General features: G+C 36.9%; 1 protein-coding gene and 1 non-coding gene across 2 annotated transcripts; one reads left to right on the plus strand and one right to left on the minus strand.

Annotated features, from left to right (window-relative positions):
- Nucleotides 1-15,512: 15,512 nt before the first annotated feature.
- LOC112730161 (protein FAR1-RELATED SEQUENCE 6-like) lies at nucleotides 15,513-19,260 on the minus strand. The gene is made up of 6 exons (XM_025780263.1): nucleotides 19,147-19,260; nucleotides 18,753-18,812; nucleotides 17,438-18,183; nucleotides 16,951-17,351; nucleotides 15,740-16,701; nucleotides 15,513-15,644 (listed from the first exon to the last, which is right to left on the minus strand). The coding sequence occupies exons 1-6, from the start codon at nucleotides 19,258-19,260 to the stop codon at nucleotides 15,513-15,515; spliced, it is 2,415 nt and encodes an 804-aa protein (XP_025636048.1).
- A 48,847-nt stretch (nucleotides 19,261-68,107) lies between these two features.
- Nucleotides 68,108-68,215, plus strand: LOC112732083 (small nucleolar RNA R71). The gene has a single exon (XR_003167822.1). It is a non-coding gene; the product is annotated as a small nucleolar RNA R71 (small nucleolar RNA).
- The last annotated feature ends 3,874 nt before the right edge of the window (nucleotides 68,216-72,089 follow it).

The following is a 72,089-nucleotide window of genomic DNA, read 5'->3' on the forward strand; positions in this document are numbered from 1 at the left end:
GTTGTACAATTTGAATACCTGATTTTTTGGAGGAAGATGACATGCTGTTGTGTTGGATAGGCATTTCTAAATATTCTAAATACGTTTGGCGTTGCTATGGTATTCTCATCCTCTTCATCTTCTCATTAATAATCATCTTTCTTTCCTTCCTGGCCTCTCAATAAGGTATTTGCTCCATTGTTACCTTGTTTGTTTAACATAACATGGCTTGAATATATTTTAAATTATCAAAATTTTAGTGTATTGTACTTTGAATAACCATTTTTAATTTCACCAAGGGATTTTTTTTTGACAAACCTAAGTTATGCCACGTCAAACCAAAAGCTTATCTTTGTAGGCAGACCAGGTTGGACTTAGTTAACTTAGAAATAATTTTTTAATAATAATATTGACTAAATTTTTATTTACTATGAACATACCGTTAACTAAACATTAAATACTCTTAGAGGGATTATTCAATCATGTCTCAAAATATCTATTTTTATTCACAATTATATTTAACCGATGACTTGAAGATTTAAGCCTCCACATCTTAAATGTATAAACATAGATCTTTGAGTCACAACACAGTTAGCATTGTATCTTTATTTAAGGGATTATAACTATTCTCATGACTAAACTGACATTAGTCTATTATATATAAGTACCACCTATTGGTAACTTACTATTATTATATTTCTTCAAAAGTATCAACCGTATACCTCCAAATTCTGATAGATCGTAAAAAGCATTGAAAAATATGTCATGTAATCATGATTATAATCACAACGGGAAACATTTAGATTTTTTAAGGCAATTTTTAGAAAAAAATATGTTATTTATTTGATCCTCCAAATGTAGTTTTGTGAAAAAAAATCTATTTAAAGAATACTATGTGATTTTTTATCCTTCATATTGTGTTGATATTTGTTACAACAACAATTTGAGAATTATCTCAGAGGTAAGTCCTTCCAAAATGTTTAAATCCAACAACTTGGCATGTTTGTTACTCTAGACTTGTATATTTTATCATCAATTTCTTTTATAACCACTTATAATTTATGTAAAATTAAAGAGTAAAAATTATGAAATTATTGTCTATTTATTAATTTTGATTTACTGGCTCATTTGTTAGTTGTCACAAGAATAAAAAGAAAATAATTCATATTTTACTTATGTAATGATAATAATGCTGTAATTTCATTAGATTAAACACACATACACACCATTCTGACTTCAATAAAACACCAGCCCCTAGATAATCGATGACAATATAGCTAGGAAGATAAATCATACAGACGACTGCCGAATTACTACATTCATAAAACTAAACCTTATAAATAGTAATTGGCTTTAATGAATTAAAAACAACAATTAGAAACAACATAAGAGAAAACACATTTAGTAAATGTTAAAGACTCATAATTCAGATTGGACACTAAATGACTACTTAACAAATACTTAAAAAGCACATACACAACTCTTCATCTAGCACATCAGTGATACTTCTAGACCATGTAAGTTCCTACGAGTGGAGAGTAACTATTTTCACAAAAAGAGACTCATTCCAAATGCGATGCACAAAGGTTTTGTCTTAAAAGTATTGAATTTATTCCTTGATAAAAAATCAGTTTTTTCTCCATCACTAGCTCCAGCATGTAGGGGTGTTCAAAACCGATCTGGACCAATCTAAACCGATCAATCGAACCGAAAGAACCGAAAACCGAACAAACCAAAAATCGAAAAAACTGAAAAAATACATTTTGCTATTTTTATTACAATTCGGTTCGATTTTCGGTTCTGACAATGAAAATCCCAACTAAACGAACCAAACCGGTATATTAAAAACCCTAAAAAACCAAACACTCCCCACCCAATCTGACTCTCCTCTCCTGACCCACTCGCGACCTAACCCCCCTCCCTCCCCAGTCCACACCCCCAAACGTAAACCTAGATCTAGGCCTATAGCTGCTCTCTTCTCTCAGTCTCGCACTCTTGCTCTCTCCACTGAAGTCTCGAGCTCAAAGCCCTTCCTTCCAGCACCTGGTAGCGCCGCCGAAGCCTTCTTCCCAGCGACCACAGACCCAGCAGCGGTCTTCCCAGCGACAGCGAGCACGAACCCAGCAGTGTTCTTCCCAGCAGCGCCGAAGCCTTCTCCCAGTTACCTCCGAGCCACCCAGCACAACACAACACAACACAGCACGCCGAAGCCTTCTTCCCAGTAGCGTTTCTGGCCACCCACAACATAGCACATCACCAATCCACTCAGCCACCGATTCAAGGTAGATATGGAGCCCGAGCCTCCGAGTCAGGTTTATAATTTGACTAAGTTTTGTTTAATAATTATTGATTCATTATTTTATTATGTTCAACAGCTTTTGATTGTTGTTCATTGTGTTATTTATTGTTCATTATTTATTGAAATTGCTTATGATTGCTGGTTCACTGTTCATTGGTTTATTTGTTATTCATTGTTTAGGGAAATTGCTTCTGATTGTTGGTTATGTTGTTCACTGTTCAATGTATTTGATTAGGAAAATTACTTCTGATTGTTCAATGTATTTGTTTAGGGAAATTGGTTCTGTGGTTCACTGTTCAATGTATTTATTTAGGAAAATTGCTTCTGATTGTTCAATGTATTTGTTCATTTTTAGTGAGCATGTTGAGAACTATCACTGCCACTAATGTTGGCATAATGCTGTGATCAAGTATCTTTCATTAGTGGAATGAAGTGAGGTAATTGTTTTGAGATGGTACAAGCAACTGCGGGATGCATAAACAGTGGTCAGAATCTTGCAATTGACTGCTTTCTGTGTTGTAAATATGTGGATTTATTAATCAAGTAGAACTTGAAAAGCTTAAGAGATGCTCTGTCCAATAATTATGTGACTGCCAGAAGATGTGTAATCTTGAAAACCTACCTTGGTCAAATAGGTTTTATCATACTCTGAAGTAGCTTAGTATTGTTTGATGTCGAAGGGTATGTGTTCCATTTCTTCGATCAGCTAGACATACTTGTTCAATGATACAGTTAGCTGAAAATATCTAAAAACTTTATCTGAAACTGCTTCTGGTTTATTATTATTATTAGTTTTTTTTTGGAAAAATAATATGAAATAAAAAATTACTTTTGAAGTGATTTAGTATGATTTATCAAGTGTTGGTGGTTCTGGATCTTGATAGGAAGAAATTGAAATCAGTATAGTAAGATAAATTTGAATAATGAGAAAATAGAAGCAGTTTTGAAGTATTAGATTACCTTTGTCATTGTATCTAATGATTTAGTATATGTCATGAGAAACTAGATATTGTTGAATTACTTTTGTTGAATTACTTTATTGTTGGTATTGTTCTATTTTTAATTTATTTGGTTGATGGCTTATTGTAATCCATTTGGGATTGATTTCTTTGTGATTTCATGTCATATTAGATCTTTGTAACTATTTATGTACATCAGTTGCCATTTTAAAGTCCCTTACAATGTTAACAGCAGCAACCATCTGCTGTAAAGCTCCTCCATTGTTTGTTGTACGATGTCATTACAATATTCTTACTTGATGACTAGAGAATGTAATCTCATCATACCACTGTGGTTTATAATACCGAAATTTTATTCACTGCCACATAAAATGCAGTGGCTATTCTTTTGTTCTTCTCTTTTATCTCTCGTAGGTCTACTTAATTAACACAATCAACAAAAGTAAAATGATTATTTTCTTTGACCACTGCACTTTGTTTTATTAAGCGATTTATGTTGCTTGTAAACTTCTGACACATACTATGTAGGAGACAAATGCAGATGCACTGGATATGATAGTTGCTACTGCTTTTTTTTTTCCTATTTCAAATTTTCTCATTTAAGATGAATTAGAGAAGAATATGCTATGTATTTCAAATTTTAAATCATGGAGTGTTTTAGAAGAGATATTTATATCAATGAGCATTCTTTTGAGTGAAAAACCATAACTCAATAATGTATTTGTTCTTTTAATTTAATTTATTGTTTCTGCTATTTATTTATAGTAAGTTTAATGTATTTTGTTGGATTAAGACTTTGTTAGCTATTGTGTATTTGTGCTTGTCGATTTCAATGTTATGACTTTGTGAAATAGTATGATAATATATTTTTTGAATTGATTGAAAAAACCAAACAAACCGAACCAAACCAAATCGACTTTAATTGGTTTGGTTTGGTTTGGATGGCCTCAATAAAAAAACCGAACCAAATCACACCGCGAACACCCGTACCAGCATGATTGTTCCTAAACTCTAAAAGTGAAATAATATCCTTACTAACAAAATAGGATTGTAAGAAATTTGCAATTGAGAAATCTTTACATCTTTTCCCAAATTAGCTGATCTTGACCATCACGAATAATTTCTCACAAATTAATTTGGATTATCCATCCTACATATAATGTGGATATGAACCCAACTCCATCATTGAAGTGTGTTAAGAACTGGTAAGTTGATTTAATAGCATTTAAGGCCTTACCCTCGTAACATACCCTTTTATTTAACATACCCTTTAGGAGGTTCCTGCCTGCCCTATCCAATAAACAATCACATTTTTCATAATGTACTTTGGGCCAACCTTTTGGACTTTACTATGAATTGTTTCAAAGTGCTTCCAATTCCTCTCGTATGAATTGTAGAGAGTCTAAGACATTTTGGTTTCAGAATAGTGCCTTTTGTACACATGCACTATCTTATACTCAATAGTATCCTCCAAATAACCAAAAGCATATATAGAAACAGCATACCATGAATGCTTTCTTGCCTTATCAAACGCAAATGTCAACATATGGGTTAGAAGATTCCAAATAAGTCTAGAGATAAGGCCATCCTAAGAGTACCTTAGACAGAGATTTCCATAATCATAACCTATAAGAGCATAGTAGCCAAAGTTATTTATGGCCACTAGTATATTCAAATTAAGATGCTGGCTAGTTTGAGCATCAACCCTCTCAAACCACTAGGAGTTTTCATTAGCTGGAGAGTATCCAATACCAATGATGACACTCTGCTCTCTGCTTTTGTTTTGCTTGTAATGTTCCTTCTCAAAAGATGGTGTCGATAATGTATATCTCCATGACTTGTTTGTACTCCTGCATCTCCTAACTGTCTTGGAATTTTTCTTAATATTTTTTAAACTAATTCATCACCTAGATGAGGCATGCAAACTCTCTTTGGTGGGGTGTGACTCATTTTTGAGATACAACCAAGTAATATTTATGTAAAGCTGGTTAACTGAGAAGATGTTAGTTTGTATTGTAAGTTTTCCATCATATAAAAAGATGGGTCATATAGTGGTGTTCTCTTAAAATATATAGTTGGTTGAATAAAGAAAGTAAGATAATTCAAGTTTTAGTATTCAACTTGGTAGTACTTATATGCCTTTTACTACTTATGTGATTTTTAAAAGGTTCCATCACATTCCAGAAAAATTAGTTTAGACTCTAACAATAACTTAATGAATAATTTTCTTATCTCTGAACGTAGGAGTCCATAACCCATTAAAAGAGTGATGTTGAGACAGAGTGATGTTGAGACACGTACAAATACACAATAAACCTTTTTTTTTGCATGTTGGTTATGTATATTGAACATTATTTAAACTGGTTTATTAATTAGTTATCCTTTCATAATTTTCTCTTTTCTTTGTTATTAAATGCAATAGTGTGTATCAATTTGTTTTGAATGTGGGTGAAATATAACAATAATTTAGTCATAAATAGAATTAAGGGGCTTAACTCCATAAATAACTAATTCAAGGTATTTGAAAAGAGACTGAAGTTCCCTTAATGTATTGATTTAATATTAACAAATTTAATGCAAAAAGAGGTTACCATAAGTCGTTGTCTAGTTTACTTTAACTAGTTGCTCCAAATTATCATAATTCGATTGAATTATTTTATCCGAATGCTCAGAATTAAGATGCATTTGAGACTAAGGTATTTTAGTTGGATGTCACTTTGTTTATATTGAAGTAGTTTAACATATATGTTATAACATTATTTGCATTCATACATTATATAATTTAAGTGCATTGATACTTAAACTGGGGTGACACATGTCATTCATACATTATACATAATACTCCAGTTGTCATCAATTTTTAAATATGTATAAAGTATATAATAATCGTCATAGAAATTGAATTTCATTTAAAATTCTATTCATTCATCATTACATCTATTATATAGCCATTACTGGTAATTGTGCATATGATTCCTATGACCATAAAGATTATTTGATCATTTTAAAGTATCTATATTATTTGAAAGATAATAAGTTACATACCTTGGTCGTGACTAATTATTTATTAACTATATGTATGGCTTATAATTTTATTTGGTTGCATTCATCTTGATATAAATTGAAGTAATTGTCTATCTTTCATAGTAATTTATATAATAACATTTTTTGACCCTTCAATACATGAATTCTTTTTATAAATAAAAAAAACTGCACTTGCCATACAGCCTCTCATATAATGCTCTACTTGTCATGATTTTTTTTTCATATATATAGCGCATATGATAATTCTTGTGCAATTGGAGTTTCATTTAAAATTAAATTCACTCCCACTAAAGGTTTGCCTGAGGTATTTAAAATTTAATAGAAAATCAAATCTCATATTAGTTAATAGTTATTGAGATTATGGAAAATAGTTATTATTTATGGATAAAATAATTTAAATAAATCACTAAATTTATTTCTTTTTTATTCTTATTGGTAAGTTGTAGAATGGTTATTTAAAACTACATTGATTTTATAAATTAGTAAATTTATTTTTATTATTCTTATTGGTAAGTTATAGAATGGTTATTTAAAAGGTACGTTAGTTTTATTCATTTCGTTTCTCCATTTGGGTGATCTTTTCTTTTTTGTAGTTGTTTTAGTTATGGGTTTTATTAACGAACTCAATGTTCTGTGTTATGTTTCAAATTTTTTTTTTAGTAACGCAAAATTTCTATCTTGTTTTCTCTATGAATGCACACAATTTCTATTCTAAAGTAAATGAGAGTAAGGGATTTAGAACTCATTGGAATTGAACATATCAGTGTCTTAAAAAATCTTTGATTTTGTATCACACGACGTGACAGCTAAAATAATCTACTTGTTATCCTTCTCATTGATTAGGCAATATAGGAGACATGGGTTCTAAAGGTAACGTTTTTAGCTCAACTAATATATTTAGAGATGGTTTTATTTAACTTTTTAATCTCTAGTATTGGGTAATGAGATAATAAAATTGACAATAACCTTGTATTATTATATAATGTCACATCTTCAACTTCGGGAAAAAAACACATTGTTGCAGTGCATGGCCCTTAATCATATACTTTACATGATTAAAATACTTATTGTGTTTAGGGATAGATATATAATATTATTGACCAGTAGTCCATATCCTACATAACTTCAAAATGAAACTGGCATCACCAGCAGACTTGATGTCTGTTAAATTGATATGTTCTGCCTAAAACCTTTCAATTTTTGTCAGTAACTTAAGATTTAGATTATTTATTAATGGTATTACAAATTCTTGTTACTCATAAAGATATGCTATGTTCATTAATATGGTATGTTAAAAATGGCTTTTCTAGTTATAAGGTAATATTATTAGTAAGGAGTTTGAAAACTACTTGTAAATGAACAAATAACCCTCTTAAAAAATCTTGGATTTGTATAAGGTTATCTTATTATCCCTCTCATTGATTTTCCAATATAGGAGACGTGGCTCCTATTAGTTAATATTTTAGGTCAACTACTATATTTAGAGATGGTGTTATTTAACTATGAGTAAAGCTAGGGAACCAAAACCACATCAGCCAAAAACCAGCCAAATGTGCATGAGCTGGGTCACAAAAGCCCAAACCACATTCAGCAACATCCAAAAAATGTGAGGGTAAACCATATTCACCCCAAGCAAAAACCCTACCTCCTTTTCACCGTTTTACCACAGAGAATTCAAAAAGCTTCCATAACCCCGCCACGCTACCGAAACTCTCGCGCGACCCTCCTCCATCTCTTCTGCGGACACCGCGACGTCGCACACAGCGGCTCTACCCATCGAGACTCCACCGAAGATACTTGCGCGCAACCTTCCTCCTGTCACCGGCAGCTTTGACGCCGTGCCGAGCGTCTCTGACCATCGCGGCTCCATTATCGCAAGAAGAGCGACGCCGCACATGCCGTTGCATGTGGGTTTTTCCGGCGCCGCTTAAACTTTCTGGTGCACCTGGGGCGTCTGTTGATATTAACCTAGACTTCTCCAGCCTTGAAATTCCCGGTTCGGCTCACTGATTGGTAAGTATGGTATATGTTTCTTTTGGCTTCATATGCATGTCTTGAAAAGGGAATTAGACAGTGTTTTGTTGTAGTAGTCTCTATGAGGTCTTAATCCATGGGTGTTCTTTTCCATATTTGAACAGATCACTTAACAGATTTTGGAGCATCACTGGTCCTGAGCAAAATATTGCAGCTGCATGTGTTGCATGTTTTTGGAGTTTTGCAAAATCAATAAACAAGTAAGTATGTGTATTGATTGCTAATTGAATTTGGGTGGATTCTAATTAGATATGTGATGTTGTTGATGTTTTGCTCGGATGTTGCTTATTGCTAGAGTTTGTATGATGATTTTAGCTCGGATGGATGTTGTAATCGTGGTTATTAGAGGCTAGATGTTTCTGTTCTGTTATATGGTTTAGAAACTAATAATGGTGTTCATATGAGATGATATTTGAAATTGCATAAATTGAAAATTGAAAATTGAAAATTGAAGGTACTAACAAGTGCAAAGGCTCTAAGGTGCTGTTGTTGTTCAATCAGAACAAGAACTTCCCTTTATTTTTTTTTGAAAAGAATAGTTTGCTTCCCAGAGGCTGAAGGAACTTAATTGGTGGGGGTTGAGCTATCTATTGTGATAAGCAGATTATTGAAAGAACAGACAGGATATCATTTTGATTTTGGTCTGGGGAGTGTGAGGGGTGGCAATGTTGGTCTCTAACTTGAATGTTGTGGTTTACTCCTGTTTTTTTTCTTTTTTAAATGTAGTATGTTTTACATTTGGGGCAGATGTGAGGAAACAGGGTTGGACTTTGTCAGGTATTTCAAAGCATTTAGTTGTGGTGCATTTTTTGGTTAGTGGTTACCTCAAATCGAATATAATGAAAAAAAAAGCAATCCTTTTTGTTCTTTATTTCTGGGTTATAATAGTTTTAGGAGTTTTATATTATCAACTTGTGAGATTATTATGTACCCCAGGTTTTTTTTATTAATAAGTGGTTTTAATTTTATCAAATACTTTATTTGATGTCTTACGTGTCCAGAAAGCACACAATAGGAAACGTGTCCTATAGGAGATCCATGACTGCTCAAGCTTATAATTGATGTTTGTATTTGTAGTTCCTATTAACACATGCCTTCATAATGACACTCGTCCAGATTAATTAAAGTCAATGTAAATAATTTATGGGGATAAATTTACTTATAAATTAAATCTGGGGTTGGCTGTTGACACATAAAAAAATGAACTTAATTATGATTTTACATTAGAGATATTTATTAAATTAAAATATATTTATATTATAAATAGGGTGTTTTTTCTATGTTTTAGATTTTTCACAATTGCTTGAAAGTATGGTTTTTTTATGATGTTTTCTTCTTATTTGTCATAAGATGGCGATGTTATGTTACATCATGTTTTCAATTGTGAATGAGATAGAAGATGAATTCCTTTATCTCCATCTCTGTTTGTTTATGAAAAGGAAAATCATTTATTATATGAAATGAATGTAAATTGGCTGCTGAAATTGTTGCTGTATTCATATATGCAGTTTTGAGGAGCTGTTTCTTGTGTACCTCAACAGGATTAATTTGAAGTAAAAATCCAAGAGAGATGGGAAAAAAGGTAAAATGATTTCTATCCTTCACTTTTTACCAATTGGGCATTATCTTATCTTTGACTAAAATCTATTGTAACAATTAGCAGAAATTGTTAGATCCCCGTTGCTCGCCTAGCTACATATATGACATGATGAGCACGCTCTCAAAAAACAATTCCGTTGAGAAGCTAGCCGAGATTGATCTTATTGGTTTCGGATTCCTGAGGCTTGTACCAAATTGGTCGGTAAAGCAAGCAATCATGGTTCACCTAGCTGAGTCTTACCAAGTTAAGCCGAGAACTTTCATACTCGACATTGGCAACATCCGCCTGAATGCTGAGTTAATCGGGAAGGTTTTCGGCATTCCGTCGCAAGGTACCCTATGCTATCTTGTTTATCTAGTCATGCGTAGTCGTGCTGCTATAAACATGTACCTTTATGCATACATATTATCACGGAATAACACACATGAACATGTTGTAGGGGATCCATTTCCAGCACTGGATGAGAGTAATCCGTCCCACGTCGCCATCAAAAATAGGTTCCATAGACGCAGCACAACCGAGCTCTGAGATTTAGTCTACAGTTGTCCAATGACGACTGAGTCAGAGAGGATGGAGTTCAGGAGATATTTCATACTGGTGGTGATGAAGATGTTCCTGTGCCCCACCACCCAACAAGTACTTTCTCCGTGGCACATCTACCCCGTGTTAGATGTTTCTGATCCACGGAGATTCAATTGGCCGCTGGAGATTCTGAAGTGGTTCGACACGGCAGTCGAGAAGTATAAGCTGAAAGGGAACAAAACGTGTGAAGGCTGCATGTTCGTCGTGCTAGTAGGGCACAATGACCATTAATAAATTCTGTTTGCCTTTCTTTTTTATGAGTATCAGAAATTGTATGAAATAAATTTCCTATAGATTAGCTTAGAAAATTCAGGCTCTGGTACTGTTATTTCTATGTGATATATTGATATGTTGCTGAATTACTTGAATCTTTGTTCACTGATTTTAGATGGTTCCGTGTATGATTTCATTTGAGTGTTTCTTGCATAACTTAAATTTGGCCCATCCTCTGTGTAGATACTCTATTTTCAGCGTCTGCAATACGGTGTGCTTGACAATTGTCTTGAGCATGAGCCATGGCTCGAAGCGTGGACCTCGGAGAGACTTGAAAAGAAGGCACAGTATATTATATCCGAGGTACTCGTTTCTATCTCATAATCGGTTAATTTATGAAAAGAATGCGCTGTTAATTTATATCGGAGAGTCTTGAAAAGAAGTCTTGGGGTTTCTCAAAAATCATTGATTTTCTTCGTTGCTTAATTCAGGGCCGCCTTTTGACTAGACATGGGGTAGGTGACGACATAAAGGGCCGGTCACCACAAGCTGCCAGGAGGAGACCTGGGAAAAAGGAACCACAGAAGCGCCAGCAAAAGCAATCGGTGCTGCCAAGGGTAAGCACGTTTTACTGCTTGAGCATGTTAACTAACTTAGTTTGTCGTTGTTAATTTGGTTCATTATCTTGCCTAAAACAGCAGAGGTCAGTCGGTGGAGAGAGTAAGCAGGTTTCAAATGAAAGACCACCAAGGGGACGTGCATCATCGCCACCTCCAACAGCGAGAAGTTCAAGGCGCGCCAAACTATCAGAAACTAGCACGAGGGTGAGTATACGATTACTGTTATCTACTGCTTAATTCATTAACTAGCTTTGATTACGTGTACTAGTGTCAATTAAATGTACTTGGATGTTTCTTTACACAACTTATTTGTTGTAAATAAAACAGCCTAACAGGGGAGATGTGCCAAAAATGGGGGAGGCTAAAAAGGACCGACCACGGAGGTGCCCCCCAAAAAAATCTGAGGAAAAGGATCTCCCAAGTGGCACTGATGATGATGAGGAGAATGAGCCTCTTGCCAAGCGGATGTGCCGACTCTATAAACAGGGAGTTGACAAAGAAAAAACAAGTGACGAACCAACAGAAGGCAACCTCAATCAGGACAAGGGAACCCATGAAACACCAGTCTCTGTCCTTCCCGATGCAGGAACACTCTCTGTTGCGCTAGTGAAGCATGAAGAATGGGAGTTCGACGGGCAAGTCTCCTAACTAAAACTAACTCATTTTCTCGTCTATTTTGCTTGTTAGTGAGTTAAGGAATCTATCTGTATACAGCTGTCATTTCTCTAACATCAATTAAGTTGCTTGCAGTAATCCTAATTTCCTGTCGAACCAAGACCCCGAGAGTGAACGAATGTGGCAATACTTTGAGCAACTGCAGAATACGAGTCCACTACAGGCCGTGATGCCAGCCAATCCATCTTGCATGACTCCTAGCCTACCAGGAAAGCAAATCTCACTGGGCAATGCTGGGATGGAACAACAGTATACCCAATGTACTCCTATAAAGGTGCATCCACTTCTAAAAGGGCGAAAGATCGACGAGGATGATGAGGAGCAAGTCCGACGATGGGCGGCCAATGGATCCTTGGAGCAAAGTGAAGTGTTGGCGTCCTATGAAGGAAGGCAGCATCTATCTTTGCTCCGAGAGGACATATGCTCACTGCTGCCCCGGCACTGGGTCACCAGCAACGTAAGTATAATATACTAACTCATTGACATAACGAATATGCTTCTTAATATAGAAAGTGGATAAAACATATGACGCTAACACAATTTAAACTTTTTTTTATGCAGATCGTTCAGTGGATGTGTTCAACATTTAATGATTCCGAATCACTGCGGTATAAGGAGGACTTTTACTGTATACCTCCCGGAATTTTGGTATGAACAAATTTGCGAATTCTAATCAACAATGATTTGAGATATGGACCTAAATAGTGCTTTTTTAACAGGAAACCATGTTGCAGAAGAGGAACTTGGCTTCCTTCAGGGAGGATCCCACCGTTAGTTATGTGGGGCTGGGTCCTCACTTTGGTGATGATTCGATGATTTTTGACAAGATAGCAGCTTCCATGCAAAAATGGGTAAGTTACTTCGCTACATGAAAAAAACTGTATACTTCTTGTATTATTTAACTCTTGAAGGTTGATGCATTTGTTTAATTACTTACAACCTGGTGTTTATTACTTGGATGTTCCTTGTGATAGGCAATAGTGTGTTCCCCTTAATTGTCAAATAGATGGTTCTGAATACAATTTTTGGTTTTCGTGTCTCAGTCACTTGAATTTGCATGTGCTTAATTGATGTGTCATTGGATTTCTTTACAATAGATGTATTGCAACACGTTAAATGTTTTAGAAATTTCGCATCTATATCTATTTGGTAACTTACTTGATCATGAAAATATATATTTCTGTTTCCATCGTAGTGGTTTGCACCAGTCTGTATCGATCGTCATTGGTGGCTGTATGCCTTTGAGATTGCTCAGAAACGACTGTGGGTGCTGGATAGTATGAATACAGGAGTGCCTAACAATGAAAGAGTAAAATTACATGCTTATGCGGTATGTATACTTCAACAAATTAGTTTGGCGTTAGACTTGGTAATTGAAACTGTATGATTTTTAACGTGTGGCTGATCTCCAGGGGAGACTCATTGAAGACATGGCAAAAGTTTCTATGCCCGCATATGAGCACACGGAGAACGGCCTACCGCGTTTCTATGCTAGCGTCCCACAACAAGATAACGGGTCAGTTAAATATTCTCTAATAACAATATTCTTAATAGCACTTCACTTGATAATGATATCATGGTTGGAAATAATATTCTGTGTTTGTGCATGTAGCTGTGATTGTGGTGTATTCGTCATCAAATTCATGCAGTTTTGGTGTTTGGATAAGCCATTGCAGCATTGGGACCAGGTGAATTTAAATATGTCATAATAATTAGGTTGAAAATATTTATAGTCAATTACTTTCTCGTGTTTGAAATTACCCTCCAACACGAAAATGCCATGCAGGACATTGTACATGAGTTTAGGAAGGAGATCATTCTGGACATAGTGCTGGGTTCTCATAATTCAGAAATTGGCAAGGCGCTGCAGGCATTGGAAAGCAATCATGTGCGCCGAAACCAGCCTAGGAAAAAGTCTAAGGCTGTGAGATCACCTTTCACAGCACCGAGCACGAAGAGCATGCTGAAGCGTGCGGGGTTACCCACAAGAAAGCCGAGAAAGGGGGGAAGACAACGGAAGTAGAATTTTTTATTAGGTAGGAAAACTTCAATATAGGCACCTGCGGTATTACATCTATGCTTTGCTTGTGGTAGAGTTATGCTTCTTAATATGGCATTTTCCGTCTTAATCTAGTTTCTTGTGAGCCTGATAATTACTGTTTTGCTGCAGGTTTATCATTTCATATTGGTGATTTTCTCAAGTTGAGGGTGACAATGAATCGTAAACCTCTGAGTGGATGGTGTCTATAGTAGGGACTCGGATGTTTCTTCTCATTGTAAATTGGATGGTTCTGGATTTGTTTTCTGTTTTGTCATGTTTAAGGCTTTTGAACTTGTTAGTATTTCGTTGATGAGTGAGTGGCTCATATTTTGTTAGATACTCGTTTGCAGGTTTCATATATCAGTTATTTTAGGGCTCACAATATTTGTTTTTTCCAAGTTAGTCATGTCACTAATTCATTAAGCAAGTCATTGCACATTGATAATATTGAGTGAACTCTGATCAGTGTATATAACCCTTTTGGTCATGTCTATGCTTAAGTGGCAATGCTGTCCATTTACTCTCGTGGTGTTAACTAAATGGAGGTGTTCTTTATTTTTTTAATCATTTTTTATTTAATGCTAGAATTCTGAAGTTGCTGGAAATTAACGCATTGCACGGACTTCGGTCGTGACCAGGCCACAGTAGGTGTGATATTAAGTGGATGGTGTCTTTGGTAGGGATTTAGATGTTTCTTCTCATTGTAAATTGGATGGTTCTAGATTTGTTTTATGTTTTGTCATGTTTGAGGCATTTGAAGTTGTAAGTATTTCGTTGATGAGTGAGTGGCTCATGTTTTGTTAGATAATCGTCAGCAGGTTTCGTATATTAGTTATTTCAGGATTCTCAAGCAATGTTTTTACAAGTTAGTGATTTCACTAGTTTATTAAACAAGTCATTGCACATTGATAATATTGAGTGAACTCTGATCAGTGTTTATAACCCTTTTGGTCATGTCTATGCTTAAGTGACTCTTCTGTTCATTAACTCGAGTGGTGTTAACTAATTGGAGGTGTTCTTTATCGTTTTTGTCATTGTTTTCTATTGGTGGAATTGCGAAGTTGCTGGTAATTAGCGCATTGCACGGACTTAGGTCGTGATCAAGCTACAGTAGGTAGGATTTTAAGTGGATGGTGTCTTTGGTAGGGATTCGGATGTTTCTTCTCATTGTAAATTGGATGGTTTTGTATATGATTTCTTTGTTTCGTGCGTTACACATTAGCGACTACGTGCACCGCACTGCGATATCAATGCGTTTTGTTATTTTTTTTGATTTAAATTCTCTTGGTCCGTTTTCATGGTAGATTTAAACCATTTATCAATCGTGATTTTTATTGTCTTCTCTTTTGTTTCATTGAAAAGATTACAATAAAACATGATAACCATTGGTGACAAAACAGAAAAGGGAATAGTTTATTAGAGTTGTATGTAAAGAATGACACCTAACTCAAACCAAGAAACCTATCTATATATGCCTAAAGGAATTCAACAGGTGCATGAATCCGCCACCTTCTGATGAGTTCCACATAGTAGAATCCTCACATCTTTTATTAAGGGATCCATGATGATCATTATCTGACGGAAGGTGAACCTCATCCTACAAGATGCACAACGCAAATAGAACAACATACATTAATCAAGAACACCGTTGATATATAAAAATTTAAAATATAAGCCGCAGATAACACATACCGGGTGTGATTTCCTATTCCTTTTTTGCATTGATTTCTTAATTGACTTGTCCAACTCTGCTCCAAGTCTCTTACCCTTAGGCCGTCCTTTGGTCTTGACTCTTGAGGGTCCCTGAATGTCATGTACAACCGCACCGCCCGTGCTCTGTGTGGGCACGGTATTCTGAGACGCAGCAGCAGTATTGGAACGCATGCTGGCACGATAATCAATCAGCTTAGACTTTGCATCCCAAAGGGCAACTCGCAAGATGGCTGCTTCCTCATCACAAGCAACAAACTCCTGCGCAACGTTATAGAACTCTGAACACAGATGCCTGAACAAGTTGTTGCTTTCGTCACTCCGAGCCACGTCATGGCTACTCTTGACATAAGTGTGCTTGCGGATGACATTCTTACTCCATCGAGGAAGAACGTAGCAGCTCGGTACTATGTCAACTCTGTAGTATGACCAGACCGTAAGGGTGTGGCAACACAATATACCAGCGGATTCAAACTTGTTGCACTCGCACTGACCCTTTTGACTCAAAGGGTCAAAGTCGACCCTAAAAGTATGGTAGACTGGCTTCCCCCAGAAAAACTTCTGCTCGTCCACCGTAATAGAAATTGTATCTCCTTTTTTTTCAATTGACCGAACCACGCAATCGGTTTTTTTTCTTACCTCCAGTTGAAGAATCCTGAACATACTACTGGTGTATTCCTGCTGAAACTGTCTCTCAATGCCCGTGCTCCCTATACATGGGATAAAACCTTTCGAGTCTGCAGCATCATCTTCCAGCTCCTTTTGCTCTTTGGTTCCGAGGACATTGTCGTATTCATGGACGAACTGAACCAACACACTCTTGCAATGCAGGTATCCACCATAAAATGCGTGCATACTTTCACTACGCTGTGTACTCCTCATGCCTGCCCAAAATTCACTCTTGAAAAATATTGGAACCCACTTCCGTCGATTCGCGTAAAGGTCTGCCCAAACGAAACAAATGGTTAGGAACATCCAGACACACTGATAGAAAAAACATCTCTTTATATACTGAAAGGAACATCCACTGTCGCCAGAGATGAAAAAATCAGCTACATTTATTATAAAAACAATATGAACGGAAAAAAGATGGCACAAATCACATGATGTGAATAAATAGACAACTAGAAACCAACAGAAGGGATTTATTTTAACAATCTATTTCAAGCAACTAGAAATCACAAATCACCTACCTGCTAACCATCTGTTTTGGCCTAACTTGAATTGTTTGATGAAACCAGCCCAATCAGACTCGAATGATTCAGTCGAAGGAGAATTCCACACAATGTGATTCATCACTGCATGCAGTTCTCCGTACCTAGCATATCCACCAAGCTTGAATTGTGATTTTTTCATTATGTGCCAGATGCACCATCGGTGGACAGTGTCAGGTAGGACATTCCTAATAGCTCCAGTCATCGCCTTGCACTGGTCAGTGATAATCCCCCTTGGTGCAGATCCGACGCATCTCACCCAATGCGTGAACACCCACTCAAAACTAGGGATCTCCTCTCTCCCAAGTAAAGCACAGCCAAGAAGAGTAGACTTCCCATGGTGGTTTACACCTACAAAGGATGCAAACGGCAAACCATGCCTGTGAAAAGAGCAACGACAACTGTGAGGCAACACTAGAAAATCCAGAAATAACTGCTCTTGATATTTACAAATACATATACAGACCTGTTTCTTCTGTATGTGGTGTCAAACGACACCACATCTCCGTAATATTCATACGAAGCCCTGCACCTTGCATCTACCCAAAGTGCGCTCCTAAACTTATTAGCATCGTCAACATCTATTGCATAGAAGAAGTTGGGATTGATCTCCTTCATTCGAACAAAATAATTCATCATCCCCTGGAAGTCCTCGTTGTCATCGGAGCATCGGAGATTGCGTGTGATGTAATTTCTGACATCCTTTTCTGAAAAGCCCAGGTTTGCGGACCCACCAACCTCGTTTGCCAGTGCTAGATACGTCTTGTTGGGTCTTATTACAGCCTCGTCGTTATCCGTAATGACGCACTTAGCATGCATGGTAAGCTCCCGGTACTCATGATAGTGGACAGCTTTCTCAGCCGAACAAGGGTGAGAATGCCTCAGTTCTAATCTAGACACAACCCAACATTCATTCTCATTGTCCAGCACGACATACATCCTTGCTTTGCATCTCGTGGCTGTAATTCTATTTGCTCGAGTTGCTGCGTTCACCCTAGACTCTCGATAGCCTTCACGCGTGTAGTAAATAGATTGATTAACCGGTATCTTTGATTCCTTCCGTGTCTTGTCAAAATTTGTGTTCCTGATTTTAGTAACAAACCCAACTTTCTTTGCATAGTTTGCATAAAATTTCTGTGCGAGAGGCAATGAACCAAAACTCATTCCCACGACTGGAATTTCCTCTTCACCTATGCCACTATGATCCGGCAACTGTAACGTCAATACAGACAATTAGATACGAATTAAACTAGCCCTAACACAGTAAGTGTTTAATAGAAAATCTTAGGATACTATAATAATATCTCAAATAAATGAGCTTTTTGAATTAAAAAAAAAACCAAAATGAGTTGATAGGTTTACAAATCACAAAACACCTTTATATAATAACATGGGAAAAATTTCAGTAAAATACTATCATAATAAATCTATAAGTCATATCTTATACATTATGGAAGTGTACAATCATCAATCTACTTTTTTCATCCTCTGTCATTATATGGTCTAATAATATTTGAGGAATCATAAAGCACTAATAGAGTTATACTAGAATTGAAGGCATGTGCTGAGTTGGAATATCCTACCCTTACGAAGTAAGTGAAGTGTGAAATCAAAGCATATTCTCATCTCATAAAAACCTTGCCAATGCATACATACCATTAAGAAACTGGACATGATCTTTCTTAATCAATAATACAAAATTAACATAGTGAAAAGTCCAATGTCGCTTAAGAAACATCTTATTAGCATGAACTAGAAACATCTAGGTAGCACATTCAAACCTGGCCTCCATCGTCCAGCTCATCCTTTCTAGTCACAACGACATTGGTAATTTCGTCGAACTACAATTAAAGAAACCAGAAAAAGGCATTTGTCAAGTTATGAACATTCCTTACTATATATTTACTGAGTCATATAAAAACCATCAAAGAAAATTGCATCACAACATATGGGAGTCAAGCATACTTTAATGATAGTAATTCTAATGATTCACACATGATGGGTAAGTGTTTAGCAGTTATTTTTTGCTCAGCTCAATATATAAATGAGCCAGAATTCTCCAAACCGATTTAGTTTTTGAAGTAAAAAAAATTCAAAAATGCATGAATAAGGGTGCTTCAAATACCACGTTGTTACAAAATTTAAAACAAACAATGAGAAGCTTATGAAACATACTTTGCACCCTACTTGTTCTTGAATGTCTGATTCATCCATATTAAATTGTTCATCGCCTAGTGTTGGATTGGTGAATGTAGTAATTGATCCTTCTTCAGTGGGTGAAAAGGCCATGGAAGTTTGACTTGATGAGGTTGGCACCGTAGCCGCCGCGATGGGAAGTTCTATTCGGCGCCGTCAGTGAGAAACGATGAATTGCGCCACCAAATGGAAAAGAAAGATGATTGGGGTTTGACCAAAGGAAGCTGAATTTTGAAACCGCTTTGATGAGGTGTTCCGTGATCCTAGGATAGGTTTATGGTTTTTTGAAAGTCAAGGAGTGATTTGGTTGAATACGGCAATTAATAACAAAAATTGAAAATTAAATAAAATTAAATTAATTAAGCAAAATATGGTTTTGTTTATTTTTTGGCTGATCCCCTTTTGGTTCCACATACTTTTCCTTTAACTATTTATACTCTAAAATTAGGTATGAGATTATATAATAGACAATAACCTTCTATTGTTTTATTATATAATGGCACATCCTCAACTTTGAAATTTTTTGCACATCCTCAACTTTGAAATTTTTTGCACATCCTCAACTTTGAAATTTTATTTGCATGATCCAAAAAGTTATTTTGTTTAGGGTTAAATACATACCACTATTTATCATTAGTCTACTCCATATACAACTTAAATATGAAAATGGCATATTGACTAATACAATGAATGAATTTTAAATTGGTGATGTCTTGCCGAAAATATTTCACTTTCCATTGTTAGCATAAGATTTGGATTGTTTAATGTGTCCTCAGAAAAGTTCTTTTTCAACTTTTTGTCACTAATAAATATCCACTACATTCATTAGTTTGGTAAACTAAAATGGCTTTTCATATTATAAAGAAACACTATTGTTAAGAAAGTGATTATCTTTTATCACTGATAAAGATAAGTGTAAAAAATTGAAACAATATTATTAATCTAAAAAAGATTGGTATTTTGGAATTTTTTTTAGATTTTATTAAAATTAAACTTGTCATAACTAATGGAGAGACTGTGTGTGCGCTTTCAATTTTTTTTTAAATTCAATGTCAAATGAATGAAATCGTTACTTAAGAATTGAAGCTATCAAATCCATATCACTTGTGCGTGCGTGCGTGCGTGTGTGCAATGAAAAATATCTATACTTTTTCGAAGAATAAGTTAGACCAAAATTGGTACACTTTTTTACGTTAGATGTGACGTAAAATGTTTGGGATGACAAGGGTACATGTCCAATGGATATTTTTGTGGACTTAACTAATATTATAGACTATCATAACAATAAAAATTGATTCTTGTTTAATGTCTAATCTATTTTCCATCTACTTTGTTAGCTTAAAATTTGAGTTGTTTAAATAATACAAAAAAGTATAGTTACAGTTTGGTTAATATAAATTATTTCTTCATTTTCACGTAAAAACTTATCCCATCGATTTAGCGTGTCAAAATGTCTTTCCATCATAACGGAAACAACTAATATGTGAAAGTCATTCTTTATTAATTTTAAATCATAAATTAAAATCTAAGTCCATATCAGTATTCATTTTAATTTGTTTGATGAGACAAAATTAGGATAGGAGTATTTTAATACTTACCATATTTTAAAATAAAATTTGTCAAACGAAAAGGTGATTCAAAGTGGATTTATTATACACATATAGATAAACAAATGTAATAGATCTAAAGAGTATTTTTATTTGATTTTATTATATCATAATGAGTAAATCATGTATCTTTATTTTTTGCATGTCTTGGCCACAACAGCTGAAAATTTATTTTGGTGTAAAATATTTGTTTATTTCTTTATACTATCTGTAACACCCTGACTACCAAAGACAACGCTTCCGGCTGCGCCACTCTGATAGCTCGGATATTACGACGATACTTATACTAATTAATATTAAAATATGAGCCTGTTTGAAATTTTAAACCGCAATACCGCTCCCAAAAATACTTTTGATATACAACGTACATCCATACAACTTACAGAAACTCATAAAGAGTACATACATATATATAAATATTATTACAAGCATAATCCAATACAATTTCCTATCCCTCTTACAGAATATATCAAGATAAAGGCGAGGGTACAATAAACCATAACTAAAACGATACAGGGCATCACAACAACAATTAAATAAGCTCTTCGTAACATCTGCGCCCATATCCTGAAAGGGGAAAAATGTAGGGGGGTGAGAACATCATCCTCGAAAGGGTTCTCAGTAGAGGGTTTTTGGGAATTACTGTAATAAGATACATGAAGATAACCGCACCAGTGATTCATAACCGTCTTATGCCTCTTTGCAAAAACAACGGTTTACAATGAAAGTAAAGTCGGAAATCTTTTCGGAAAGAAGAACCGTTCAATTCTCAAAACTCAAAAGCCTTTCAAAACGGTTTATCTATGCAGAACCAAAATAGCCTTTCATAATTTTATTCCAAACCAGAAACACAAAACCGAAATCAACCGTAAGTTCATCTCTTTCCAACCACGGCCCTAGGCCCAAACAATCCAACCAACAACCAATCACCACAATCCAACAGAGTTCCAGATGCAAACACAGATAGGAAGTTCAAGCACAAACAAACAGTTATTACAAGTAGAACAGTTAGCAATTAATCACATAGGCAAACCAAGTATAATATGCACACCCAACCAATGTCACACAAATGCATATGATGCATGCCTGTCCCTAGTGGCTGATGATATCATCTGTCGGTTATAGAGCCAACCCGACAAGTCCTGGTAGCTAACCATTGGACTGTCCTCTGTCATGCATCCCCAACTCGAGTTATACTCATCATAAACTTGATCATAATCATGATCCATATCCATCACCCTGACTGGTGAATATTTATGGGGGCGAGCTCATCCGGGCCTTTCACAGTGCCCGGCCACACTTATGACATTGGGTTAACAGAGCTTCGAGTCTCAACCTGGAGCACATGGTGGCTAGCCATTGCTACTACCCAGGAAAACCCTCATCTCCAATAGTGGAAGTGCAAAAATCACAATTATCAATAATTCAGCATATACATGTATTCATTCTCATCCATGGATCAACATCCATCTCAGCCATCCGGCTTACGGTTCAGTCCAGAACCAGCCAATATTGATAATCACACACAGCCATTCCGGCTCACGGTTCAATCCAGAACCAGTCAATATTCATAATCATACATAGCCATTCCGGCTCATAATAAAACAGCACTTCCACATTCAAAATCATCAAATTCATGAAATCGGCATTTAAGCCATAAATCATTTTCTCAATTCATTTCACTTTGAAATCAAGTTTCAACTCTTTTCAGCCTTGGCTTTAAAGATCTCATTTCTCAAATTATCTCAGGCTCATAAGCCAATTTTACTCAAGGAAAATTTCCTTTTTGAAATAAGCCACTCTCGGCTTCCTCTTTCCAAAACTTCCAAAACCATGGAAAGTTAAAGATTCCTTTTGAATCATTCAAAATCACCCATCCAACAATGGGATTTTTGTAACAAAAGTTCCTCGGCAGAGTCCCAAGTCCTTAGGGGAGAATAGCATAACTCATTTCGCCAAATTCATTTAAAATCATTAAAACCTTGGCTTTCCGATTTGAGTAATAAAATAAGATCTAAGCCAAACCGAGTCACGTAATCATTTACTTCCTTCAAAGCCGTTTTCTTTACTTAGGCAAAACCAGCTTTAACCCCCATGACAAATTTTAAAACGTTTCAACTGTTAAAAATTGTTTTAGTCTTACAAGAATTCAGAATTCAAAGAGTACTCAAAACCTTTCTCAAAACATTTCAAAATGAAACTTGTCAATAGACACTCAGGTTCTTTCAAAGTCACTGAAACTTCTTTAATTAAAACCCCCAAGTCAAATTCAAAGGCATAAACCCTTTTCACATCCAAACAGCTTTAAAACACAAGTCTCATCTAAATAACTTTTTTCTGAAAGAGATACAATGCCTTTCTTAAGAAGCAAGACTGAATCACAATTTCCTCTTTAATAATTCATTTCAAAAGCATGAATCATTCTTTTCTTGATAATTCAAGTAAAATAGTAGAAGTCTTTAACTCATCATTTTTCCAGACAACATTCAATAAAGACTCGGATTTTATAGAAATTTCGGCAGCACCTCCCCTAAAACTTGGACTTTGCCACCCGGTTCGGGTCCCCACTAAACCGTTCCACAATCCTTTTCAACAGTCCAGAATCCAAAATCAATTCAAAATCAAGCTAAATCCAACAGTCGCCTCATTGGCATATCTCAAGAAAACCGTTTCAAAATCACACCAATATCAACTGAATCAACTCCTTTCCAAAGCTTTAAAGAATCGGTTCAGCATTAAATCATTTATCAAAACCAAATCAATTTAAGCAACCTAGGCTGAATTTCAAGAGTATTCTATCTTTCACATCATCAAAATAATTGAATCAATTCAAACCAATCCTCAACGGATTAAACTCATATCTCAAATCTTTAAAGAATCAACTTCAGACATTACATTTCACAAAGCCGCACAACAATTCAACCAAACCAACATCCATAGTCATTCGAGTCAATCAAATAATACATAAGGCAGATACAATCACCAAATACACAATATCTCGCACCAGTATCCATATGTAATAATTCAAATACACAAAATATAGTTTTTGGAAAGCGCCCCTACCTCAACACGTTGAAACTACATCCCAAACTCGTTAACTGACTCCTTTTTGCTCGGCCCGAAATCACCGGCAATCAAAACCTTGGCTCTGCTTGCTCTCTCAAAAGCAGAAACAGCTACAAGCGGCATAAGCAAACCGGATTCTAACTCCTAACACATTAATACCGCAAAGACCTTAATACACATAACAGGACATTAACGCGGAGGTTTTCGAAACGTAAAATACTTACTGTAATACAAAAACAAAAATAGCAACGGCCTCTGAACCGGTTTGGCGGTAGCCCCTGCAGCCACCTCAAGCAGCAGCGGCGACCGGACTCCGGCGATAGTGACTGAAACCAACATGCCGCGACAATAAAACTCCCATAATCCCACAAGAAACGAAAACCAAGTTCGAAACCCTTACAGGCATACTTTTCCGGCGACGGCAGCAGTGTCTCAAGTGGCAGAAGCTCAGACCGGAGCTCCAGCGGTGGTCCCGGAAGTCACAGAACCATCCCTAGGGGTCAGAATCATAGAGATGCAGCTTTCTTCTCCCGCAGTGACACCTCCGGCGTCCTGAACCCCTTTTTGACGGCGACAGTTCCAACCGAGGCGGCGCCGGCGACGCAAGCACGGCTGGGCATGGTGGTTGAACCCCAGCTCAGCCTCAGATCTCTCTGTCTCTTCTGTTCGGTGTGTCTGGACGGCCTTCTCCTCAATGGCACGACGGCAGAGCAAACCAGACTGGCGACGGCAGAGGTCACGGCGCGTTCGGCGGTGATGCGGGCTGGAGGTGCCGGCGACAGCGACGACTTCACCTTCTCCGCGCTCGCTCCTCCTTCTCCATTGGTGGTTATGGCTCGCGCTCTCTTCAGGTCGCGGTTCTGCCTCTGATGCTGCGCAAGGATGATCGGCGACGGCACGAGCTCCTCGCGCGACGAATCGGCACAGTGACGGGCTCGGCGGCTGCGTCGCCCTCCTCCCCTCTCGGATCTCCCTTCCCTACTTCCCCCTTCTTCCCCTATCCCTGATTTTGCCTCTGTTTTCCTTTTCCATTGCAGCGTTGCTGCTGCTGGTTGTTGGGGGAGGGTTTTGTGGCTGTAGGGTTAGAAGGAAAGGTTAACTAGGTTAGGGTTTTTAGAGTTAGGGGTAGTTTAGGTAATTTTTTAATAAAATTATGGGGTAATATAGTAATTGAAACCCAAATTAAATCCCATACTAATTACATATAGAAAAATACTATTTAATCATCAATTGTACAAATTATTTTCCATAAAATGCCCAAATCAAAATAATTAGAAATAATATAATTAAACCCTTTATTTTTCAAAGTAACAGTATTAATATTTAAAATATTAATTATTTAATCCTAATCATATACAAATCCTTATTATTTCACAACTATCAACTTTATAATATAATTATAGCAAATAATCCAATAATTATCAAATTGGATAATAATCATAACTTATCTCAAATTTAATAAATCAAAACTTGCTTTAATTTTCTTTAATAAAGAAATTTCTGAAATTAAAGCTACAGAAACACTGAATTTGAAATTAGCTAATGATAGCCCTTTTTCAAAGGTTTTGGGTCTTACATTCTACCCACCTTATAAAAATTTTCGCCCTCGAAAATTGATGCAAAACGAAAGAAATTTTATAACAGTTCACCCTTGAACACATTTAAGGAAGAAGCAAAAATATCTCATCATATAAACATATATACGATTTTCAAATACTTTGATTGTCATATGCATAAGGGTGCAAAGGTAGGAGTGTGATTACAAAGCAAACGTTACAAGGTAGGCTCAATGCAAAAGATAACATGGGTCAATCATGTGATAGTAGGGCAAAGCATCAAAGGCTATAAAATAGGATGGGGTTAAAATGACGTGCTTAACATCCGCACACTAATCTCATATCAACCTCAAAGTTTCAACTTTCCAACTCCATCAAGCACTTTACAATCCCCATATTCGATCATAAGCCTGACAACCACAAATCCGTTCGCAAGGAACAAAACGCCCACATCTCATAACGTTGTACACCTACCGCTTCGACTTCCATATATAGATATCACGTCTTAAAGAACCAACGCATCACGTTACTATGTCTACAAGTCGCATGTGATATCAAAACAATTCTCGAGTCTACTCAGAAGGATACAAGATTCTAGAAAGGAGAGTCAAATGTCAAAGATAGTACTCATAGATTTGAGAGAATGTATCCAATTCCAGATAAACAAGGGTGCTCAAGCAAAGAAGTTTGCTAGAAATAAATCGATTAACGGCTCCAAAAATAACCCTTAGATCAAAGAAATTCAATTGAATCAATAAGAAGAAAACCAGTGCATCAGTTTGAAACAAACTCAAGCTGAGTCGAAGAAGTATGAGGTTTATAGAAAAGAATATCTCAGACCCAAGACAAAGCTCACAGAACTCAAGAGCATAATTAAAAATACTTCCAAATACTCTGTTCGTTAAAAGAGTCGAAAACTTGCGGAAAATCACTTCGCAGTCTAAAAGAAAAGTTAAGCAACAACCATTCCTCAAAAGAGTAACAAAAGCATAACTGTGGCTTTGCCTTAATGCAAATTCATGTTGAAGTATATTATATAGAGTTCTAAAAACAAGATGTACACAACTTTGGCTAAGAGCTAAAATATTTCCTCAAATATTTTAGAAAGATAATTAGATGCACAACTTAACCAAAAGCAGTTCATAAAAACTCGAAAGTAATCAAATGCTTGTTCAAAAATCCTCAAAGTTCATATTCAAACAAGCGTGTATAACATTCATAGCAAGTACGAAAGAGGAAGTTAAACTCTTTTTAGAAAAGAAACTCCGAAGTAAAAATTTGCTTACAATTTGGTAAAGGAAATAAGTGGTGCGTTACAAACGACCCGATTTCCACTAAACAAGGAAGCTTTCCAAAATTTCATTTAAAATAGCGCATGCCAACTTTTAAATTAACTTCGTCAAAAATTGAACAATGGTTTCAATTATAACCAAGCAACTGAAAAATAAGTTCGATTTGGAACTTCAAAGAGAATTCATTCTGCTTTATGAAATTCAAAACAAGACTCCAAAAGTGTTCTTGAAATCACCATCTCAGAAGAACATTCAAGAAGTTTAAGATGTACTAAATAGGAGTCAAGCCATACTAGAAAGGATCTTAAATCAAAGTAGTTCAAACAAGATTCACTAGGCATGAGTCATCAAACAAGCTTTCAATTGATCCAAAAGAATACAAAAGTCATACGAAAGACGACTCAATCATTAGTAATTTCCCAAGGATAAATCTTTGATGGAAAATTCTTGTAAAGACAACAAGAGGATAACGATGCACTAATTCGAAACGAATCAAACTGAATCACATAAGGATGAGATTCACCAGAGAAGAAAAACCAAGATCAATGGTAATGTTCACAAAATGTAAAAGATTAGTTAAAAACAAAGTCAAGTATAACATTCATAGAGATGGAAGGTTTAATAGAGAATTTAGTCCATTCATAGGAAGAAAGCTATGAGTCCAACACTTTCAAAAGAACAACCATGGCACAAACCATGTAGCATGCTCAATCAAACTCAAATCAAAATGAATTAAGTAAAGTTTATCAAACGAAACTCAACCGAGACAAAAGTGGTAAATCCTTTCTTTTCAAAATTTTGAAAAAAAAATACCCAAATACATAATCAAATGAAGATGTGCATTGGAACCATAGTAAAGTTACTAGAAAGCCAATTTGTATTTTAAGTAGGTGCAGTTCTATAAACCAGTAAAGGTACATGCGAGACATTAGAAATAAATAGTTGTTAAACTATATAAGAAATCTTCAAAGTTCCACATATAGATAAGTGTATATCTAGTCAACAGCAATTTTTTATAAAAATCCCAAAATTAGCTGTAATCACTGTCAAATAAGAGGAAAACTGAATCAACAAGTTCTCTAAGAATGAACTCGGAACCAGGAGTTAAAATGCACAGCGCATTAAGACAAGTTCAAAGCTATATCAAAGAACACATGAATTAAGAAGAGCTCAAACAGAGAAATATAGATGCAACAAGGATTCCAAACAAGCATATGCAATTAAGATCAAACAAGAATGCATATGAATAGAGGAATAAAGTTAAAAAATTAAACCACCTTTCTAAAGGATTAGCAAACAAGAACCTCAAGTTAGGCTATGAAAGAACAGGTCGACTCGAACAGAATTCAATACACACAACTGAATAGCCTCGAGAATAGTTTCTAGCGTTCCCAAAACCCGCGATTCGCTTTACTCGAAACTCGTATATCATCTATGATAACCCATCAGTGCTTTCATATACATAATTCACTAGTATTAAGCCGGCCAAACTTAATATCAGGAATTATGCAACGCAAGACTAACAGCGTTAATCAATAGACTGTCATGTGCATAAAGCTCTAATTCTCGTCTTTCGACAAGACCTAATACATGACAAACGCTCAGAGCATGCAACCGAAGCATAGTCAGTCCATTCCTCAGGCTCTACAGGAAGAACTGCTCTGATACCATAATGTAACACCCTGACTACCAAAGACAACGCTTCCGGCTGCGCCACTCTGATAGCTCGGATATTACGACGACACTTATACTAATTAATATTAAAATATGAGCCTGTTTGAAATTTTAAACCGCAATACCGCTCCCAAAAATACTTTTGATATACAACGTACATCCATACAACTTACAGAAACTCATAAAGAGTACATACATATATATAAATATTATTACAAGCATAATCCAATACAATTTCCTATCCCTCTTACATAATATATCAAGATAAAGGCGAGGGTACAATAAACCATAACTAAAACGATACAGGGCATCACAACAACAATTAAATAAGCTCTTCGTAACATCTGCGCCCATATCCTGAAAGGGGAAAAATGTAGGGGGGTGAGAACATCATCCTCGAAAGGGTTCTCAGTAGAGGGTTTTTGGGAATTACTGTAATAGGATACATGAAGATAACCGCACCAGTGATTCATAACCGTCTTATGCCTCTTTTCAAAAACAACGGTTTACAATGAAAGTAAAGTCGGAAATCTTTTCGGAAAGAAGAACCGTTCAATTCTCAAAACTCAAAAGCCTTTCAAAACGGTTTATCTATGCGGAACCAAAATAGCCTTTCATAATTTTATTCCAAACCAGAAACACAAAACCGAAATCAACCGTCAGTTCATCTCTTTCCAACCACGGCCCTAGGCCCAAACAATCCAACCAACAACCAATCACCACAATCCAACAGAGTTCCAGATGCAAACACAGATAGGAAGTTCAAGCACAAACAAACAGTTATTACAAGTAGAACAGTTAGCAATTAATCACATAGGCAAACCAAGTATAATATGCACACCCAACCATGTCACACAAATGCATATGATGCATGCCTGTCCCTAGTGGCTGATGATATCATCTGTCGGTTATAGAGCCAACCCGACAAGTCCTGGTAGCTAACCATTGGACTGTCCCTCTGTCGTGCATCCCCAACTCGAGTTATACTCATCATAAACTTGATCATAATCATGATCCATATCCATCACCCTCACTGGTGAATATTTATGGGGGCGAGCTCATCCGGGCCTTTCACAGTGCCCGGCCACACTTACGACATTGGGTTAACAGAGCTTCGAGTCTCAACCTGGAGCACATGGTGGCTAGCCATTGCTACTACCCAGGAAAATCCTCATCTCCAATAGTGGAAGTGCAAAAATCACAATTATCAATAATTCAGCATATACATATATTCATTCTCATCCATGGATCAACATCCATCTCAGCCATCCGGCTTATGGTTCAGTCCAGAACCAGCCAATATTGATAATCACACATAGCCATTCCGGCTCACGGTTCAATCCAGAACCAGTCAATATTCATAATCATACATAGCCATTCCGGCTCATAATAAAACAGCACTTCCACATTCAAAATCATCAAATTCATGAAATCGGCATTTAAGCCATAAATCATTTTCTCAATTCATTTCACTTTGAAATCAAGTTTCAACTCTTTTCAGCCTTGGCTTTAAAGATCTCATTTCTCAAATTATCTCAGGCTCATAAGCCAATTTTACTCAAGGAAAATTTTCTTTTTGAAATAAGCCACTCTCGGCTTCCTCTTTCCAAAACTTCCAAAACCATGGAAAGTTAAAGATTCCTTTTGAATCATTCAAAATCACCCATCCAACAATGGGATTTTTGTAACAAAAGTTCCTCGGCAGAGTCCCAAGTCCTTAGGGGAGAATAGCAAAACTCATTTCGCCAAATTCATTTAAATCATTAAAACCTTGGCTTTCCGATTTGAGTAATAAAATAAGATCTAAGCCAAACCGAGTCACGTAATCATTTACTTCCTTCAAAGCCGTTTCCTTTACTTAGGCAAAACCAGCTTTAACCCCCATGACAAATTCTAAAACGTTTCAACTGTTAAAAATTGTTTTAGTCTTGCAAGAATTCAGAATTCAAAGAGTACTCAAAACCTTTCTCAAAACATTTCAAAATGAAACTTGTCAATAGACACTCAGGTTCTTTCAAAGTCACTGAAACTTCTTTAATTAAAACCCCCAAGTCAAATTCAAAGGCATAAACCCTTTTCACATCCAAATAGCTTTAAAACACAAGTCTCATCTAAATAACTTTTTTCTGAAAGAGATACAATGCCTTTCTTAAGAAGCAAGACTGAATCACAATTTCCTCTTTAATAATTCATTTCAAAAGCATGAATCATTCTTTTCTTGATAATTCAAGTAAAATAGTAGAAGTCTTTAACTCATCATTTTTCCAGACAACATTCAATAAAGACTCGGATTTTATAGAAATTTCGGCAGCACCTCCCCTAAAACTTGGACTTTGCCACCCGGTTCGGGTCCCCACTAAACCGTTCCACAATCCTTTTCAACAGTCCAGAATCCAAAATCAAGCTAAATCCAACAGTTGCCTCATTGGCATATCTCAAGAAAACCGTTTCAAAATCACACCAATATCAACTGAATCAACTCCTTTCCAAAGCTTTAAAGAATCGGTTCAGCATTAAATCATTTATCAAAACCAAATCAATTTAAGCAACCTAGGCTGAATTTCAAGAGTATTCTATCTTTCACATCATCAAAATAATTGAATCAATTCAAACCAATACTCAACGGATTAAACTCATATCTCAAATCTTTAAAGAATAAACTTCAGACATTACATTTCACAAAGCCGCACAACAATTCAACCAAACCAACATCCATAGTCATTCGAGTCAATCAAATAATACATAAGGCAGATACAATCACCAAATACACAATATCTCGCACCAGTATCCATATGTAATAATTCAAATACACAAAATATAGTTTTTGGAAAGCGCCCCTACCTCAACACGTTGAAACTACATCCCAAACTCGTTAACTGACTCCTTTTTGCTCGGCCCGAAATCACCGGCAATCAAAACCTTGGCTCTGCTTGCTCTCTCAAAAGCAGAAACAGCTACAAGCGGCATAAGCAAACTGGATTCTAACTCCTAACACATTAATACTGCAAAGACCTTAATATACATAACAGGACATTAACGCGGAGGTTTTCGAAACGTAAAATACTTACTGTAATACGAAAACAAAAATAGCAACGGCCTCTGAACCGGTTTGGCGGTAGCCCCAGCAGCCACCTCAAGCAGCAGCGGCGACCGGACTCCGGCGATAGTGACTGAAACCAACATGCCGCAACAATAAAACTCCCATAATCCCACAAGAAACAAAAACCAAGTTCGAAACCCTTACAGGCATACTTTTCCGGCGACGGCAGCAGTGTCTCAAGTGGCAGAAGCTCAGCCCGGAGCTCCAGCGGTGGTCCCGGAAGTCACAGAACCATCCCTAGGGGTCAGAATCATAGAGATGCAGCTTTCTTCTCCCGCAGTGACACCTCCGGCGTCCTGAACCCCTTTTTGACGGCGACAGTTCCAACCGAGGCGGCGCCGGCGACGCAAGCACGGCTGGGCATGGTGGTTGAACCCCAGCTCAGCCTCAGATCTCTCTGTCTCTCCTGTTCGGTGTGTCTGGACGGCCTTCTCCTCAACGGCACGACGGCAGAGCAAACCAGACTGGCGACGGCAGAGGTCACGGCGCGTTCGGCGGTGACGCGGGCTGGAGGTGCCGGCGACAGCGGCGACTTCACCTTCTCCGCGCTCGCTCCTCCTTCTCCATTGGTGGTTATGGCTCGCGCTCTCTTCAGGTCGCGGTTCTGCCTCTGATGCTGCGCAAGGATGATCGGCGACGGCACAAGCTCCTCGCACGACGAATCGGCACAGTGACGGGCTCGGCGGCTGCGTCGCCCTCCTCCCCTCTCGGATCTCCCTTCCCTACTTCCCCCTTCTTCCCTATCCCTGATTTTGCCTCTGTTTTCCTTTTCCATTACAGCATTGCTGCTGCTGGTTGTTGGGGGAGGGTTTTGTGGCTGTAGGGTTAGAAGGAAAGGTTAACTGGGTTAGGGTTTTTAGGGTTAGGGGTAGTTTAGGTAATTTTTTAATAAAATTATGGGGTAATATAGTAATTGAAACCCAAATTAAATCCCATACTAATTACATATAGAAAAATACTATTTGATCATCAATTGTACAAATTATTTTTCATAAAATGCCCAAATCAAAATAATTAGAAATAATATAATTAAACCCTTTATTTTTCAAAGTAACAGTATTAATATTTAAAATATTAATTATTTAATCCAAATCATATAAAAATCCTTATTATTTCACAACTATCAACTTTATAATATAATTATAGCAAATAATCCAATAATTATCAAATTGGATAATAATCATAACTTATCTCAAATTCAATAAATCAAAACTCGCTTTAATTTTCTTTAATAAAGAAATTTCTGAAATTAAAGCTACAGAAACACTGAATTTGAAATTAGCTAATGATAGCCCTTTTTCAAAGGTTTTCGGTCTTACACTATCAGCAATAAAAACCTTGATCAATTTGAAACTTCATGAATTTCTTTTAAAAATTATGTTCTATTTTCTTTATACTGTTGAACTTCATATATAAGCTTTCTATGAGTTTATTGGTACACATATTGTAATTTAATTATTATAGAACCATCATTACTTTCCTAATGATGTTATTTAACACCTTATAGTATGAGCCATTTATATACATATGTCAGTGTTAAAATACTCAAGTTTCTATGTATAAAAAATAATTAAAATCCTCATCTCTGTAACACATGTATATATACGATGTGATAACTTTTTGTCATGCTCTCATTAATTTATCTTAAACTTTAATTTATGTTCCATCTAATATCTCATACTTGGTAAAACCATTTATGCATACATGTTCCTTGTACTTCGTTTATGAAATTTTTTAAGATCTTGTAATTGTATATTTTTTATACAACATAGATCTAACTGTAGTAAATTCTATTGCTCATGACGTTTTTTATCCAAATGAATTCTGAGGTTTAATTATTGATGAGGACAATATTTATATCATTATATAATTATGCTAAATTGTTGTAGATACATTGGATATACATAAACTTAATAAATTTTGATATGCTAATGCAAATCATGAGAAGACTTCTCTAAATTATGGTTTGGCTGTCTATTTTATTTAGTATAAAAAGTATGTCTTCTCTAAAAGTCCCAAAAATTTTACTTTAGTGCAATACAAAACATTTTCATAACATTGCATAAAATGTAGCCAATAAATATTGTAGTTTGACAATGTAGTGAGTAATTAATGTAGCATATGTTCTTAGCTTTTCACATATTACAAAATAAAAGGCATACAAAATGTTTTATAACATTGTTCAACATCCTAGTTTATGACTCAATGCTCCACTTCAGCCATATTTGCTTTCATCCTCTTTACACCCTTCTTGTCACCTCTATTAGTTGACAGTCATCCTTCATCCTCATTCTCATTCATACCTTGGTTGGCTGTCTTTAAAAAGTTGGCAGTTTTCTTACTAGGAATTTTTCATTTGAGGATTAATATACACTCCTCCATGTCATCCTACATAAAAAGATATCTTAATACATACCATGTTATCTATTTTAAGAAGCTCTCAAAATCTCGATAGATATAAGGATAATTAGTCTATTTTTTAAACCATAAACATATATTTAATTACTAGTGTAAACTAAAGATCAGTATCAGACTTAATATTAACAATATATTTTGACATGTCCAAGGAGCTGCTACCTCCAATTTTCTATTTTGAAAAAAAAAATATTACTCTATTTAGGTATTATAGTTAACAATCCAAAATGAAGAATTTATTCTGCTTGACACGTTAAATATAAGTTATAAAATGTATAGTGACAAATGTAGATGTATTCTCAGCAATCTCTTGGGACATATTCTTCTCAATGATATTCTCATTATCACAAATTTTCATAACAGTATATATTTAATCAAAACCATTTGATGTTGGCAATTAATCTTAAATATAACTTTCCTATCAATCATGTTATCAAAGGTGGGTGGATAAGCATCGTCACCTATAACCTGCAAGTTATGACATGACTATATAAAACTATAATATAGAAACTATAAGTTATATGATGAATATGAGAATGAAATGCCAATTTCTAAACACTATAAAGCCTTTAAGTGTACTGACATCATCCTCCATTACTTGTTCAGCTCTCTTTTCGCAAAGTTAAGTTGTTTCCTTATCCCAAAGTAAGAGGGTGATGCTCCCAATTCCATCGTGGACCATGACCTGTACCTTGAACCTAATATTACATATTAAGAAATAATATCATTTGAGAATCCAAACACGTTTAAAGTTTTAAACAATGATATAATGTTATTGATGAAAATAAATTTATCCACACCTCAAAGATGCACAATCATGAGTGGGTCCACACTTGGTACATTGATAAACCCCAATTTTGTAGTTTATCTTGTGCTTAATTTGGGGGATTTTATCACATTTTTCTCATATTTATTCAATGAAATAGCATGGTTTTGCAATTCTCCCTGAATTTGTGCTTAAGTGTAAAAACATGCTCTTTAGGCCTTAAAATAGCTAAATTTAACTCACTTTAATCCCATTCGATGTCTTGATATGTTTGTTGAGTGATTTTAGGTTCATAAGGCAAGTATTGGATGGAAGAAGTGAGGAGAAAGGCATGCAAAGTGGGAGAACTCATGAAGAAATGAAGGAACCGTAAAGCTGTCAAGCCTGACCTCTTCGCACTCAATCAATCATAACTTGAGCTACAGAGGTCCAAATGAGGCGGTTTTAGTTGCGTTGGAAAGCTAACATCCGGGGCTTCAAAATAATATAAAATTTGCCATAGTTAATTCGCGTTTAGGGGCGCGCACGCGCACTATACGCATGCATGCTGATGGAGCAGCATGATTCACTAAAGTGAAATTGTGGCCAGCGATTTGTAGCTCATTTTAGGCCCAATCCAACTCATTTCTGATGCTATTTCATACAGAATTCAAGCTTGGGTAAGGGGGGAGCAATTGTTTGTAGTTTTGGCATTATGTAGGTGATAAACCCCATTTGTAGGGTTTATCTTGTGATAAATTTAGAGAATTTTGATAACCTTTCCTCACATTTATCCAATGAAATAGCATAATTTTATAACTTCTCTTTTAATTGTGCTTAAGAGTGAAAACATGCTTTGAGGACTTAAAATGGCTAAATTTAATTCACCTTGATTTCATTAGATGCCTTGATATGATTGTTAAGTGACTTTAGATTTAGGAGGCAAAGATTGGATCAAGGGAATGAGGGAAAAGCATGTAAAAATGGAGAACTCATGAAGAAATGAAGGAATCGCAAAAGCTGTCAAGCTGACCTCTTCGCACTTAAACAACCATAACTTGAGCTACAGAGGTCCAAATGATGCGGTTCTAGTTGTGTTGGAAAGCTAACATCTGGGGCTTTGAAACGATATAAGATTTGCCATAGTTGCTATACGTATGGTGATGCGTACGCACACTGTACGTGCACGCGTCGTTGCTGCCATATGGTTCACTTAGAGCAACTCGTGGCCAGCGATTTTAGAAGCCTTGTGGGCCCAATCCAACTCATTTCTGATGCTATTTAAGCCAAGGAGTGAAGGGGAATTAACATACTTTTCACACATTAGTTTAGTTGAGTTTAATTTTTGGAGGGAAAGTTAGTTTTAGAGAGAGAAGCTCTCACTTCTCTCTAGAATTAGGAATTAGGATTAGGATTAGTTCTTAGATCTAGGTTTCAATTCATGCCTTCTTCTACTTTTGATTCTTAATTCTTGTTGTTACATTCATCTTCCTCCATTATTTTGTTGTAATTTCCTTTATGTTGTTTCTATGCTTTATTGTAGATCTACTTTTGTTCCTTCTCTTCTCTTTCAATTCAATTAGAGGTAATTCATAATAATTGTGTTCCTTTTGATTGTTGTTATTGATTTCTTACAATAATTGTTGTTAGATTCTATTGTTGTTATCCATTTACTATGCTTTTCTTTAATGCCTTCTAAGTATTTGATAAAATGCTTGGTTGGATTTTAGTGTAGATTTTGTTTCTCTTGGCCTAGGTGGAGTAATTAGTGACGCTTGAGTTATCTAATTCCTTTGTAGATTGATAATTAGAAGTTGCTAATTGATTTGGGTACCACTAAAGCTAGTCTTTCCCTTGGGAGTTGGCTAGGACTTGTGGAATCAAGTTGATTCATCCACTTGACTTTCCTTCATGGTTAGAGGTTAACTAAGTGGTATCAATGGATAATTGTGGTCACAATTGAGGAGGATAACTAGGATAGGACTTCTAATTCTCACAACCTTGCCAAGAGCCTTCTAATTGTTAGTTTATTTTCATTGCCATTTACCTTTCATGTCTAATATCTCAAAAATCCAAACATAGCTCCATAACCAATAACAAGGCACTTTATTGTAATTCCTAGGGAGAACGACCCGAGGTTCAATACTTCGGTTTATAGATTTTAGGGGTTTGTACTAGTGACAAACAAAATTTTTGTATGAAAGGACTATTGTTGGTTTAGAAACTATATTGCAACGAGAATTTATTGTGAATTCTAAACCACACAAAAGACCAATCATCAGTAGGTTAGTTTCTAGAGAGAGAAGCTCCCTCTTCTCTCTAGAATTAGGTTAGGTTAATCTCTTCTAGATTTAGGTTCAATTACATATTTTTATCTTATTTCTTTTATGAATTCTTGCTTCTACTCTTTTATTCTCATAGTTTGTAGTGTTAATTTCCCTCTTTGCTCTCTTTTGTGATGATGAACTCATGTTGGATTTGGTTTACATTTAATGCAATTTGATGTTGATTTTTCTTTCATTGATGAATTAAGTTGTTGATTTACTCTCCTTGCAATTGGTAGTTGTTAGATTTTATTATTCTTGCATATTTACCATGCGTTCCTTTATTACCCACCAAGTATTTGACAAAATGCTTGGTTGGGCTTTAGAGTAGATTTTGAGCATTCTTGGCTTGGAAAGAGTAATTGGGTAATTTTGAGTCATTAATATCCAATTTAGATTGGTGATCTAGAGCTGTTAGTTAATATCATTTTCAATGACCCTAATCTCTTGCTAATTCAATTAGTGAGTTGATTAGGACTTTTGATTAGAGATTAACTAGTCTTGTTTGACTTTCTCTAATGGAAGATAACTTATACCTTTTTCCAACATTGGGGATGACGAAATAAGATAAATTCTTGTTAAGTATTATTATGATTAATGACTAGGATAGAAAGCCTATGATCTCAACTCTTGCCATGAATGTCTCTCTTTATTAATTGCTTTCTTTAATTGCTCTCTTTACTTTTCTTGCCATTTATTTTCTTGCAAAAAAAATATAAAACCAAACCCCCTTTGTTCCTTCGTAGCCAATAATTGAGCACTTCATTGCAATTCCTTGTGAGACGACCCGGAGTCTAAATACTTCAGTTAATTTTCATTGGGGTTTGTACTTGTGACAAAACCATATTTTAATTTGATGTGAGAGTTATTTGTTGGTTTGGAGCTATGCTTACAACTAAGTAATTCCTTTCTTTAGGAAGAAAATCTAGACCGACAACAATTTTTGTATCAAATTAATGGTACCATTGCCGGGGAGTTGTAATGGTGTTATATTATTGGCTATTGTGAATATTGTGAATATGTTTGCCTTTTGCTTATTTGTTAGTTTTTGTTAGCTTTTCTTTTTATTTGCTATTATGAATTCTCATCCTCACTTTGGCTATGAGTTTGGTTCAAACTATGTTGTAGGGAATGGAGGCTTCAATGAGGACATGCATCAAGGATTTGGAGATCAAAGGTGGGAGGAGCCCCAAGCTTATGGAGAACCTTCTTGGCAACAACAACCTCCAGACTCTTATGGGTGTAATTCCAATTCTAATGCATATCAATCTAGTGGATGTGGTGACCCTTATTGTGATTGTCAACAACCACCACCATATGCCTATGAACCACCTCCTCAACATAATTTTGAACCACCTTACTCACAAGCCCCTTACCACCAAACACCTCCATATGACCCTAATCCTCACCCACCATACCAACCACCTTGTGAACCATATGAACCATATGAAGAACCACCCCAATTCAACCCTCAATACCCTCAAGAACCACCACCTCCATGTTATTACCAAGATGAGCCACTTCCAATGTATGAGAACTCTCAACCACAAGATGAATCACTGATGAGCGGATAATTTATATGCTTTTTGGCATTATTTTTAGTATGTTTTTAGTATATTTTAATTAGTTTTTATTATATTTTTATTAGTTTTTAAATAAAAATCACATTTCTGGACTTTACTATGAGTTTGTGTATTTTTCTGTGATTTCAGGTATTTTCTGGCTGAAATTGAGGGACTTGAGCAAAAATCTGATTCAGAGGCTGAAATAGGACTGCAGATGCTGTTGGATTCTGACCTCCTTGCACTCGAAGTGGATTTTCTCGAGCTACAGAAACCCAATTAGTGCGCTCTCAATTGCGTTAGAAAGTAGACATCCTGGGATTTCCAGAAATATATAATAGTTCATACTTTGCCTAAGATTTGATGGCCCAAACCGGCGTTCAAAGTCAGCATAGAAATTCTGGCGTCAAAACACCAGAACTGGCATAAAAGCTGGAGTTAAACGCCCAAACTGGCACAAAAGCTGGCGTTTAACTCCAAGAAAAGTCTCTACACGTGAAAGCTTCAATGCTCAGCCCAAGCACACACCAAGTGGGCCCGGAAGTGGATTCTGCATCATTTACTCATTTCTGTAAATCCTAGGTTACTAGTTTTCTATAAATATGACCTTTTGCTATTGTATTTGATATATAGAGGTTTTTACACCTGATCATACTTTTGATCTCTTGATCACGTTAGGGAGGCTGGCCATTCGGCCATGCCTAGACCTTTTGTTCTTATGTATTTCCAATGGTAGAGTTTCTACACACCATAGATTAAGGTGTGGAGCTCTGCTGTTCCTCATAAATTAATGCAAAGTACTATTGTTTTTCTATTCAATTCACGCCTACTTCTTCTCTAAGATATACACTCGTTCTTCAACTTGATGAATGTGATGATCCGTGACACTCATCATCATTCTCACCCATGAACGCATGCCTGACAACCACTTCCGTTCTACATGCAATCAAGCTTGAATGTGTATCTCTTGGGTTTCTAATCTAAGATTGGAACCTTCGTGGTATAGGCTAGAATTATTGGCGGCCATACCTGAGGTCCGGAAAGTCTAAACCTTGTCTGTGGTATTCTGAGTAGGATCTGGAAAGGAATGACTGTGACGAGCTTCAAACTCGCGAGTGTTGGGCGTGTGACAGACGCAAAAGAATCAATGGATCCTATTCCAACATGATCGAGAACCGACAGATGATTAGCCGTGCGGTGACAGCGCATTTGGACCATTTTCACTGAGAGGACGGGAAGTAGCCATTGACAATGGTGATGCCCAACATAAAGCTTGCCATGGAAAGGAGTATGAATGATTGGAAGAAGGAAATAAGAAAGTGGAGGTTCTGAAGGAACAAAGCATCTTCATACACTTATCTGAAATTCGTACCAATGAATTACATAAGTATCTCTATCTTTATTTTATGCTTTATTCATATTTTAATTATCAATTCTCTATAACCATTTGAATCTGCCTGACTGAGATTTACAAGATGACCATAGCTTGCTTCAAGCCGACAGTCTCCGTGGGATCGACCCTTACTCACGTAAGGTTTATTACTTGGACGACCCAGTGCATTTGCTGGTTAGTTGTGCGGAGTTGTGACAAAGAGTTGAGATTACAATTGTGCGTACCAAGTTGTTGAGGCCATTGATGATCACAATTTTGTGCACCAAGTTTTTGGCGCCGTTGCCGGGGATTGTTCGAGTTTGGACAACTGACGGTTCATCTTGTTGCTTAGATTAGGTAATTTTATTTTATGTTTAAGCTTTTTACTTCTTATTTTCGAAATTTTTTTTTTTTAAATACAAAAATATTTCTATTCTGTTCTTCATAGTTTTTAAGAATGAATTCTAGAGTTTCATGATGATTTGTTGGAGTCTGGCTGGCTGTAAAGCCATGTCTAATCTTTTGGACCGAGGTTTCAACTTATCATCACAAGAGCTTGTTGATTTCTATCAATTTTGCAGTTGGGAGTAATGATCTGCTAAAGCTTGGCTGGCCATTGGCCATGTCTAGTATTTTGGACCGAAGCTTTCATTGAAGGCTTGGCTGGCTAGTAAGCCATGTCTAATTCCTGGACCGGAGTTTTAGACTAACATTGCAATGATTCCTGGAATTCTCATTAAAAATTTTGAATCTCTTAATTTTCTTTTCCAAATAATTTTCGAAAAAATAACAAAAAAATTTATAAAATCTTAAAATAAAAAATATTTTATGTTTCTTGTTTGAGTCTAGGGTCTAATTTTAAGTTTGGTGTTAATTGCATGTCTTTCTTCTTCTTGCATTTTTTCGAATATATGTAATATGTTCTTCATTGATCTTCAAGCTGTTCTTGATGATTCCATAGCTCTGATCTTTAATTTCTCTTATCTTGTGTCTTTTGTTGTTTCTCATATGCATTTTCAATTTGTTATAGTCCTTAGTATACAAACTTCTGAGTTTGGTGTCTTGCATGCCTTATTTATTTGATCTTAGTTGTATTTTTTATTGTTTCTCATCATTAAAAATTCAAATTTTTTTAAAATTGTGTCTTTTCAAGTCAATAACACAGAGAATTGAAGATTCAGAACATTCAGCAGAGGAATCACTCAGAAAAAGCTGGGCGTTCAAAACGCCCAGTGAAGAAGGAAAATTGGCGTTTAAACGCCAGCCAGGGTGCCTGGCTGGGCGTTAAACGCCCAAAAAGGTAGCATTTTGGGCGTTAAACGCCAGAATGGATGTCATTCTGGGCATTTAACGCCAGGAGGACACTAGAGGGAAGATTTTGTTTTTAATTCAAATCTTTTTCAAATTTTCATAATTTTTCAAAATCAATTTTTTTTCAAATCATATCTTTTCAATCATATCTTTTCAAAATCAATTTCTTTTCAATTTTTTTATTTATTACTATTTTCGAAATTCCTTGCTACAATTAGTGATTTTCAAGTTATTACTTGCCTATTAAGAAAGGAGCAAAAGTTTTAATTCTAGAATCATATCTTTTAATTTCTTGTTGGTCAAGTAATCAACTTTAATTTTAAAAACTTTCTTCTTTTAATTTGATTTTCAATCATATCTTTTCAGTCACATATTTTTCAAAATTAATTTTCAGTTATATCTTTTTTATTTCTAATTTCAAAATCTTTTCCAAAAATCGCTTAATTTCTTTCCCAATCTTAGTTTTCGAAAATCATTTACCAAATTTTCAAAATTCTTTCAATTATTTCAAAATGTTTTACTTTATTTTCAAAAATTCTTCCCCTCTTCTCAAATCCTTCTATTTAAAGGACTAACACCCCTCCATTATCAACAATTCGAACTCTATCTCTCTTGATAAGTTTGACTTCTTTCTTCTCTACCTCATCCTTCTATTTTTATTTTCCTCTGACACCTCAAGGAATCTCTATACTGTGACATAGAGGATTCCATATTTTCTTCTCCTCTCTTTTCATATGAGTAGGAGCAAGGACAAGGAAATTCTTGTTGAAGGTGATCCTGAACCTGAAAGGACCTTAAAGAGAAAGCTCAGAGAAGCTAAAGTAGAACTCTCTATAGAGGACCTAACAGAACTTTTTAAACAAGAAGAAGACATGGCAGCCAAAAACAACAACAATGCCAACAATGCAAGGAAGGTGCTTGGTGACTTTACTGCACTTACTCCTGACTTCTATGGGAGAAGCATCTCAATCCCTGCCATTGGAGCAAACAACTTTGAGCTTAAGCCTCAATTAGTTTCTCTGATGCAATAGAATTGCAAGTTTCATGGACTTCCATTGGAAGATCCTCATCAGTTCTTAGCTGAATTCTTGCAAATCTGTGACACTGTCAAGACCAATGGGGTTGATCCCGAGGTCTACAAGCTTATGCTCTTTCCCTTTGCTGTAAGAGACAGAGCTAGAACATGGTTGGATTCACAACCTAAAGAAAGCATGAACTCTTGGAAAAAGCTAGTCAATGCCTTATTGGCAAAGTTCTTTCCACCTCAAAAATTGAGCAAGCTTAGAGTGGAAGTCCAAACATTCAGACAGAAGGAAGGTGAATCCCTCTATGAAGCTTGGGAAAGATACAAACAAATGATCAGAAGGTGTCCTTCTGACATGCTTTCAGAATGGAGCATCATAGGTATCTTCTACGATGGTCTGTCTGAACTGTCCAAGATGTCATTGGATAGCTCTGCTGGAGGATCTCTTCATCTGAAGAAGACGCCTGCAGAAGCTCAGGAACTCATTGAAATGGTTGCAAATAACCAATTCATGTACACTTTTGAAAGGAATCCTGTGAATAATGGGACAAGTCAGAAGAAAGGAGCTCTTGAAATTGATACTCTGAATGCCATATTGGCTCAGAACAAAATATTGACTCAACAAGTCAATATGATTTTTCAAAGTCTGTCTGGAATGCAAGCAGCAACAGGCAGTACCAAGGAAGCTTCATCTGAAGAAGAAGCTTATGATCCTGAGAACCCAGCAATGGAAGAGGTGAATTACATGGGAGAACCCTATGGAAACACCTATAATCCTTCATGGAAAAATCATCCAAACCTCTCATGGAAGGATCAACAGAGGCCTCAACAAGGCTTCAACAACAATAATGGTGGAAGAAATAGGTTTAGCAATAGCAAGCCCTTTCCATCATCTTCTCAGCAACAGACAGAGAATTCTAAGCAGAACCACTCTGACTTAGCAACTGTAGTCTCTGATCTAATTAAAACCACTCAAAGTTTCATGACTGAAACAAGATCCTCCATTAGAAATTTGGAGGCACAAGTGGGTCAGCTGAGCAAGAAAGTTACTGAACTCCCTCCTAGTACTCTTCCAAGCAATACAGAAGAGAATCCAAAAGGAGAGTGCAAGACCATCAACATACCCCACACGGCCGAACCTGGAGAGGAGGAAGAGGCAGTGATCTCCACTGAGGAAGACTTCAATGGACGTCCACTGGCCTCCAAGGAGTTTCCCAATGAAGAACCATGGGAATCTGAGGCTCACACTGAGACCATAGAGATTCCATTGAATTTACTTTTGCCATTCATGAGCTCTGATGAGTATTCTTCCTCTGAAGAGGATGAAGATGTTACTGAAGAACAAGTTGCTAAGTACCTTGGAGTAATCATGAAGCTAAATGCCAAGTTATTTGGTAATGAGACTTGGAAGGATGAACCCCCTTGCTCACCAAAGAACTGGATGACTTGACTAGGCAGAAATTACCTGTAAAGAGACAAGATCCTGGAAAGTTCTCAATACCTTGTACCATAGGCACCATGACCTTTGAGAAGGCTCTGTGTGACCTAGGGTCAAGCATAAACCTCATGCCTCTCTTTGTAATGGAGAAACTAGGGATCATTGAGGTATAAGCTGCAAGAATCTCACTAGAGATGGCAGACAATTCATGAAAACAGGCTTATGGACTTGTAGAGGATGTCTTGGTAAAGGTTGAAGACCATTACATCCCTGCTGATTTCATAGTCCTAGACACTGGGAAGTGTATGGATGAATCCATCATCCTTGGCAGACTCTTCCTAGCCACAGCAAAAGCTGTGATTGATGTTGACAGAGGAGAATTGGTCTTTCAAGTGAATGAGGACTCCCTTGTGTTTAAAGCTCAAGGATCTCCCTCTGTAACCATGGAGAGGAAGCATGAAAAGCTTCTCTCAATACAGAGTCAAACAAAATCCCCACATTCAAACTCTAAGTTTGGTGTTGGGAGGCCACAACCAAACTCTAAGTTTGGTGTTAAGAGGCCATCATCATACTCTGAGTATTTGTGAGGCTCCATGAGAGCCCATTGTCAAGCTACTGACATTAAAGAAGCACTTGTTGGGAGGCAACCCAATTTTACTTATCTATGCTAAATCCTTTTTTTTTTCCATTGTTATTTTATGTTTTCTGTAGGTTGATGATCATTGGAAGTCACAAAAATAATTGAAAAAGTAAAAACAAACTGAAAAATAGAATGAAAAATAACACACCCTGGAGGAGAAGGCTACTGGCATTTAAACGCCAGTAAGGGCAGCGAATGGGTGTTAAACGCCCAGTCTGGCACCATTTTGGGCGTTTAACGCTAGAAATGGGCACCATACTGGCGTTTAACGCCAGAAAAGGGCAAGAAGCTGGTGTTAAACGCCAGGATTGGCAGTAGAGGGCATTTTGCACGCCTAATTGGTGCAGGAATGAGAAATCTTTGACACCTCAGGATCTGTGGATCCCACAGGATCCCCACCAACCTCAACTCACTCTCTTTCTTCTTCACACCTTTTCATAATACTCTTTCCCAAATACCCTTCACCAATCAACTCAATACCTCTTCCCCAAAAACCCATCACCTATCAAATCCTACCCTCTTCTCCATAAACCCTTCACCAATCCACATCCACACATCTTAAACACTACTTCACCCCCTTGGCCGAAACACTACCCTCCTCCATCTCCTCTATTTCTTCTCCCTCTACTCTCTTCTTTCTTCTTTTGCTCGAGGACGAGCAAACCTTCTAATTTTGGTGTGGTAAAAGTGTTACTTTTTGTTTTTCCATAACCATTTATGGCACCTAAGGCCGAAGAAACCTCTAGAAAGAGGAAAGGGAAGGCAAAAGCTTCTGCCTCTGAGTCATGGAAAATGGAGAGATTCATCACAAAGGTGCATCAAGATCACTTCTATGAAGTTGTGGCCAAAAAGAAAGTGATCCCCGAGGTCCCTTTCAAGCTCAAAAAGGGTGAATATCCGGAGATCCGACATGAGATTCGAAGAAGAGGTTGGGAAGTTCTCACCAACCCCATTCAACAAGTCAGAATCTTAATGGTTCAAGAGTTCTATGCCAATGCATGGATCACCAAGAACCATGATCAAAGTGTGAACCCGGATCCAAAGAATTGGCTTACAATGGTTCGGGGGAAATACTTAGATTTCAGTCCGGAAAATGTAAGATTAGCATTCAACTTGCCAATGATGCAAGGAGATGCACACCCCTACACTAGAAAGGTCAACTTTGATCAATGGTTGGACCAAGTCCTCATGGACATTTGTGAAGAGGGCGCTCAAAAGAGATTCAAGAGAGATTCAAGAGGAAAGCCGGTTCAACTAAGAAGGCATGACCTCAAGCCCGTGGCAAGGGAATGGTTGGAGTTGATCCAACGCTCAATCATTCCCACTAGCAATCGGTCTGAAGTTACTATAGACCGGGCTATCATGATCCATAGCATCATGATTGGAGAGGAAGTAGAAGTTCATGAGGTTATATTCCTAGAACTCTACAAGGTGGCGGACAAGTCCTCTACTTTATCAAGGTTAGCTTCCCTCATCTTATTTGTCACCTTTGCAATTCAGCTGGAATTGACATAGAGAAAGACACCCTCATTGATGAGGACAAGCCTATCACTAAGAAAAGGATGGAGCAAACAAGAGATCCCACTCATGGACAAGAGCATGAGGACATTCCTCATCATGAAATTCCTGAGATACCTCAAGGGATGCATTTTCCTCCACAAAACTATTGGGAGCAAATCAACACCTCCCTAGGAGAATTAAGTTCCAATATGGGACAACTAAGGGTGGAGCACCAAGAGCATTCCATCCTCCTCCATGAAATTAGAGAAGATCAAAGAGTCATGAGAGAAGAGCAACAAAGGCAAGGAAGAGACATTGAGGAGCTCAAGCACTCCATAAGATCTTCAAGAGGAAGAACAAGCCGCCATCACTAAGGTGGACCCGTTCTTTAATTTCCTTGTTCTTTATTTTCTATTTTTCGAATTTTTATGCTTTATGTTTATTTATGTTTGTGTCTTTATTACATGATCACTAGTGTCTAAGTGTCTATGCCTTAAAGCTATGAAAATGAATCCATCACCTTTCTTAAATGGAAAATATTTTTAATTGAAAAAGAAAAAGAAGTGCATGAATTTTGAATTTTAAAACAGTTTAGTTATTTTGATGTGGTGGCAATACTTTTGTCTTTCTGAATGAATGCTTGAACAGTGCATATTTTTTTGAATTTGTTGTTCATGAATGTTAAAATTGTTGGCTCTTGAAAGAATGATGGAAAAGGAGAAATGCTATTTGATAATCTGAAAAATCATAAAATTGATTCTTGAAGCAAGAAAAAGTAGTGAAAAGCTTGCAGAAAAAAACATATGCAGAAAAAAATGGCGAAAAAAAAGGAAGAGAAAGAAAAAGCAAGCAGAAAAAGCCAATAGCCCTTTAAACCAAAAGGCAAGGATAAAATAAAAAGGATCCAAGGCTTTGAGCATCAGTGGATAGGAGGGCCCACAGGAATAAAATCCTGGCCTAAACGGCTAACCCAAGCTGTCCCTAACCATGTGCTTGTGGCGTGAATGTGTCAATTGAAAACTTGAAACTGAGCGGTTAAAGTCGTAGTCCAAAAGCAAAAAGAGTGTGCTTAAGAGCTCTGGACACCTCTAATTGGGGACTCTAGCAAAGCTGACTCACAATCTGAAAAGGTTCACCCAGTTATGTGTCTGTGGCATTTATGTATCCGGTGGTAATACTGGAAAACAAAATGCTTTGGGTCACGGCCAAGACTCATAAAGTAGCTGTGTTCAAGAATCAACATACTTAACTAGGAGAATCAATAACACTATCTGAATTCTGAGTTCCTATAGATGCTAATCATTCTGAACTTTAAGGGATAAAGTGAGATGTCAAAACTGTTTGGAAGCAAAAAGCTAATAGCCCCGCTCATCTAATTAAGACTGATCTTCGTAGATGTTTTTGGAATTCATTGTATATTCTCTTCTTTTTATCCTACTTTGTTTTTAGCTGCTTGGGGACAAGCAACAATTTAAGTTTGATGTTGTGATGAGCGGATAATTTATACGCTTTTTGGCATTGTTTTTAGTATGTTTTTAGTATATTTTAATTAGTTTTTATTATATTTTTATTAGTTTTTAAATAAAAATCACATTTCTGGACTTTACTATGAGTTTGTGTGTTTTTCTGTGATTTCAAGTTTTTTCTGGCAGAAATTGAGGGACCTGAGCAAAAATCTGATTCAGAGGCTGAAAAAGGACTGCAGATGCTGTTGGATTCTGACCTCCCTGCACTAGAAGTGGATTTTCTAGAGCTACAGAAGCCCAATTGGCGTGCTCTCAATTGCATTGGAAAGTAGACATCCTGGACTTTCCAGAAATATATAATAGTTCATACTTTGCTCAAGATTTGATGGCCCAAACTGGCGTTCAAAGTCAGCATATAAATTCTAGCGTCAAAACACCAGAACTGGCATAAAAGCTGGAGTTAAACACCCAAACTAGCACAAAAGGTGGTGTTTAACTCCAAGAAAAGTCTCTACACATGAAAGCTTCAATGCTCAGCTCAAGCACACACCAAGTGGGCTCGGAAGTGGATTCTGCATCATTTACTCATTTCTGTAAACCCTAGGTTACTAGTTTTCTATAAATAGGACCTTTTGCTATTGTATTTGATATATAGAGGTTTTTACACTTGATCATACTTTTGATCTCTTGATCACGTTTGGGAGGCTAGCCATTCGGCCATGCCTAGACCTTTTGTTCTTATGTATTTTCAACGGTAGAGTTTCTACACACCATAGATTAAGGTGTGGAGCTCTGCTGTTCCTCATAAATTAATGCAAATTACTATTATTTTTCTATTCAATTCATGCCTACTTCTTCTCTAAGATATACACTCGTTCTTCAACTTGATGAATGTGATGATCCGTGACACTCATCATCATTCTCACTTATGAACGCGTGCCTGACAACCACTTCCGTTCTACATGCAATCAAGCTTGAATGTGTATCTCTTGGGTTTCTAATCTAAGATTGGAACCTTCGTGGTATAGGCTAGAATTATTGGCGGCCATACCTGAGGTCAGAAAAGTCTAAACCTTGTCTGTGATATTCCGAGTAGGATCTGGGAAGGGATGACTTTGACGAGCTTCAAACTCGCGAGTGTGGGGTGTGTGACAGTCATAAAAGGATCAATGGATCCTATTCCAACATGATCGAGAACCAACAGATGATTAGCCGTGCGGTGACAGCGCATTTGGACCATTTTCACTGAGAGGACAGGAAGTAGCCATTGACAACGGTGATGCCCAACATAAAGCTTTCCATGGAAAGGAGTATGAATGATTGGAACAAGGCAATAGGAAAGCGGAGGTTCAGAAGGAACAAAGCATCTTCATACGCTTATCTGAAATTCGTACCAATGAATTACATAAGTATCTCTATCTTTATTTTATGCTTTATTCATATTTTAATTATCAATTCTCCATAACCATTTGAATCTGTCTGACTGAGATTTACAAGATGACCATAGCTTGCTTCAAGCCGACAGTCTCCGTGGGATCGACCCTTACTCACGTAAGGTTTATTACTTGGACGACCCAGTGCACTTGCTGGTTAGTTGTGTGGAGTTGTGACAAAGAGTTGAGATTACAATTGTGCGTACCAAGTTGTTGGCGCCATTGATGATCACAATTTCGTGCACCAATCACCTCCCATATTTGAAAAAATCATGGCTCAGTTTGCTAACATTACCGCTATCTTCGTATCATTGGACTCATGCAACAAGCAAAGCACCTCCACGGATGAATGTGAGAAATCAACCGAAGAAAGGAGCATGAAGGAGATTTTAGAATCTCAACATGAGGACAAGGATATTGGGTATGTCTTGCAACAAGTGGAGAGTGAAGAGATTATTGATGAAGAATAAGTGGTTGAAGAGCTAGGCGAAGTTGAGCAAGAGCCTTCCAAGCTTGAGAACACTTTCACATCAAGTGGTGTTGTTAATGATTTTGTGGAAGTTGTTGAACTTTCTTCCATTGAACTTGAAGATGATGTGAAGGAGAGTGCGCAACCTCATAAGCATATAATGAATGATGAAGAATTAGAAGAAGGTAAGCAAATAACAAATCTTCCTCTTGGAGATGAGCCCACACCAACACATGATCCTTTGGTATTTGAGAAATCTTCTCCTATTGAAATTGAGGTAGATGTTGAGATAAGTCTCACATTACCTCCAAGTTGTGACGTGTAAAGTGGGGAAGAGCTAGAAGAAGTTGGTGAAGAGGTAGTTGAATGTGAAGAACTTTGTCAAGAGGAAGAGGTTGAAGTTGAAGAAGCTTGCGAGGAGGTGGAGATAGTCAAGAAAGAGCACAAGGGAGTAGACCTCACATTGTCTAAGTGTGGGGAGGTCCCCCTTCCTAAGTCACCATCCAACATAACATTTAAGTGGGTAAAATTCTTATCTCTAATCTTTACTTTCCCACTTGAATATGGTTTGATTGAGAATGATGGGCAACTTAGAGCTCTTTGTGGAATTAAGAATAAGAGAGAGATGGTTAGTGGTTGGAAACATCACTCTAAGTTCATAATGGTTGCATCTTCAAGGTTGAATAGCAATGGTTGGTGTAGAACCAAATTGCTTGGGTCTAGGAGAATGTTTGGAGGTCTAATTGAGAATTCACAAGCCTTGTCACCCAAATTTAACTATAGTAGTCAACGAAAAGATGGGTGCAAGAACAAGGTTTGGGACCTCGGAATCCATTTCAACATTCAACAGTCTTGGGGCCTTGTCATCTACCTAAGCTTACTTGAAGGCCTTGTGTGCCTAATTTGGGATCCCGGTGGACATTGGAGATGCAAACAATGGTGGAGATTCAAGGATGAATTCAAGCATAAACCACCCTAGCAAGGACCCCCACCATAAGTCCAACTTAAGGACAATAAACAAAAGTGCTAGGTGGGAGACACCCCACCATGGTAAATTCTTTTCATTTTTCCCTTTTGTACATATTGGTAATTAGTTTAATTTCATGTTTTGTTGAGTTTGTTGAATATACTTGGTAGTTTAGTAGGTTAAATAAGGTTTTAGGGTGTTTTGGTAGTTGTTCGGAGGTTCGGAAGGCTTGGTTTGGTGCAAGAACTTGGAAAAATTTTGAAAAACAGAGCACCAACCCACGCGTGCGCGCACTTGGCGCATACGCGCGCCTCAAGCATTTTTGACCATCCACACGGACGCGCCATGTACGCGTACGCGTGGATGCAAAAATTCCACCCCCAGCCAAAAACCCGAGAGTTAGGCCTGCACTGTGCGAACATTGGGCCTAAGGCACAAACGAACCCGCACGTACACGCACCTGGCGCGTACGCGTCCTTGATGCTAAATGCGTAATGCGCGTGCGCATCGATTGCGCTACCTGCCCTCCTGGTACATTTTCCAGAGAGTTGGGTCAATCCTGAGCAGACATTATGCCCTGCGCCCAACCTAACCCGCGCGTGCACGCACCTAGCGCGTACGCGCCCTTCGGCCAAACTGCGCATCGGCGCGTAAGCATGCATGACGCGTCCGCGCCGGTAAAAAAAAAAGAGTTTTTTTTTTCTCATCTTCCATTTTCTTTTGTCCATTGCATTCGCGTACTTTTATTCTTTATATTTTCATTTTGTTTTGATAGCTTGTTTTTTACCTTGTTTTTTAGCTTCTTATTTGAATAATGGTGTTGAATTCTTTTAGTCAATTGTTGAGAATTTCTTGGTTAATCTTGGTGCTTATTGACTTGTTTGATATTGTTGGGTGATGAAACTTTTAAATCAATGCTTAATCTTGTATGACTCCTATATTCTTTGTGCATTGATATGAGCTTACATGCCTTTCATGACCCACTCTTTTTTGTTTGAACTTGATGCTCAACATGCTCTTCATGCCTTGACTTTACTCTTGCATCAAGTGTTAGTTAATATGCCATAGCTTATATTGTTTTCTCACTCACATGTTGTAGCTACCATGTAGTGAGAACCTTACTCTTATTTGGCATTAACCCCCGCATATGTTCTAATTGCTTTCATATCTTTGTTGTAGGCTTAATTTTCTTTCTCTTTCTTTCCTTTTAGGTTGGCCACTAAGAAGGAAAGGAATGGAAAAACTTCTAATGGGGCAACAAACAAGTTCACCCGCACAACCTTTTGAAGGAGCTCATCAATTGTAGCAACCCGTCCACCTTGCTCTTCTTTGCATGCACCGAGGACGGTGCAAATTTCTAAGTGTGGGGAGGTCGTCCGACCGACCTCCATGGGTAACAACTTTTTTTTCAATACCAATTTTTCAATTTTTGTCTTTGTTAGCTAGTTGTTGCATTACATGATAGGTTGCATGTTAGTTAGAATTTGTACATATTTTACCACTTCTTTTTATGTTAGGACTACTTGGTTAGGGTAATGATTTCTTTTCTAAGAAAAATTGTTTTAGGGTACCCTACCAATTTGAAAAAATTTTCTTATTGAACTTGCTTGAAGAATTTATTTTGGAACGTGGTTTTTGAGCTAAGAACACAAGCATGTGAGTTTTGAGCCTTATGGCGTGGTTACATCTTATAACCACTTATTTTTCATTTTTGTGTGCATTGTTCTCTCTCTATGATTGTAATCTTTGATTTGCTTGATTCTTTATGTCCATTGTTCCATGTATACATGCATTTATATGATTGAGGCCATCATTTCATTTAGATCACTTACCCAAATAGCCTACCTTTCATGAACCATTGTTAGCCAATTTGAGCCTATTTAATCCCTTTTATTCTTAATTTTAGCACGTCATTACCCATAAGCGAAAAATAATAAATGTTCTTAATTTGGATCTTTGATTAGCTTAGGCTAGTGAGGGTGTGTATCATTTCGGTATGGGAAAATTGGGACATTGGTTGAGGTAAAAGTGTAATTTTTATTTTTGTTGAAAATATTGGGAATTGGATACATATTCATGCACTATATGTAAAACCATATGCATTAATATGTTTGTATATACTTTAGAAAAAAAATGATAAAGAAAAAGAAAAAGAACATATATATATATAAAAAGAAAAAAAATGTAAAAAAAGAAAAAAAGAGAAAAATAAATAAAAAGGGGACAAAAATGCCCCAAAGTAAAGTTCAATAAAAATCAATGCATATGGAATGTTAATTAAAGAGAATGCACGAGTATGTTAAAAAGTGGGAATCATGGGTAGCTAGGTTGTGTATTAGAATTGTATAGGTTGTTGTATGTGTTTGGTGAGAGCTTAGGTTAATCAAAGACTCAAATTTCAAGCTCACTTGACCATATGCATCCTACCTTGACCCTAGCCCCATTACAACCTATGAACAAGTCCTCATGATGAATGTATGCATGCTTTGAATAATTGTTGATTGTTAGATGAAAAACAAATCTTGGAAAGCATGAGTAGAAGATAATTGAGTGATCAACCCTATACACTCGAGCGAATAGAGCGGATACACTTCCGGTGAGGGTTCGATCTCAATTCCTTGTTCCCGGCTTTCATGAGCTTTTCTTCTTGCAAGTCTATTTGTGCTTTATTTTGATATTCAAATTGGTAGGATTCATGAATCATCATACTACTTTGCCCTACTTTCTTATACATGTTATTGGGGATCGATTTACTTTTAACCAAGTAGGTAGAATCATCTTGCATTTAGTGCATTCATTTAGATAGGTTGCATATAGTTTCTTTGCATTGAATAAATGTTCATACCCCTTTTTCTTGTCCTTCTTTATTCTTAGCATGAGCACATACTTGGTTTAAGTGTGGGAAGATTTGATAAACCCTAATTTTGTGGTTTATCTTGTGCTTAATTTGGGAGATTTTATCACATTTTCTCATATTTATTCAATGAAATAGCATGGTTTTGCAATTCTCCCTGAATTTGTGCTTAAGTGTGCAAACATGCTCTTTAGGCCTTAAAATAGCTAAATTTAACTCACTTTAATCCCATTCGATGCCTTGATATGTTTGTTGAGTGATTTCAGATTCATAAGGCAAGTATTGGATGGAAGAAGTGAGGAGAAAAGCATGCAAAGTAGGAGAACTCATGAAGAAATGAAGGAACCGTAAAGCTGTCAAGCCTGACCTCTACGCACTCAATCGATTATAACTTGAGCTACAGAGGTCCAAATAAAGCAGTTTCAGTTGCGTTGGAAAGCTAACATCCGGGGCTTCAAAATGATATAAAATTTGTCATAGGTACTTCGCGTTTAGAGGCACGCACGTGCACTGTACGTGTGCATACCGATGGAGTAGCATGATTCACTAAAGTGAAATCGTGGCCAGCAATTTGTAGCTCATTTTGGGCCCAATCCAACTCATTTCTGATGCTATTTCATGCAGAATTCAAGCTTGGGCAAGGGGGGGCAATTGTTTGTAGTTTTGGCATCATGTAGGTTAGTTTCTAGAGAGAGAAGCTCTTCTCTCTAGAATTAGGTTAGGTTAATCTCTTTTAGATTTAGGTTCAATTACATGTTTTCATCTTGTTTCTTTTATGAATTCTTGCTTCTACTCTTTTATTCTCATGGTTTGTAGTGTTAATTTCCCTCTTTGCTCTCTTTTGTGATGATGAACTCATGTTGGATTTGGTTTACATTTAATGCAATTTAATGTTGATTTTTCTTTCATTGATGAATTAAGTTATTGATTTACTCTCCTTGCAATTGGTAGTTGTTAGATTTTATTATTCTTGCATATTTACCATGCTTTCCTTTATTACCCACCTAGTGTTTGACAAAATGTTTGGTTGGGCTTTAGAGTAGATTTTGAGCATTCTTGGCTTGGGAAGAGTAATTGGGTAATCTTGAGTCATTAATACCCAATTTAGATTGGTGATCTAGAGTTGTTAGTTAATATCATTTTCAATGACTCTAATCTCTTGCTAATTCAATAAGTGAGTTGATTAGGACTTTTGATTTGAGATTAACTAGTCTTGTTTGACTTTCTCTAATGGAAGATAACTTATACCTTCTTCCAACATTGGGGATGACAAAATAAGATAAATTCTTGTTAAGTATTGTTATGATTAATGACTTGGATAGAAAGCCTATGATCTCAACTCTTGCCATGAATGTCTCTCTTTATTAATTGCTTTCTTTAATTGCTCTCTTTACTTTTCTTGCCATTTATTTTCTTGCAAAAAAAATATAAAACCAAACCCCCTTTGTTCCTTCGTAACCAATAATTGAGCACTTCATTGCAATTCCTTGTGAGACGACTCAGAGTCTAAATACTTCGGTTAATTTTCATTGGGGTTTGTACTTGTGACAAAACCATATTTTAATTTGATGTGAGAGTTGTTTGTTGGTTTGGAGTTATGCTTACAACGAAGTAATTCCTTTCTTTAGGAAGAAAATCTAGACCGACAACAATTTTTGTATCATACATTCATATCTATTTTCAATAGGAGTATAAACATTTTTTAGACACTTCTTGCATGATTTGTAAAATCAATCATCCTTGCCAACATTTGAAGATACAATGCTTGCACAGTTCCATATTGTACCATTCTGGTTTCATTAACAAATAAAGTATTATCCTTTTAGTAAGACTCCAAAAAGTAACTAATATATAATGGATGAACCAGAAAATATCCTATATTATTTACCTCTTTATTCATTAAGTACTTGCTCAATAGTCTTCACTAAAATAGCACCTTGATTTATCTCATTGGCTCCAGACCGTCCCCCTTGAGATGAAACTTGGCTAATCTTTAAGGAACTTGCAGTCACTCCGCTAAGCAATCTACAAAATTCAAAAATTTATTTTAATATATTTTCAGCCAAATCTTTATATTATCAATGTATAACAATGCATTTTGATATATAATAAGATGATGCTAACCTAATTTAGAATCAAACAACTTCTTTTAAACCATCATTGATGTGCAGCTTGGAAACATAGAAATGACTCTGGATGGATGTTTTACCTAGTTTTGGTGCATTAAACCATCATAATACTTATGTTAGTAGCTTGTAAAATACCTTGAAAACTATAGTGACCTTTTTGCATTTGAACAACATGAAAAAGACACACCATTCCATCTATTGGGTTTAAAATACTGGAGTAATACAGTGGGGTTCAACCCTTCCATCGTGAAGATGAGGTAAAAGCTCGTCTACCATTTTACCAAACTGAGCACAGCTAATCTTATTGTTGCTGTCAGTTACACAAAAAAACTTTTGCATGAGACAAAATGGACTTTTTTTAAGATTTATACATGTAAAGCCCTTCGTTATTATTAGTACATACTCTAAATCTTGTAGGATTATAGCCAACCGTTTAGTCTCCACCCCTTTACTGGTTACCAAATTCCTAGGATCCTCTTTGCCTACAATCTCACCAATTATATTTACGTATCCAGAAACAAAATAAGCTTAGCTTTAGAAAATAAATCCAAGTTAAGAGTTTGGGGGAAATGTTTATATTAGAAAGCTATATACACCACCAAATGATTTCTTACCAATAAGTTTAGAGTCGTCCAACTTATCAGTAGTAAGCATTCCTTAAATGACTTCAAGCAAAAGGAATCAAGTTGAAAGCTTGGATGTTCAACGTGATGAACTCTGGTCTGGTATGAGAAAACCAATATATATTTATCTGGAGTTACCTTGGGGTGTGTAGTGTTATCCAAAACAACGAAATTTTTCATCGTGTACATCTGAAACTCCACTATGACATTCTTTCACTTCTTAACCAATGGTTTTGGTATCAAAGTTTGCAACCTATGACCCTTCCATTCATAATGCACACGTTTATCACATTAGGTTCTTTACTAATACATAAACACCTTACAAAAATGAAAAAAAAAGGGATCAAAAAGCTCTAAATGTACACTACTTGTCTTACTATCCTGAAGCCCCAACTCCATGCTCATAACCTCCTTGTCATTGAATTTACTTGGAACATCCCATGCCCTGACGACAAAAACCTTGAAGCTCCAATAAAGGTTTTTTGCATTCACATCAGCAAGGTGATCAAAGTTCTCAGCCATGATGATACAGTTTACAGGGGGTGCGACATATTGTATTTTCTTGGTGATGGATGAATATCTTTTTTTTTCTTTCTTGGAAGAGAATACACCAGTTTGCGATGGCAAAGAAAAAATAATGTTATAAATAAATATCAGACCTATTCATCATTGTAATGTGCTTTAACAATTGCCGCCTTTTTTTTTCACAATTGTTAAAAAGCATGTGTTTAAAGTTTCACTATTGTTCTAATATATTTTTATACAACAGATTTGGTATTAAGGTATTCACTATTCTCTTATGAACTCCGCTAGGAAAATAATGAAAAATCTTGACAATGTGTACAATGGGCTTTGAATTTGGCCCAAATACATATTAAAAATAAAAAATACTCCACAAATTATCTAAATAAAAAAACCCACTCAATTATTCCAAAAAAAATAACCACCTCAAACCCTAATTTATCAAAATATTTCACTCCAATACCCTCTTCTCTCCCAACTGACTGTTGATGAGCGGATATTTTATACGCTTTTTGGGGATAATTTCATATAGTTTTGAGTATGTTTTAGTTAGTTTTTAGTCTATTTTTATTAGTTTTTAGGAAAAATTCATATTTCTGGACTTTACTATGAGTTGTGTGTTTTTCTGTAATTTCAGGTATTTTTCTGGCTGAAATTGAAGGAGCTGAGCAAAAATCTGATTCAGGCTGAAAAAGGACTGCTGATGCTGTTGGATTCGGACATCCCTGCACTCAAAGTAGATTTTCTGGAGCTACAGAACTCGAAATGGCGTGCTTTTAATTGCGTTGGAAAGTAGACATCCAGGGCTTTCCAGCAATATATAATAGTCCATACTTTGCACAAGAATAGATGACGTAAACTGGCGTTCAACGCCAGTCCTCTGCCCAAGTCTGGCGTCCAGCGCCAGAAAAGGATCAAAAACTGGAGTTGAACGCCCAAACTGGCACAAAAACTGGCGTTCAACTCCACAAATGGCCTCTGCACGTGAATTGCTTAAGTCTCAGCCCCAGCACATACCAAGTGGGTCCCAGCACACAGAAGTGGGCCCCAGAAGTGAATTTCTGCATCATCCATCATAGTTTATCCAATTTTTGTAAACCTAGGCTACTAGTTTAGTATTTAAACAACTTTTAGAGACTTATTTTGTATCTCATGACATTTCAGATCAAAACTTTGTATTCTCTGACGGCATGAGTCTCTAAACCCCATTGTTGGGGGTGAGGAGCTCTGCTGTGTCTCGATGAATTAATGCAAGTATTTCTGTTTTCCATTCAAACACGCTTGTTCCTATCTAAGATGTTCATTCACGCTTAACTGTGATGGAGGTGATGATCTGTGACACTCATCACCTTCCTCAAATCATGAACGTGTGCCTGACAACCACCTCCGTTCTATATACGATTGAATGAGGATCTCTTAGATTCCTTAATCAGAATCTCCGTGGTATAAGCTAGAACTGATGGCGGCATTCATGAGAATCCGGAAAGTCTAAACCTTGTCTGTGGTATTCCGAGTAGGATTCAAGGATTGAATGACTGTGACGAGCTTCAAACTCCTGAAGGCTGGGCGTTAGTGACAGACGCAAAAGGATAGTAAATCCTATTCCAACCGGATCGAGAACCAACCGGTGATTAGCCGTGCTGTGACAGAGCGCGTGAGCGTAGTTTTCACTGGAAGGATGGAAGGTAGCCATTGACAACGGTGATCCACCAAAACACAGCTTGCCATAGGAGGACGTGCGTGCGTGAATCAGAAGACAGAGGAAAGCAGAGATTCAGAAGACAAAGCATCTCCAAAACTCCAACATATTCTCCATTACTGCACAACAAGTAACCTTTAATTTATGCTCTCTTGGTTATTCGCAATTCAACTGATAAACATAATTGACTTCCTGACTAAGATTTACAAGATAACCATAGATTGCTTCAAACCAACAATCTCCGTGGGATTCGACTCTTACTCACGTGAGGTATTACTTGGACGACCCAGTGCACTTGCTGGTTAGTGGTACGCATTGTGAAAAGTGTGATTCACAATTCGTGCACCAACTGTCACCCCCAACCTTCATCAGTAATCATCCCACTTTATTATTGCTGTTTGGCTTGCCACATGCCACCACAGGCGTCGTCCACCCATAGTGAAAATAACCATCCACTCAATAATAAAAATAATTATCCGCATACCTAATAAATTGAACATCTAACCTATTTTAATTATATAACTAAACCCAATCCAGTCAAAATAACCATCCACACAAGAATTAAAATAATCATCCGCATACCTACTAAAATAACCATCTGGCTATTGAATTAATATTAAATGGTTGAGAGGATCAAAGACGTCGAAGGAGGAATATCGTCATTGATTCTGGCACAGTGCTCACATTCCTACCACAAGAGAGAGTTCTTCAATTGACTTCTGTAAGAACCGAGTTTTTCACGAATAAAATAATTTAAATGCCCAAATTAAGTTCCGGAAAGTTAGAATGAGAATTCGGAGATTTGAATGCCCAAATTAAATGCCCAAATTTTTTTGCAAACCGGCAGTTAAACCGGTTGAACCGGTTCAAGTCTGCCCGGTACTGTGCGAGAAAAAGTGAAAAACAGTCAAAAACCTTAGAAAAATATTAGGAATAGAAAACCGGGTGTTGGTGTTAAAGGTTTGGCCCAAAGTTGGGCTGAACGGGCTAAAAAGGCTAATGGGTTGGACCGGACCTAAGTTGGCCCAAGCCCAACTTATATAAGTCTCCTTTAATGAGCTTTTAGCTCATTTTTATTAAAGAGAGAGAGAGAGAGAGAGAGAGAGAGAGAGAGAGAGTTCAGTTATGAGAGAAGAGAGAAGAGAAGCCATGGGAGCACTATTTATCCTTCACTTCCGGAAGTCATAACTTTTGATCCGGAGTTCCGATTGATGAGCCGTTTGGGGCCACGTGAAGCTCTTGTCGAGTTCTACGTTTCTATCCAAAGAAACCTGGTAAGAAATTGCATCTCTCCTCCCAGTTTCGTGCCCTATATTTCTGCATTTTTGAGGTCATAGTTTTGAGTAGATTTTGTGGTTTTGGTTGTTTAAGTGATCTCTAGTAGCGGGTAAATGTTGGATTTTACCCCTAATCACGTTGGGTATGGTAAGATTTTACTAAACCCTTGTGTTTAGTTGCTTTGTGTATTTTAGGTTTTGATGTTGGTATATATGTGATATTAGATTGAGTTTTGGTGTTTGTTGGAGTTGATTGAGGCGTTGGAGCAAGCTTGGTGGCTTCGTTTTGATGTTTGGAACATTTTGGGAATCGACCAAGGTATGGTTTCGGTTTTCTTTATGTAATATGTAATGTTTCTGGACACTTAGGCTAGTTGACCCTAAGATAGGATTGAATGTTGTAGGTGTATGAGTAATTATATATGAATTGATGTTAATTATTGGCGTATGGAATTATTGATGGATAATGAGAATTTTGAGAATTTAGGTGATGAGTTAATGTAAAATGTTTATGGTGGGTTGGAATAAAGGATATTGATGATTATGATGTTTAATGACATATATTGATAATGATTTTTTATTGTTGGTTATATCGTTGTTGAGCTTTGTTATGTATCATTGGTGTTGATGAGATTTATGATGGATTTGGTTAATGATGGATAGGGTTTGATAATGATTATTGGAATCTATGAGGATTTGTTTTGGTAGTTGAGGTTGTTGTTGGTTGATTATGATTATGGGTGTGAATTTATGATTAAGTAGGAAATTATGGATTTGGTAATGAGATATGGTATAATGGTTGATTAGTTTAGGTGTGAAATTGAGGAGGATGATGTGAAATGGTAAGATGTTGTATGTAGTAGTGGTTTATGATGGTTGGACATGGTTTGGTTTGGTTTTGAATTGAGAGATAGTTAAATTTGAGGATTTGAGGTTTTGGGTGAAAAAGGATTTTTGGTGAACTTGGTCTGATCATAACTCTTGTCTCGGTTCTCAAAATTTGTTGAATTTAGTCTATACTTGAAGACTATTGAAAACCCTTCAATTTGATATATTTTGTAGAGGAAGTTATGATCATTCAAAGTGGGTGTTGAAAATCTGAAATTCTGCAAGTTACAGAATTTCAGGATTTTCTGATATGTGCGAACGCACAGCCTTGTGCGCACGCACAACCCTGCAAAAATGTTATTCTGTGCGGACGCACAGACCTGTGCGTACGCACAGGCAAGGGAAAGGGCTCTGGTGGCAGCGTTAGCATAGGTTGTGCGCGCGCACATCAATGAAGAATTATGACCTGTGCGGACACACAGCCCTGTGCGCACGCACAAGTCGGGAAGGGACGTCTGTTAGGGCCACTCGCATAGCTTATGTGAGTGAAAAGACTTTATAAATTTTAGTACCTGTGCGTACGCACACCCCTATGCGTACGCACACTTTCAAAATCTTCCTGGGTGGTGCACGCACACCCCTGTGTGGACGCACACGCCCTGTTCCATAATTTTAAACTTGTTTTCAACTATTTCACCTTCCCGACAAGGTTGTAAGCTTTTATAACACCATTTTAAAACTCTTGGGCTTATTTTAGAGCATTGAAATATGAGAAAGGTCCTAGGGGTTTAATTTGAGTTTTCCTTTGAAAAGTTAGCAAACAGAGGTTTAGGTTTCTGGTGTATTGCGGATGAGTTAGTTGAGAGAGAAGGAAGAGTGGTGCATATGGTGATTGTTGACAATGAATTGGGTAATTGATGAACTAAAGAGCTCGGAATGGAAGTGATGAATTGATGATGGTTATGATGAGTTGAAGACTCAAAAAGGGATGAATGATGCTGATGAATGTTAAGAGTGTGTCAGGCACTATATCCTTGGGTTAAGCATGATAGTGTGCAGGGCATTATATCCTTAGGAATGAATTATGATTGATAATCTTTTCTACTGCAAGAGTGTGCCAGGCACTATATTCGTGGGTGAATAGATTGTGCCTGGCACTATATCCGTGGGTCAGTAGAGTGTGCCCGGTACTATATCCGTGGACGTGGTAGAAAAGCGACATCCGAAAGGATGTATCGGGTTGGCATTTATGGACCAACAAGTGATATCACGAGCCAATAGGATAGACATTCGTCATGTGCATTTTCTATCTATTTGTATGCTTTGCCGACTTGTAATTGTATGCCTAAATGAATAACATGCCTATTTGCTTACTTGAATTACTTGTTCTATATGCTTCTACTTTGGCTTTACTTGCTTGCACTTATATTGTGATTGTCTGGTGCTGAGGGGGTTAGGTAGGCGGTGGCGATGGGATCGCACGGAGGTTAGGTTGACGGCGGCTGTGGGATACAGCGGTGTGAACAATATTAGTTAGAATTCCCTACGTTTAGACAACCCAGGTTTATGGTTTAAGTTCTTTATATATTTATTTATTTTGTTCTAAGCTTGAATATTAGTATGTGATGTGAAGTTCTAGGATTGCCTTTGGCGTCCCGGGGCCTTACATCTTATATTATTGGACACTAATACCATACTGAGAACCTCCGGTTCTCATTCCATACGTTGTTGTTATTTTTCAGATGCAGGTCGCAACCCACTGCAGTGAGTTGGGTGATGGTAGCAGAGCCGAGGAACTTATTCTATTTTGTTGTCATCTTGGTTATTTTAACTTGTACTCTCACTTTGTATTTTGTTTTGCCTAGAGGCTTTTATTTGAGGGAACAAAACTTGTATAAGCCCTTTTGAACTACAGTCTTCTAATTGTCGGTATATATGGCTTGCCGGCTTAAATTCCGCGAGTCATGGCTAGCTCCTTATGACATTATACTATGATATTTTGATATAAATTGTATCTATTTCTTGTGCTTTAAGTTAGTTGCTCCGTTTATGCATTTTGTGTTTTTCTTACCCTAACTTTGAGCTTTATTCCTTCATCGGGCTTCTAGATTATATTATTCTTTCTATATAAATATGTATAAGCCTTAGAATTGTCCTAACCTTTGGTTAACCCTTGCTTTACGGCTAGAGATAAGGCTTAGGTTAATTGGGGTGTTACATTTAGTGGTATCAGAGCGGTTTGTCCTTGTGAGCCTGAGGGATGGACCGATTATGCTTCATTGCATACTCTAGGTCATTTTTTCTTTCATGCTATTTAGGTTATCTACTTGATATATCATAGCATGCTTGTTTGTGAGTGCCCTTGGGGATAATTGAAGCACTGAGCTTGAGATGTTGAGACTGATCACCTTGATATCGATTACCGGTATGGAAAGGAAACCCAGATGGCAATGGTGCACAGAAATCGTGACGGTTCCATTCCTTGGTAACGGCGCTGAAAACTTTATACGCATGTTCATAATCTTAATTCTTTGTCACAACTTCGCACAATTGACCAGCAAGTGCACTGGGTCGTCCAAGTAATAAACCTTACGTGAGTAAGGGTCGATCCCACGGAGATTGTCGGCTTGAAGCAAGCTATGGTCACCTTGTAAATCTCAGTCAGGCGGATTCAAATGTATTAAGAGATTATAGTGTACTAAAAGATAATTAAAATAGGATAGAGATACTTATGTAATTCATTGGTGAGAATTTCAGATAAGAGTATAGAGATGCTTTCGTTCCTCTGAACCTCTGCTTTCCTGTTATCTTCATCCAACCATTCCTACTCCTTTCCATGGCAAGCTTTATGTAGGGCATCACCGTTGTCAATGGCTACATCCCATCCTCTCTGTGAAAATGGTCCAATGCGCTGTTACTGCATGGCTAATCATCTGTCGGTTCTTGATCATACTGGAATAGGATTTACTATCCTTTTGCGTCTGTCACTACGCCCAGCACTCGCGAGTTTGAAGCTCGTCACAGCCATCCCTTCCCAGATCCTACTCGGAATACCATAGACAAGGTTTAGACTTTCCGGATCTCAAGAATGGCCATCCATGGGTTCTAACTTATACCACAAAGATTCTAATATCTCGGACTCGGTCCTCTGTATTAGATATCTAAGAGATACTCATTCTAGCTTGTTTGCATGTAGAACGGAAGTGTTTGTCAGGCACGCGTTCATAGGTGAGAATGATGCTGAGCGTCACATAATCATCACATTCATCATATTCTTGGGTGCGAATGGATATCTTAGAATAGGAATAAGCTTGAATTGAATAGAAAAACAGTAGTACTTTGTATTAATTCATGAGGAACAGCAGAGCTCCACACCTTAATCTATGGAGTGTAGAAACTCTACCGTTGAAAATACATAAGTGATAAGGTCCAGGCATGGCCGAATGGCCAGCCCCCATGATCTGAGAACTAAACGTCCAAATATGAAACTAAAGATATAAATACAATAGTAAACAGTCCTATCTATGCTAAACTAGTTACTAGGGTTTACAGAGATAAGTAAATGATGCAGAAATCCACTTCCGGGGCCCACCTGGTGTGTGCTTGGGATGAGCATTGAGCTTTACACATGTAGAGGATTTTCTTGGAGTTGAACACCAGTTTGTAACCTGTTTCTGGCGTTTAACTCCACTTTGCAACCTGTTTCTGGCGTTTGACTCCAGAATGCAGCATGGAACTGGCGTTCAATGCCAGTTTACGTCGTCTAAACTTGAGCAAAGTATGAACTATTATATATTGCTGGAAATCCCTGGATGTCTACTTTTCAACTCAATTGAGAGCGCGCCATTTGAAGTTCTGTAGCTCCAGAAAATTCACTTTGAGTGCAGGGAGGTCAGAATCCAACAACATATGCAGTCCTTCTTCAACCTCTGAATCTGATTTTTGCTCAAGTCCCTCAATTTCAGCCAGAAAATACCTGAAATCATAGAAAAATACACAAACTCATAGTAAAGTCCAGAAATGTGAATTTTAATTAAAAACTAATAAAAATATACTAAAAACTAACTAAATCATACTAAAAACTATGTAAAAATAATGCCAAAAAGCGTATAAATTATCCGCTCATCACAACACCAAACTTAAATTGTTGCTTGTCCCCAAGCAACTGAAAATCAAATAAGATAAAAAGAAGAGAATATACTATAAATTCCAAAATATCAATGAAACTTAGCTCTAATCAGATGAGCGGGACTTGTAGCTTTTTGCCTCTTGAATAGTTTTGGCATCTCACTTTATCCATTGAAGTTCAGAATGATTGGCATCTATAGGAACTTAGAATTCAGATAGTGTTATTGATTCTTCTAGTTCAGTATGTTGATTCTTGAACACAGCTACTTTATGAGTCTTGGCCGTGGCCCTAAGCACTTTGTTTTCCAGTATTACCACCGGATACATAAATGCCATAGACACATAACTGGGTGAACCTTTTCAGATTGTGACTCAGCTTTGCTAAAGTCCCCAATTAGAGGTGTCCAGGGTTCTTAAGCACACTCTGTTTTTGCTTTGGACCTCGACTTTAACCGCTCAGTCTCAAGTTTTCACTTGACACCTTCACGCCACAAGCACATGGTTAGGGACAACTTGGTTTAGCCGCTTAGGCCAGGATTTTATTCCTTTAGGCTCTCCTATCCACTGATGCTCAAAGCCTTGGATCCTTTTTATTACCCTTGCCTTTTAGTTTTAAGGGCTATTGGATTTTTGCTCTTGCCTTTTGATTTAAAGAGCTTTTGGCTTTTTCTGCTTGCTTTTTCCTTTTCTTTTTTTTTCGCTATTTTTCTTTTTCTCTTTTTTTTTCTGCAAGCTTTTGTATTCACTACTTTTTCTTGCTTCAAGAATCATTTTTATGATTTTTCAGATTATCAGATAACATTTCTCCTTTTCATCATTCTTTCAAGAGCCAACATATTTAACATTCATAAACATCAACTTCAAAAGACATATGCATTGTTCAAGCATTCATTCAGAAAACAAAAAGTATTATCACCACATCAAAATAATTAAACTAGTTTCAAGGATGAATTTGAAACCATGTACTTCTTGTTCTTTTGTAATTAAAACATTTTTCATTTAAGAAAGGTGATGGATTCATAGGGCATTCACAACTTTAAGGCATAGACACCTAGACACTAGTGATCATGTAGTAAAGACACAAATATAAATAAAACATAAAGCTCAAAAATTGAAAAACAGTAAAATAAATAGACAAGGAGATTAAGGAATGAGTCCACCTTAGTGAGGGTGGCGTCTTCCTCTTCTTGAAGAACCAATGGTGCTTTTGAGCTCCTCTATGTCTCTTCTTTGCCTTTGCTGCTCCTCCCTTAGTTGTCCCATGTTGGAACTTAATTCTCCTAGGGAAGTGTTGATTTGCTCCCAATAGTTTTGTGGAGGAAAGTGCATCCCCTGAGGTATCTCAGGGATTTCATGGTGAGGAATTTCCTCATGCTCTTGTTGAGGTCCATGATCTCTTATTTGCTCCATTCTTTTCTTAGTGATAGGCTTGTCCTCTTCAATGAGAATGTCTCTGGCCTTAGGTGCCCTAGATGGTTATGGAAAAACAAAAAGCAATGCTTTTACCACACCAAACTTAGAAGGTTTGCTCGTCCCCGAGCAAAAGAAGAAAGAAGTGAGTAGAAGAAGAAGAAAATGAAGGAGATGGAGGTTTGTGAATGGTTCGGTCAAGGGGGTTTTAGGTGGTTATGATGTGTGAAAAGGAAGGAGTGATGGTTTGAATTTAAGTGGGTGAGTGTAGGTGGGTTGTATGATGGTTTTGGAGGAGTACTGGAGGTGATTGGTGGAGGTTAATTGAGGAAGAATGTTATGAGAAGGTGTGAAGATGAGAGAAGAAGTGGTAGGAATCCTGTGGGGTCCACAGATCAAGTGGGGTCAAGGACTTAACATCCCTACTCCAATTAGGCATGTAAAACGCCCTTGTTGTGCAATCCTAGCGTTTAACGCCAGACTGCTGCCTGTTTCTGGCGTTAAACGCCCAAATGTAGCTTGTTTCTGGCGTTTAACGCCAGGTAGATACTTGTTTCTGGCGTTAAACGCCAGCTTGGTGCCTGTTTCTGGCGTTTAAACGCCAGACTGCTCTCCTCCAGAGTGTGCTATTTTCAATGCTATTTTTCATTCTGTTTTTGATTTTTCAGTAGTTTTTGTGACTTCACATGATCATCAACCTAATAAAACACGAAATAACAAAAAGAAAATAAAATAGATATGTTTAAATAACATTGGGTTGCCTCCCAACAAGCGCTTCTTTAATGTCAATAGCTTGACAATGAGCTCTCATGGAGCCTCACAGATGTTCAGAGCATTGTTGAGACTTTCCAACACCAAACTTAGAGTTTGGATATGGGAGTTCAACACCAAACTTAGAGTTTGGTTGTGGCCTCCCAACACCAAACTTAGAGTTTGACTGTGGGGGCTTTGGTTGACTCTGCAGTGAGAGAAGCTTTTCATGCTTCCTCTCCATGGCTACAGAAGGAGAACCTTGAGTCTTGAACACAAGGTAGTCCTCATTCAGTTGAAGGACCAACTCTCCTCTGCCCACATCAATCACAGCTCTTGCTGTGGCTAGGAAGGGTCTTCCAAGGATGATGGATTCATCCTCATCCTTCCCAGTGTCTAGGATTATGAAATCAGCAGGGATGTAAAGGCCTTCAACCTTTACTAGCACGTCCTCTACTTGTCCATAAGCTTGTTTTCTTGAGTTGTTTGACATCTCTAATGAGAATTTGGCAGCCTGTACCTCAAAGATTCCAAGTTTCTCCATTACAGAGAGTGGCATGAGGTTGATCCCTGATCCAAGGTCACAAAGAGCCTTCTCAAAGGTCATGGTGCCTATGGTACAAGGTATTAGGAACTTTCCAGGATCCTGTTTCTTCTGAGGCAATATCAGTTGATTCAGATCACTCAGTTCATTGGTGAGCAAGGGGGGTTCATCTTCCCAAGTCTCATTACCAAATAATTTGGCATTCAGCTTCATGATCGCACCAAGGTATTTGGCAACTTGCTCTTCAGTGACATCTTCATTCTCTTCAGAAGAAGAATACTCATCAGAGCTCATGAATGGCATAAGGAGGTTCAATGGAATCTCTATGGTCTCTAGATGAGTCTCAGATTCCTTTGTTTCCTCAGAAGGAAACTCCTTATTGATCACTGGACATCCCAGGAGGTCTTCCTCACTGGGATTCACGTCCTCTCCCTCCTTTGTAGGTTCGGCCATGGTGATTAAATCAATGGCTTTGCAGTCTCTCTTTGGATTTTCTTCTGTATTGCTTGGGAGAGTACTAGGAGGAGTTTCAGTGATCCTTTTACTCAGCTGGCCCACTTGTGCCTCCAAATTTCTAATCGAGGACCTTGTTTCATTTATGAAACTTAAAGTGGCCTTAGATAGATCAGAGACTATATTTGCTAAGCTAGATGGATTTTGCTCATAATTCTCTGTCTGTTGCTGAGTGGATGATGGAAAAGGCTTGCTATTGCTAAACCTGTTTCTTCCACCATTATTAAAGCCTTGTTGAGGCTTTTGTTGATCCTTCCATGAGAAATTTGGATGATTTCTCCATGAGGGATTATAGGTGTTTCCATAGGGTTCACCCATGTAATTCACCTCTACTATTGCAGGGTTCTCAGGATCATAAGCTTCTTCTTCAGAAGATGCCTCTTTAGTACTGTTGGATGATTCCTTCAATCCATTCAGACTCTGAGAGATCATATTGACTTGCTGAGTCAATATTTTGTTCTGAGCCAATATGGCATTCAGAGTATCAATTTCAAGAATTCCCTTCCTCTGAGGCGTCCCATTACTCACAGGATTCCTTTCAGAAGTGTACATGAACTGGTTATTTGCAACCTTGTCAATGAGTTCTTGAGCTTCTGCAGGCGTTTTCTTTAGGTGAATAGATCCACCTGCAGAATGGTCCAGTGACATCTTTGATAGCTCAGACAGACCATCATAGAATATATCCAGGATGGTCCATTCTGAAAGCATGTTAGAAGGACACTTTTTGGTCAGTTCCCTATATCTCTCCCAAGCTTCATAGAGGGATTCACCTTCCTTCTGTCTGAAGGTTTGGACATCCACTCTAAGCTTACTAAGCCTTTGAGGTGGAAAGAACTTGGCTAAGAAAGCCTTGACCAGCTTATCCCAAGAGTTCAGGCTATCTTTAGATTGAGAGTCCAGCCATACTCTAGCTCTATCTCTTACAGCAAACGGGAAAAGCATAAGCCTGTAGACCTCGGGATCAACTCCATTGGTCTTAACAGTATCACAAATCTGCAAGAATTCAGTTAAGAACTGAAAAGGATCTTCTGATGGAAGTCCCTGAAACTTGCAATTCTGTTGCATCAGAGAAACTAATTGAGGCTTAAGCTCAAAATTGTTTGCTCCAATGGCAGGGATTGAGATGCTTCTTCCATGTAAATTGGAATTTGGTGCAGTAAAGTCACCAAGCATCTTCCTTGCATTATTATTATTTTCGGCCATGTCTCCTTCTTTTTCGAAATTTTCAATCAGATTTTCTCCAGAGAGTTGTGCTTTAGCTTCCCTTAGCTTCCTCTTTAGAGTTCTTTTAGGTTCAGGATCAGCCTCAACAAGAATGTTCTTATCCTTGTTCCTGCTCATATGAAAAAGAAGAAAACAGAAAAGAAAATATGGAATCCTCTATGTCACAGTATAGAGATTCCTTTATGTGAGTAGAAGAAGAGATGAATAGAATGGAGAAGAGAGAAGATGAAGAATTCGAATTTCAAATTAAAATAAAAGGAAAATATTTTTATTTTTATTAAATTAATTAATTAGAATTCGAAAATATGAAAAGAAATAAAATAAAATTGAAATTTAAAACAATTAATTAATTAAAAAGGAATTTTGAAAAAGAGGAAGGTGATTTTCGAAAATTAGAGAGAGAATTAGTTAGGTAGTTTTGAAAAAGATATGATTGAAACAAAAAGATAGGATTAGTTTGAAAAAGATTTGAAAATTATTTTCGAAAAAGATAAGAAGTTAGAAAAGATTTTGAAATTGATTTTGAAAAAGATATGATTGAGAGATATGATTGAAAATCATTTTGAAAAGGATTTGAAAAGGAAATTAAAAAGATTTGATTTTGAAAATTAAAGTTGATTACTTGACTAACAAGAAACTAAAAAGATATGATTTTAAAATTTAAAGATTGAACCTTTCTTACTAGGCAAGTAACAAACTTAACAATTTTGAATCAATCACATTAATTGTTAGTATTAATTTCGAAAATATGAAATAGAAATAAGAAAAAGATTTTTGAAAATCATTTTGGAATTTTTGAAAATTATGAAAGAAAAAATGCAAAAGATTTGATTTTTGAAAAAGATTTGAAAAAGATAAAGTTTTTTTTTTAAAATGAAAATTTGATTTGACTCATAAAAAACAACTAAATTTTAAAAAGTTTTGAAAAAGTCAACTCAAATTTTTGAAATTTATGAGTGAAAAAGGGAAAGATATTTTTTTTATTTTTAAATTTTTAATGATGAAAGAGAAAAACATCAAAAAGACTCAATGCATAAAAATTTTGGATCAAAACATGTGATGCATGCAAGAACACTATGAATATCAAGATGAACACCAAGAACACTTTGAATGTCAAGATGAATATCAAGAACTTATTTTTGAAAAATTTTCAAGAAAAGAAAACATGCAAGACACCAAACTTAAAAATTTTCAAACTTTAGACACTAACAAATTAAAAATGCATATGAAAAATAAGAAAAGATACAAAACAAAAAAATATGAAGATCAAACAAGAAGACTGGCCAAGAACAACTTGAAGATCATGAAGAATGCAATCCATGAAATTTTCGAAAATAATTTTTAGAAAATTAAAAAGATGCAATTGACACCAAACTTAAAACTTGACTCTAGACTCAAACAAGAAACACAAAATATTTTTGGTTTTATTATTTTATTAAACTTTTTTTTTATTTTTTTCGAAATTTAATTAGGAAAAACGAAAGAGAAGAAATTTTTTTTTGTATTTTTCGAAAATAAGAAATAAAAAGCTTAAAATTAAAATAAAATTAACTAATATGAGCAACAAGATGAACCGTCAGTTGTCCAAACTCGAACAATCCCCGACAACGGCGCCAAAAACTTGGTGCACAGAAATCGTGACGGTTCAATTTCTTGGTAACGGCGCTGAAAACTTTATACGCACGTTCATAATCTTAATTCTTTGTCACAACTTCGCACAACTGACCAGCAAGTGCACTGGGTCGTCCAAGTAATAAACCTTACGTGAGTAAGGGGTCGATCCCACGGAGATTGTCGGCTTGAAGCAAGCTATGGTCACCTTGTAAATCTCAGTCAGGCGGATTCAAATGTATTAAGAGATTATAGTGTACTAAAAGATAATTAAAATAGGATAGAGATACTTATGTAATTCATTGGTGAGAATTTCAGATAAGAGTATAGAGAGGCTTTCGTTCCTCTGAACCTCTGCTTTCCTGCTGTCTTCATCCAACCATTCCTACTCCTTTCCATGGCAAGCTTTATGTAGGGCATCACCGTTGTCAATGGCTACATCCCATCCTCTCTGTGAAAATGGTCCAATGCGTTGTCACTGCATGGCTAATCATCTGTCGGTTCTCGATCATACTGGAATAGGATTTACTATCCTTTTGCGTCTGTCACTACGCCCAGCACTCGCGAGTTTGAAGCTCGTCACAGCCATCCCTTCCCAGATCCTACTCATAATACCACAGACAAGGTTTAGACTTTCCGGATCTCAAGAATGGCCATCCATGGGTTCTAACTTATACCATGAAGATTCTAATATCTCGGACTCGGTCCTCTGTATTAGATATCTAAGAGATACTCATTATAGCTTGTTTGCATGTAGAACGGAAGTGTTTGTCAGGCACGCGTTTATAGGTGAGAATGATGATGAGCGTCACATAATCATCACATTCATCATGTTCTTGGGTGCGAATGGATATCTTAGAATAGGAATAAGCTTGAATTGAATAGAAAAACAGTAGTACTTTGTATTAATTCATGAGGAACAGCAGAGCTCCACACCTTAATCTATGGAGTGTAGAAACTCTACCGTTGAAAATACATAAGTGATAAGGTCCAGGCATGGCCGAATGGCCAGCCCCCATGATCTGAGAACTAAACGTCCCAAGATGAAACTAAAGATATAAATACAATAGTAAACAGTCCTATCTATGCTAAACTAGTTACTAGGGTTTACAGAGATAAGTAAATGATGCAGAAATCCACTTCCGGGCCCACCTGGTGTGTGCTTGGGCTGAGCATTGAGCTTTACACGTGTAGAGGCTTTTCTTGGAGTTGAACACCAGTTTGTAACCTGTTTCTGGCATTAAACTCCACTTTGCAACCTGTTTCTGTCATTTGACTCCCGAATGCAGCATGGAATTGGCGTTCAATGCCAGTTTACGTCATCTAAACTTGGGAAAAGTATAAACTATTATATATTTCTGGAAAGCCCTGGATGTCTACTTTCCAACGCAATTGAGATCGCGCCATTTGGAGTTCTGTAGCTCCAGAAAATTTACTTTGAGTGTAGGGAGGTCAGAATCCAACAACATCTGCAGTCCTTTTTCAACCTCTGAATCTGATTTTTGCTCAAGTCCCTCAATTTCAGCCAAAAAATACCTGAAATCACAGAAAAACACACAAACTCATAGTAAAGTCCAGAAATGTGAATTTTAATTAAAAAATAATAAAAATATACTAAAAACTAACTAAATCATACTAAAAACTACGTAAAAACAATGCCAAAAAGCGTATAAATTATCCGCTCATCAGGCAACTCGCGGTCAAGGTCAGTTACGTTAACGGAGAGGTAGTGAGATGGATATCCTAACCTATGCACGATGAGCTCAGTATGTTCCGGAAAAGCCTGTTCGTCGAGTTTGTGACATATCGGCTGATGGGTGCGGCTTAACACTTATGGCAACGGAAGTAA

The sequence above is a fragment of the Arachis hypogaea genome, chromosome 12, assembly GCF_003086295.3.
Source record: "Arachis hypogaea cultivar Tifrunner chromosome 12, arahy.Tifrunner.gnm2.J5K5, whole genome shotgun sequence".
In the NCBI taxonomy this organism is placed as follows: Eukaryota; Viridiplantae; Streptophyta; class Magnoliopsida; order Fabales; family Fabaceae; genus Arachis; species Arachis hypogaea.

Excerpts from the sequence above, each read along its gene's own strand:
- LOC112730161 (XM_025780263.1), bottom strand. The coding sequence starts at position 19,260 with ATGGCCTTTTCACCCACTGAAGAAGGATCAATTACTACATTCACCAAT. Across the intron at positions 16,702-16,950 it reads CCAAAACAGATGGTTAGCAG|ACCTTTACGCGAATCGACGG; the intron begins GTAGGTGATTTG and ends TCGTTTGGGCAG. Across the intron at positions 15,645-15,739 it reads GGAATAGGAAATCACACCCG|GATGAGGTTCACCTTCCGTC; the intron begins GTATGTGTTATC and ends TGCATCTTGTAG.